Source organism: Salvelinus namaycush, chromosome 17 (genome assembly GCF_016432855.1).
Source record: "Salvelinus namaycush isolate Seneca chromosome 17, SaNama_1.0, whole genome shotgun sequence".
Taxonomy (NCBI): domain Eukaryota; kingdom Metazoa; phylum Chordata; class Actinopteri; order Salmoniformes; family Salmonidae; genus Salvelinus; species Salvelinus namaycush.
In genome coordinates, this window is record NC_052323.1 from 2565808 (window position 1) to 2636429 (window position 70622).

The 70622-nt window shown below is 40.9% G+C and overlaps 5 protein-coding genes across 8 annotated transcripts; 2 read left to right on the plus strand and 3 right to left on the minus strand.

Annotated features, from left to right (window-relative positions):
* Window positions 1-630: 630 nt before the first annotated feature.
* Window positions 631-16299, minus strand: cul4b (cullin 4B). 4 transcript variants are annotated; one of them, XM_039012038.1, is made up of 21 exons: window positions 16245-16299; window positions 15438-15854; window positions 14983-15098; window positions 14335-14438; window positions 13586-13655; window positions 13378-13451; window positions 13093-13255; window positions 12575-12664; window positions 11993-12075; window positions 11697-11764; window positions 11387-11505; window positions 10791-10983; window positions 10401-10505; window positions 10171-10281; window positions 9754-9839; window positions 9463-9561; window positions 8683-8796; window positions 7027-7132; window positions 5092-5264; window positions 4262-4414; window positions 631-1885 (listed from the first exon to the last, which is right to left on the minus strand). In XM_039012038.1, exons 1-21 carry the CDS (start codon window positions 16261-16263, stop codon window positions 1790-1792), a joined length of 2559 nt encoding a protein of 852 aa, XP_038867966.1. In that variant the 5' UTR covers window positions 16264-16299; the 3' UTR covers window positions 631-1789. The 4 variants fall into 4 exon arrangements, with proteins under 4 accessions (XP_038867966.1, XP_038867968.1, XP_038867969.1 ...); XM_039012040.1 differs by lacking the exon at window positions 12575-12664; XM_039012041.1 differs by lacking the exon at window positions 9463-9561.
* Window positions 16300-16940: 641 nt separating this feature from the next.
* mcts1 (MCTS1 re-initiation and release factor) lies at window positions 16941-31499 on the plus strand. Its single transcript, XM_039011761.1, has 6 exons — window positions 16941-17413; window positions 17852-18004; window positions 19129-19226; window positions 20833-20966; window positions 26832-26899; window positions 31074-31499. The coding sequence occupies exons 1-6, from the start codon at window positions 17403-17405 to the stop codon at window positions 31153-31155; spliced, it is 546 nt and encodes a 181-aa protein (XP_038867689.1). The 5' UTR covers window positions 16941-17402; the 3' UTR covers window positions 31156-31499.
* Window positions 31500-44083: 12584 nt separating this feature from the next.
* c1galt1c1 (C1GALT1-specific chaperone 1) lies at window positions 44084-47171 on the minus strand. The gene is made up of 2 exons (XM_039012043.1): window positions 46871-47171; window positions 44084-45554 (listed from the first exon to the last, which is right to left on the minus strand). The coding sequence occupies exon 2, from the start codon at window positions 45530-45532 to the stop codon at window positions 44573-44575; it is 960 nt and encodes a 319-aa protein (XP_038867971.1). The 5' UTR covers window positions 45533-45554; window positions 46871-47171; the 3' UTR covers window positions 44084-44572.
* Window positions 47172-53662: 6491 nt separating this feature from the next.
* On the plus strand, window positions 53663-55174 carry urp1 (urotensin-related peptide 1). Its single transcript, XM_039012684.1, has 5 exons — window positions 53663-53765; window positions 54226-54330; window positions 54538-54575; window positions 54707-54812; window positions 55143-55174. Exons 1-5 carry the CDS (start codon window positions 53663-53665, stop codon window positions 55172-55174), a joined length of 384 nt encoding a protein of 127 aa, XP_038868612.1.
* Window positions 55175-56411: 1237 nt separating this feature from the next.
* clic2 (chloride intracellular channel 2) lies at window positions 56412-61474 on the minus strand. Its single transcript, XM_039012044.1, has 6 exons — window positions 61195-61474; window positions 59171-59280; window positions 58246-58371; window positions 58052-58155; window positions 57561-57742; window positions 56412-57292 (listed from the first exon to the last, which is right to left on the minus strand). Exons 1-6 carry the CDS (start codon window positions 61246-61248, stop codon window positions 57131-57133), a joined length of 738 nt encoding a protein of 245 aa, XP_038867972.1. The 5' UTR covers window positions 61249-61474; the 3' UTR covers window positions 56412-57130.
* Between the last annotated feature and the right edge of the window lie 9148 nt (window positions 61475-70622).

Genomic DNA, 70622 nt, shown 5'->3' on the forward strand with positions numbered 1-70622 from the left:
TCCTAACCCTAACTTTAAATTAAGACAATATAACCAATTGTGACTGTGGTAACTATTGACAACCGTTCCAAATTGAATGCAATCAACACTAACCCGGTTCACCGGGGCATTAATAGACTCCCCTCCAATAAGTGACAAATTATGGAATTAATAGAAAACATGTAACCTATCATGTTCCAGCTTATTTTGTGACACACATCACCCAAACAATCCCTACTCTTTCCTCCTTGAGGAAAACACATTTAACATTACATTGTGTGACGATATGGATTACTTTTTGTAAAAAATATTTCCAGCTGGTAACCCAATATTATATATTGCATGCAAAACTCTCTCTCACTCTTGGGGAATATATAAATAAGCCTTTGAGGTTAGTGAAATAAAGGGGGGAAACATTTGTTGTACCTCTGATAATAGGAGTGTTAAAATGCTGATATTAATCTATTGAATTTAAACTAGACAAATCTGTCCCGATGAGAAATCATAATTGATTCATCAAGACATTTCATCCTCTCATAATTTATTAGGATGTCAACTTTGCCTTGCATTGAGAGAAACTGCAAGAATGTCTAGGAAAATTAAGATGGGGGGGGGGGGGGGGGGGAAACACAGAAACACTGACAATTACTTTAATATGAAGCAAGAAAACAATTTATTCAGACACATGGCAAAGTCCAGTCAAGCATGATTTCTCAATAAACAAAGTATTTTTATCTGTTGCGATTTCAAACAACTCCATTAATGCCCAAACGCAAGGCCTGCCATAAGCCTTACAGAGAGGACTTACAAAGAATATAATGCTTGTAAATTGAGATATTATACTTGGAAACATGAGGGGTAACAGTGACTGATGTCGCTGTGCTTTTAGTAGTAGACCATCTCTAGGAGTTAAGAAAAAGACCTAAAGGCGAGGTGACTGTCAAAGTTTGTTTGCGCTTAAAATGTCAATGCATTTGTAAAGTCTTGTATATACAAAAAGCAAACATTGAAACAATCAGGGCAAAAGTGAAATGGAAAACTAAATGCATATAACATGTAAAAGTTAGTGTTTGGTTAGCAGCATTTACAACCCCTATAAGAAAAGTGCTCAATTTTTGGCACGTACTGTCAATTCCTCATAATATCGGCCTAGCTACTTAATCGTCTCATTGATTGCTGTTGATGAACAGGAGTAGTTTGAGACTAATAGCTATGGAGAATAGTATGACTTGGCTGCAGGTGCCCACATCTGACACTGAAATCCACCACAGAAAAATAAAACCCTACTGTGAATGTTTATTCATGGGTCTCACATGCATTATTGAGACAAGCTTCAGTTTTATTGTTTCGCTCTCTTCCAAGTGTAGTATGGTAAGAGCAATGATATGCATTTGAACATTTGTGCATGGGATAGTACAGAGTGAATTAAAAGTCAAAAGTAGTGACTTAAAAACAAGGCGCAGAACACTGATGGAGAAAGATCTACGTTTGAAAAGAAATACTACCCCCCCCCCTCTGTAAAAAGAAAAAGAAAACTGAACATTGGTTTGTCTGTTTTTCTTCTTGTCCAAGGTAGCTAAGTCCAATTCCCACTGAGCGGCACTGAGAAAAGAATGGACCATATTCTTGTTTTAATGGGCATGCAGTCCACAGGAAAACAGGCCCCTGACTAAGTCCCGCAGAGCACTATCCATTCAGTTGTCGGTCGCTGGTTTGAAGAGGTTAACACTGACATCCAAGGGCCCGAGTGCTCAGAGAAGACTTCAGCCTGACTGGACCACCATCCCCCCTCTTCTTCATCCCTCCCTCTTTAAGCCACATAGTTGTATTGGTTGGGGTTCTCCTTGTCGCGCTCCATGTAATCTCTGTCAATGAGAGACTCTATTCTCTTCTTTAGGTCAGCAGGCTGTTGAGAAGATGAGTGTTAGCAAACAGAAAAACATGAAACCTCAATAACAGTCCACTATGAAGTGCTTGTGCAGTTTACATGCATCTTAATACAACGGATGGGTCTAATCCTGGATGCTGACTGGTTAAAATAGTGTTCCAGCTGATGTCTATTCCACAAGTTACCGCCGGCTAAGTCTATGACCTTGAAATGCCTATTGAGCAATCCACTGTCTCATCAGCCCAGCTAGGTAATTTATAAACTTGATCTCCACTAAGAAGCATCTAGACAATATCTCCCATTTGTTTTGGTTTTCAACAGCAGAGATTTGTATAAACCTGGCTGTCTCTCCGATATTTGCAACATTGTTTCAATATTGAAATTTGATCTCCAGCTGTTCCATAGTAATGAACAGGTCGGGAGTAGGAACGAGACAGACAGGCAGGTAGCTTTTCTCAGCCAGTCGAAATCATGAATTAGCATGATTTATGACAAATAAATTTCAATAGAAAACTGGTCAAACACAAAAGCAGCCACTATGCTATTATTCTGGCTGCACTGTTTGACGTGACAATATTAGCTAGCAAGCAAGGGATAAGAACTGGCAACGGAACATTTACAACGAACAACTGGGTCGCATCCACAGATATAGAACTCAAGGCTTCACGACTATGGCAACCTAACCGATACAATGAACAAACTGCTGGCTTGAGTAGCAACCCTAGATTTGCATTGGGACTATATGTCGTGGAAGGATGAAACTGTATGAATAAATTCATCAAAATATCATTAATGAAAATATGTCAATCATTATTTCAATATATTGGTAACCCATTTTATAAAAGTGATAATGCCATCGAAGCCGGTGTTTGGAGGATATATTGGCACGGTTTGCGTCCCGAGACGAAACACCCGTGCCAATATATCCTCCAAACAATTACATAACACTTTACTCAGTACTTCGCTGAAGCACCTTTGGCAGTGATTATAGCCTTGAGTCTTCTTGGGTATGACACTACAAGCTTGGCACACCTGTATTTGGGGAGTTCTCCCATTCTTCTCTGCATACCCTCTCGCTCTGTCAGGTAGGATAGGGAGTGTCGCTGCACAGCTCTGGCTGGGCCAATCAACGAAATTCAGAGACTTGTCCCGAAGCCACTCCTGCATTGTCTTGACTGTGTGCTTAGGGTCATTATCCTGTTGGAAGGTGAACCTGTGCTCCAGTCCGAGGTCCTGAGCAGGTTTTCATCAAGGATCTCTGTACTTTGCTCCGTTCATCTTTCCCTCAATCCTGACTAGTCTCCCAGTCCCTGCCGCTGAAAAATATCCCCACAGTATGATGCTGCCACCACCATGCTGCACCGTAGGGGTGGTGCCAGGTTTCCTCCTGACGTGACGCTTGGTATTCAGGCCAGAGTGTTCAATCTTGGTTTCATCAGACCAGATAATCTTGTTTCTCATGGTCATGGAGTCCTTTAAGTGCCTTTTGGCAAACTCCAAGCAGGCTGTCACGTGCCTTTTACTGAGGAGTGGCTTCCATCTGGCCATTCTACCATAAAGGCTTGATGGGTGGAGTTCTGCAGAAATGGTTGTCCTTCTGGAAGGCTCTGGAGCTCTGTCAGAGTGACCATTGGGTTCTTGGTCACCACCCTGACAAAGGCCCTTCTCCTCCGATTGCTTAGTTTGGCCGGGCAGTCAGCTCTAGGAAGAGTCTTGGTGGTTCCAATCTTCTTCCATTTAAGAATGATGGAGGCCACCGCATTCTTGGGGACCTTCAATGCTGCAGAATTTTTTTGCTACCCTTACCCAGATATGTGCCTCGACACAATCCTGTCTCGGAGCTCTATGGACAATTCCTTCGACCTCGTGGCTTGGTTTTTGCTCTGACATGCACTGCCAACTGTGGGACATTATAGAGACAGGTGTGTGCCTTTCCAAATCATGTCCAATCAATTGAATTAATCACAGGTGGACTCCAATCAAGTTGTAGAAACATCTCAAGGCTGATCAATGGAAACAGGATGCACCAGAGCTCAATTTTGAGTCTCATAGCAAAGGGTCTGAATACTTATGTAAATAAGATGTCATTTATTATACATTTGCAAAAAATAAAAGGTTTTCCACTTTGTCATTATGGGGTATTGTGTGTAGATTGATTAATTGTTTTTATTTAATCAATTTTAGAATAAGGCTGTAACGTAACAAAATGTTGAAAAAGTCAAGGGGTCAGAATACTTTTCCGAATGCACTCTGTTGGACAGTCAGTTTGGGTCATCAAGATAAATAAAATACCACATTAGCAACAAAGCGTTTGGGAACCTCACCCGAGTGAATAGTTATCTGCTTGCACACAAGGTCATGTGTTTCAAACATGTTTGTTCCCCGTTTACTCACCTTGACGGGGAACTTGAGTTGGTTGTACACTTCCGACACCAAGAGATTATGGCTCAGAGTCTTCCTCATCTTCATGATCCGGACGATGGCGGCGTCGATCTGATACTGCCGGTCCTGGTAGACTCGTTCCGTGGTGCTGGCTTGCTCTTCCACCTACCAAGGACAATTCACCAAATGAATAAGTGGCTAATATTCACTTCTCCCTAGTTTTTTTCTGCTTTATAGACGATAAAAATAAACCAGTAACCAGGTTTCCATCCACCTTCTTATGCGAGTAAAATGTTGGATAAAAAAGGTCACGACATGGCCCCCGGAAACATAACCCACATGGCCACCCTACATCTTATCACGGAAGTCAGCCACACCAATGTGGAGGAAACACAGTTTGACTGACGGCCAAAGTCATTTTTATGTGCACTACGTCATCACGCACAGACTTATCCACAACGACTCAATTTGATGGTAACACATCTCTGGTGGGAACATTTTATCTATGTGGATATTTGAATATTCGCATGAAAACCTGTTGCCAATTTAATGGAAACCTAACTATTGGAGGAGACTGATGAAGTGGGAACATATAGTGGAGAGTGACAGACTTGGTATTTGAACACCTGCCTCTAGAGGGCATTGGCTAGCTCTGTACCATCAGTGCTACAACTAGACTAGAACTCATATTCCTATTTGAAATGCACCAAAACTGGAACAGGTAGGGGCTACCTGGATCTGTCCAAAAAAATTAAATAAAAATAAAACTGCAGTCCAATAAAAACCTTTAAAAAAACAATTATCCTAACGAACACAACCCTGCTGTGAGTGAGAGAATTTACCGTTTCTTTCATCTGGATCTGGTTGATCTTGATCCTGAAGAGTTTGTGTTTGAAGTCATCGTTGCAGGAGAACTTGTCTCCGTCCTCCACGTCTTTGCTCTTGGGGACTTTGTGGATGACCCGTGCCTTGCCACACGCCAACGACTGCAGGGTCCGTCGCAGCTCGCCGTCCTCTGCACATACACACACACACAGTGCCTTCAGAAAGTATTCATACCCTTGACTTATTCTACATTTTGTTGTGCTTCAGCCCAAATTCAAAATGGATTACAATACCATATAATGATAATGTGAAAACGTGTTTAGATATTTTAGCATATTTACTTGAAATACAGAAATCTCTCATTTACATAAGTATTCACTCTTCTGAGTCAATACTTTGTATAAGCACCTTTGGCAGCGATTACAGCTGTTAGTCTTTCTGGATTGTGCAATAATTGCACAATTTTTCAAGCTCTGTCAAATTGGTTGTTGACCATCTTCAGGTCTTGCCATAGATTTTCAAGTAGATTTAAGTCAAAAGTCTAACTTGGCGCGCTCAGGAACACTTACTTTCTTCTTGGTAAGCAACTCCAGTGTAGATTTGGTCTTGTGTTTTAGGTTATTGTTCTGCTGAAAGGTAAATTCATCTCCCAATGTCTAGTGGAAAGCAGACAACCAGGTTTTCCTCTAGGATTTTGCCTGTGCTTAGCTCCAATCCATTTCATTTTTATCAACAAAAAACCCCCCCGCCCCAGCCCTTAACGATTACAAGCATAACCATAACATGATGCAGCCACCACTATGTTTGAAAATATGAAGAGTGATATTCAGTAATGTGTTGTATTGGATTTGCACCAAACATAAGACTGTATTCAGGACAAAATGTTATTTGCTTTTCCAATTTTTTGTTAGCAGTATTACTTTCGTGCCTTGTTACAAACAGGATGCATGTTTTGTGATATTTGTATTCTGTACAGGCTTCCTTCTTTTCACTGTGTCTTTTAGGTTAGTTTGTGGAATAACTACAATGTTGTTCATCCATCATCAGTTTTTCTACTATGACAGGCATTAAACTCCAAATGTTTTAAAGTCCCCATTGGCCTCATGGTGAAATCTCTGAGCGGTTTCCTTCTTCTCTGGCAACTGAGTTAGGAAAGACGCCTGTATCTTTGTAGTGACCGGGTGTATTGATACACCCTCCAAAGTGTAATGCATAACTTCACCATACTCAAAAAGAGAATTAAAATGTCTGCTTTTTTAAAATACATTTTTAGGTACCCTTTGTGAGGCATTGGAAAACCTCCATTGTATTTGTGGTTGAATCTGTGTTTGAAATTCATTACTCGACTGAGTGATCTTACAGATAATTGTAAGTGTGGGGTACAGAGATCAGGTTGTCATTCAAAAATTATGTTAAACACTATTATTTCACACAGTCAGACCATGCAACTTATGTGACTTGTTAAGCACATTTTTACTCTTGAACATATTTAGGCATGCCATAACAAAGGGGTTGAATACTTCTTGACTCTAGACATTTCAGCTTTTCATTTTTAATTAATTTGTAAGAATTTCAAAAAATATATTTCAATTTTGACATTATGGGGTATTGTGTGTAGGCCAGTGACAGAATCTAAATTTAATCAATTTTAAATTCAGGCTGTAACAAAAATGTATTTTTTAAAGTCAAGGGGTGTGAATACTTCCTATTGGCACTGTACATATGCACGCACATCCCACTTTAGGTCAACACAAACTCAATCCAAAAGGACTTGGCAAAAGATTGTGGTTCTCACATCAAAACAAAAGATGATATTGATAATTTCTATTGTTTAAGCAAAATCTCTGAAAATAAATTGATCATCTTCAAGATGACTGCTATATTTGATCCATTATGATTTGCGTGATGACTGAGAAATTCAGCAGAATGTGCTACATTGTGATCATACAAACCTATTCCTGTAGCTAGCTTGATCTCCTCCAAGGTGAGTTCCTCTCCTTCGTTGAACATGAGCAGCACTAGCGTCTGAAACAGGGACACTTGAAGCTCTTTTTTGCCCTATTTCGGAAACAACAAACAAGACAGGGATACAAAAGTTGTTGCTTTTTAATGTGGAAAAAAATTCTGCCTAAACATACTACACTGAACAAAAACAATGTAACATGTAGAGTGTTGGTCCCATGTTTCATGAGCTGAAATAAAATGTTCCATACGCACAAAAACCTTATTTCGCTAACATCTTGTGCAAATTTGTTTACATCTGTTAGTGAGCATTTCTCCTTTGCCAAGATTATCCATCCAGCTGACAGGTGTGGCATATCAAGAAGCTGAATAAACAGCATGGTCATTACATAGGTGCACCTTGTGCTGAGGGCAATAAAAGGTCACTAAAATGTGCAGTTGTATCACACAACACAATGCAACAGATGTGAGATGAGGGAGCAAGCAATTGGCATGCTGACTGCAGGAATGTCCACCAGAGCTGTTTGCAGATAACCTAATGTTCTTTTCTCTACCATAAGCTGCCTCCGATGTCGTTTTAGAGAATTTGGCAGTACGTCCAACTGTTCTCAACGCAGACCACGTGTAACCACGCCTGCCCAGGACCTCCACATCCAGCTTGTTCACCTGTGGGATTGTCTGAGACCAGCTACCTGGACAGCTGATGAAACCGTGGGTTTGCACAACCAAAGAATTTCTACACAAACAGTCAGAAACAGTCTCAGGGAAGCTCAGCTCGTAGTCCTCACCAGGGTCTTGACCTGGCCGTAGTTTGGCATCATAACGGACTTCAGTAGGCAAATGCTCACCTTCGATGGCCAGTGGCACGCTGGAGAAGTGTGCTATTCACAGATGAATCCCGTTTTCTACAGTACTAGGCAGATGGCGGATAACATGTATGGCGTTAGGTTGGCGAGTGGTTGCTGAACGTTGTGAACCATGGCGGCCGTGGGGTTATGGTATGGGCAGGCATAAGCTACGGACAACGAACACAATTACATTTTATCGATGGCAATTTGAATGCACAGAGAACCATGACGAGATCCTGAGGCCCATTGTTGTGCCATTCATCCACTGACACCACTTCATGTTTCAGCAATATAATGCACGGCCCCATGTCGCAAGGATCTGTACACAATTCCTGGAGGCTGAAAATGTCCCAGTTCTTCTATGACCTGCATACTCACCAGACATGTCACCTATTGAGCATGTTTGGGATGCTCTGGATCAACATGTACGACAGCGTGTTCCAGTTCCCGCCAATATCCAGCAACTTCGCACAGCCATTGAAAAGGAGTGGGACAATATTCCATAGGCCACAACCAGCCTGATCAACTCTATGCGGAAGAGATGTTGCACTTCATGAGGGAGATGTGTTGCACTTCATGAGGCAAATGGTGGTCACACAAGATACTGACTGGTTTTCTGATCCACGCCCCTACCTTTTTCTTAAGGTATCTGTGACCAACAGATGCATATTTGTATTCACAGTCACGTTTCCTTATATGAACTGTAACTCAGTAAAATCTTTGAAATTGTTGTATGTTGGATTTATATTTTTGTTCAGTGTAAATGAGTGAAACATCATTCAAAAGATGGGTAGCTACCTCTTTAAATTCAGCTTTTAAAACACAATGGCCTAACGTCGACTGCCACTGTAGCTTCCTGCCGCTGTGCTTGCCCAGGTAAAATGTCTTGAAAATCTCCTGCAGTCGCACCATCTGGACAAGAGGGGCAGAAGTGTTAAACAATAAACATTGAGGACAGGTCTATAAAAAAAATGTATGACCTAGATAATAATTGAGGTGATGATTAGGCTTTGCTGTACCGTTGTTTCTGAGTGCCCTAGAGGGAAAAAAAGCGAGCACAGATTTGTTTTTTCTTCCTATCGTGGATTGACAGGCCTCATTTTACGGGCCTTTCCAAAACCACTCGGGGGGGGCATTTGTTTACACCTCATTCAGTCATGTTGCCTCATTAGCTAGCTAGTTAACAACTTGTTAACTTCACCAATATATCCAAACATTTGGGGGCACAGAAAGAAAGAGAAAAGGGATAGCTTTCTCCAGATGTCATCGCTCACAAAATGTATGTTCTTAAAGAAACAGTGTACAATTTTCCATGTCAATAGGTAGTGATTTTCCACAATATAGAAACCTAATATTCTACGACTTTGGAATTTCAATGATTTGATTTTTTTTTGCATCAACATTTTTGATTTTTATAATAAACCAATTCCTAATATAGTGTACTACTTTTGAGTCCTATGGGCCCTGGTCAAAAGTACAGCACTATAAAGGGAACAGGGTGCCACTTGGGATACCAACCAAATGTATTACATATCAGGTCATAAAACGAAAGAGCCTGAAAGGTTCGATATTTGTAACCTCTGCGGGCAGATGGACCTCCATTGGGATGTAGGTGGGCCAGTATCCCATGGTGAGGATGTTCACCGTCAGCTCAATGTTACCAGGGATGTTTTGACACTGCATGTAATAGAGAAAAGGTAGAAAAAAAATACATAGGCTAATATTTCAAGTTATTTTGATGTCTACAACTACAAGCTTTTCCCCCCTTACATATCTATAGCTGACTGCGTAATGTATTTGATATTGTTGCCCTACAACTGAGATATCACTACCGATGGTCTTTCCTATTCCAGAAGCATGTGTACGGACCTGTTTGAACTGCACCATGATGTCCTTGGAAAGCTCCATGTCCTTGAACATGCCTTCCAGCTTGCTGGTGAATGCTGCTCCACATTCTAAAGAAAGGACCAAGATTACGAGTTACTGGTCTCATTCAGTATCTGGTCTCATTCAGTTGTATTTGTATAGTTTATAGTAGTAGCTAATGGCAGTGGTGTGTTCTGATGTAGACAGTGGTGGATGATTGTATGGGGCAGACCTTGGCTCAATACTATTAGAAATATTTATATTATTTCGAGCGTTTGATTGAGCCTGCCTCGAGTGTCAGACGGGTAGGGTTGGTGTTGCAATTATGGGACTATTCCATTGCATCAGTCAATCAAGCACAGCCATTTTGATAGAAAATGTATACTATTTGAACCCAGGTCTGATGGGGAACACACTGACCATGTTTCAGTTTCGACAGCATGGACTTCTCGGCATCCACGGAGGCACTCTTTCCCACCAGCAACCTCTTGGCCAGATCTTTCTTGTAGAAGGCCTCAAAAACATCTTTGCCTATTCAAGAATCCAAAAGGGAAATATAAAAGTTCAAGTACAAAGACTGACTTCTAAGAGACCTGTCAAAGAGGAGAGAGTTAATTAGATGGTTGGCTGAATATATGGGACTACATTACCATAAATGAATCGGAAGATGATCATGATCTTGTCCAACATCTTCTCCAGCTCCTCGTCCGTCGCCTCCTTGTTACCCGCCCTAAGCTTTGAATCCACGTGTTTTGCTACAAAATATAACCATTTGTGTTTTATTTACATTTTTTGTAGTTCACTTATGAAAATCTGGAAAATAAGTATTGCTTAATAGCTTTATAAGGTAGCTTTAAACTGACAGGAGCATAATACACACAAACATTATGAATGAAGACATGATGAAAAAGGGGAGCTCTCTTTCTGTCATTTTACATAGTCGTGTCATAATTTCTCCCATAGCGATAGCACTAGATCTAGTTTCCTTCCTTCATGGAACCAAGATTACATTCATAAGATGATCATCATGCAATACCAACCTATGAGCTCAGCAGGTTTGTTTGGTCTCTTGTTGATGAAGGTCTCAAAAGCCTCCTTCATGGCATTGACAAACTTCTCGTTCTTTATGAAGCAGATGTCGATGATGTGGTCCACCTTGTCCTTGAAGTCCAGGAGCTCCTGTACCATGGTCTTGTCCTTCTCAGGGTTAATGACGATCGTACTTCCAAAGGCCTGTGAGAGGTTCGTAGAGGTGTCAAGGGTCACTTTTTTTTTTTTTTTTTAAACTAGGCAAGTCAGTTAAGAACAAATTCTTATATACAATGACTGCCTACACCGGCCAAACCCGGACGATGCTGGGCCAATTGTGAGCTGCCCTATGGGACTCCCAATCGTGGCGGGTTGTGATACAGCCTGGAATCGAACTAGGGTGTTTGTAGTGACGCCTCAAGCACTGAGTTGCAGTGCCTTAGACCGCTGCCCCAATATACTGTACAAATTAATGATCCAATTTTTCTACTGTTTTGTACTTGGAAGGAAGTGTCCCCACACCTCCAAAATGTTAATTAGTAAGAGGAAATTACTGATTCGGGGGTGGAATTGCTGACCTAAAGACCATTGATCTTTTCAAGCATACCTTGATGTACTCGATCCAATGCTGTAGGAGGACTAGCACGCCCCCTCTCACGCGACTGAAAAGCTGATAGAGAAGACACAAGTCCTGGATTCTGTTCTCATCTAGCAGGTGATTCAAGCCTGGAGATGGAAAAATAGCAATTATTGTTCATGGTACTAAACAATAACAGTCCATCTTTGATTTTTAAAAATATATATTTGATGTCCTCATGTGACGACAATAACATTGCTATTTTTACACTGTTAAACTGTCATGATTGTAAAGCAAATAAATGTCCCAGTGTGTCAAGTCGGTAGTTTCTGATATATACCTTTCTGCAGAGTTGAAGTGAGATGTTCACCCAGTAGTTGCTTCTCCACAGTGGCAATGAGAGGTTTTCTGAAGAAAATAAAAAGAGGGAGAAAATGAGGAGTCAATCGCTCTCTTTTCATCCTTTATATGTACACCGGTAGATCCTGTTGAGACCGGTGCCAAGAAGGCAGCAAATCAAACATTCATTGCGTCAAATGTAGAACTTAAAACAGAGGACCACAATACTCATGGGCTTTTGGAAGACTAACCCCTTGTATTCTAAAAGTGATCCAATCAAGTAAAAAAAATACTCACTGTGTGCTCTGGTCTAGATACGTGATGACTCTGTCCGCTTCCTCCTCTAAGCGTTTGTTGACGTGATGGAGATACTCTGGGACCTGAAGAGACATTAGTCATTTGTGATACGAAGCCAAACAGCAGCCTATCCTTACAGGGTGAAACAACCATCTAGTATATGTAAAATCACCTCACATATCATATCAATCCAAAATAACAAAGTAGTTCAAATCTTTTTTTACCAGCAGCAACTATAGTAACTAAGTTGACTCAAGACTCAAATGGCAAACAGACCTGGTCCCAGATCGATTTGTGCTGTATAGCCAAACATTACATTTGAGTAAAATCAAATCAAAGTTTCGATTTGTAGAAGTTATCGCAGGTGGAGTGAAATGCCTGTTTCTAGCACCAACAGTGCAGTAATATAATAGTAATGTGAAGAAGTTGGCAAGAGAGCAATAACAGATCTTACCAACTCCTATGATCATTGTCATTTTTGGCTATACAGTACAAACAGATATGGGACCAGACTATCAAAATGCTGCCTCCAGTCAGACTCAGACAGTTAGCGGTGTTGCGCTTCCTGGAGGGATAAATCACCTCTCTCTCCTGCATCAGTCTCTGTCCCTCAGCAGCATACAGCCGATTAGTCTCCTCCAGAAAGCGCTGCTCAAAGGAGTCCTGATAAATCTGACAGGACAGGGGAGAACATTGGGTGTCATTAAAGCCATTTCTCAAGTGGCGGAGCTGAGATCACATCAACTCGAATCCAGATGCAGGTGCTGCTGATTGCAAATAACAACTGACAAACACCCCTTTGCTATGTCAGACTTGTATTTATTTCACTTTATTTAACTAGGCAAGTCAATCAAGAACAAATGCATAGACACAGCAGTGTTTGTATTACTGTATGGGAGTATTGAATGTGGAGTAGTACAATGAATTGGAGCCAAAGAACCAATTGCATGGTCCGGGATAAACCACCATTCCAATCCTTTCAGATCTACACAAGTGCTTAGTGGGTAGGGGCTAAGGGGTGATTCTGGACCGGGCCAATAGAACAAGATATCCACTGAGTAGACTTTCCCCATGCCCTGTGTGAAGAGGCAGAGCCATACCTGCAGGTCAGAGAGCATGCTCAGTAGGCTCCGGAGCAGGCTGCGGTCGATGGTCTCGCCGCTGCGCTCCCTCTCGATGAGCAGCAGGATGCCGTAGATGGTCTTGCTCTGGACCTTCAGGTCGCTAATTATGTAAAACCTAAACAACTCTAGGCCCATGTCCCTGAAGAGAACAGGGGTGATATAAATAATAACCATAACCAATGACTATTTACATAATATGGCTAGAGATTACATTATCAATGTTTACTACACAGAATGTTTATTTGAGGAAGAGCAACTCACCAGATTGATGGGAGCATTGAGTTTTGTAAAACATAGGTGCGATCCAAGAACAAAAATATACCTCTAATCATGATCTGTAAAAAATATTTTACAAAAAATAAGTATTTTAAGTAAAGAAATCATGTATACTCTCAATTATATTCATTGTAAATTCATTGAATAACACCTATAAAATTATATCCTGTCGAAGAGAGTCATAAAGCCATACCATTTGTCTACAGTGATCTTGCCAACAGTTGTCTATTTTCTTCAGGAAGAGGGTACTGTCCAGTACATCCGTGAGCACAGAGTCAAGGATGTAGCAGGTACATATGATTTAAAAGACATGCATTCAAGGGCCTCCTGAGTGGCGCAGGCGTCTCTACAGAGCCGGGTTCGATCCCAGGCTGTGTCACAACCGGCCGTGATCAGGAGTCCCATAGGGCGGCGCACAATTGGCCCACTGTCGTCCGGGTTTGGCCGGTGTAGGCCGTCATTGTAAATATGAATTTGTTCTTAACTGACTTGCCTAGTTAAATAAAGGTAAAAGAAAGGCTGACTTCGGTCGTCAGTTGAACAGCGTTTCCTCCAACACATTGGTGCAGCTGGCTTCCGGGTTAAGCAGACAGGTGTTAAGAAGCACAGTTTGGAGGGTCATGTTTCGGAGGGCGCATGACTTGACCCTCGACTCCTGAGCCCGTTGGGGAGTTGCAGCGAAGAGACAAGATCGAAATTGGGGAGAAAATACCAACCAAAATAAATGTATAAAAAATGTAAAACTACAAAAAATAAACATGCATTCAATATCAAACTTTATAATGACATGATTTGAGTTCCTGTAGTTCAAATATAAAATAATTACTTATCATAACAGCCTACATTGAGTGATCAAGGACTGAACAATGTCTAAACATATATTGAACTGTATTAAACATGTTATCTTTGTAGTACCACCTGTTTGCACACAGAAAAGGATATTCTCTGAATTGATCGATTTGTGCCTTGATGTGGTCTTCACAAACCACCCGCAGCTGTTTGTAGAGCCTGGCAGATATCTTATGGGAGCAGAGGTTCTCGACAGCCTAAACAACAAAAAGATAAGCACTATCAAGTTTATTGCATTTTAGGGCTAAAACACGGATTATCTATGCATGTCATATCCTACAGAAGACTACACTCACGTCATATAATCTAAACATCCCATAACCAAACACAGCTATTAAATAGTGCAGACATATCACGTGAATTATTGTCAAGCTCTTTCACAAGATACTGGCCTAAAGACATGGTGAAAAAAAAAAGAGATTGTTTGTTCGGACTGTGTTTAGCTTACCAACTGCTAAATCACAGGGCTTGAATAAGAAGCCAAGGTCATGAAACTCACAGGGGAGGATGAAGACTTCCCATCTGTGGCCAATCATAATAATAACCACAACCACAGGGTCGTATTCATCAGGGCACAAAGCACAAAACGTTTAGCAACGGAAAACGAAAACAGGCAATTATTTTTGGACATTCCAGGTTGCACCACCCTGTTTCAGTCTGTTTTCTTCTGTTTGGTGCCTAACGAACATGACCCAGGGCTGTTCTGAAGGGAAATGAGGCAGGTGCAGAATTGTCTGGTACCTGGTAGAGTTCCTCAAGATTGTACTTGATTGAAGTGCTGTTTTGAATGGCCTCGACCGCCTCCTTTAGTTTTTGCCAGGTCTCGTGTGTGTAGTTCTCTGGCAATTTGGGTTTTTCTGTTTAGAAAATTTGCGGGAAACCGTGTGAGAATGGTCATTTTCTGTTGTGTCCTTTCAACTGTACTACAGTTAATTTAAAACATAATTAGTTTAAGACAACATATCTAACTATAACAATATTCACACAAATGAGCTGCATCATGTCAGGCATTTAAATAGTGTATCATTGTGGATTTTACAGACTCACATTCACTTTAAACTTGCATAGCTAGATTAGCCAGACTAAAGCAGATATAATTTTAGGCAAAGTAATTAGCACCATTTTAGTGGAAACTTTCACTAGAAGGGACTAATGTGAATACTGCATGCACCACTTGAATGTTTTGAATATACTACCTTTAAAGTTCTTGATTACTAGTTTCTTTGCAGCTCCAGGTTTGCTGTTGGAGAAGGTAGTGGAGCCTGCAGTTTTCGTCAGTCCGTTTGCATGATGCCCAACAACCCCAGCCAAAAAAACTGTTTTCGTGTTGTTAGAACACGATGCAGATGACGACTCCTCAGCCATTTTCACATCCAGTCCTATGAAATCTACTGAATCTCCGAACCTCAACTTCTTCTGGATTTGTTGCGAAGTGGAGGACGAAGAGGAACTGTGGGTTTTAGGGGATGACGATATTGAATCAATGTCTTCCCTCTCAGAACGGTTTATTTTCCTCTTCTTCGAATTCGTGATACTACTGCTGTCGTTATTTACATCTGAAGCTGTTGGTCTACCCTCTTGGGTTGGCGGTGGGGGATTAGGGGAAGGTAAACCTGTTGGAAACATGAAAAAATATATAATATAGCCAGTCTACTAATCATAAACCTCCAGGTGTGCCGTGGGTGAACGAGTCGTGTTTCCAAGCTTTATCTTGCTATATTCCAAAATATGAACCCGGTCTTTAACAAGTAGCTATGAAACATACTATAAATTGCAAACTACAGCCACACTAAGATCCTCTCTTTTCTTGTTATGGTTGGTGGTAGCAGAATAAAGATGGTTGATTACTGCTTCCTCTTGTCTTGGCCTCTCTCGAATATCCACGTTGTGGAGCTGTACTTAGTTTTATCGGCAACAAATAAAGTATGTTATTTCTAGGCGAAATATGTAATGTGGTAAATGGAAATAAAATAACAACTGAAAAGTTCAGTATCAAAACGTACCTTCTACATGCGATTCCATGACCTACCGGAAGTACTTTACCCAACGTTCCTGCTGCAAAAGTGCCTATGCTAGTTAGCAAGCGTTCTTTAGCTGCTCACTGTCATTTGCCGCGAGATGGCGCCAGAGACGGTGTAAATTCATCACCGTGTGAATCTCTCAAAACACCGATTTATTTATGTCATGGTCTAATAATGTGTTTTAATGCACCCAAGTATGTTTCACTGTCTAAAGTTTAGGATATATTTTCAACGTATTGAAAGGATAGAAAAAAAAGGGAACGGAAGGACACATCGTAAATATTCTGGACCTTCGGTTCGGGGGTCATAGCTAGAAGGGATTCAGCTTTTGTCAAATTAACGACAGAAGTTGACATGTTTAGCATTTTAGCTAACCCTAACTATTTCCCCTAACCTGTTACGTTCATTCTCCTAACCCGCTACGAAAAAATCTAACGAATTTAACAAAAGATGAATTAAAGATTTTTATTAACTAAATCAAGATAGACCACCACCTGTCGTTTCTAATCGGAACAAATGCGTCATAGTGGGCAGAACAAGCAAGGAGATGGGCTGAGCCATGCACGAGCAAGCGACATCCTACAAGCCCGTTCTAGCATACATCTGCATATTTCCGTTAGGGAACGCCTACTCTGTGAAGTGCGCGTGTGCAATAACGCCTTTGCGCTCCTTCGAAACAAAGCGGTTTTTTTTTACAAAACATAGTCTATCTACTCTGTTCATAACCGATTCTAGTTTTGGGAACAGAAAACTGTACTGAGATCAAATGTTTCATCGATGAGAATTTTTTTAGAATGTCGACCAAAATCCATCTTCTCCCACTGGGCTTTCTCTCACTACCATATTTCCTCTCACTGTGGAAACGCTAAGGGGATTCTTCACATGCATTCAGCTGGTGAAATATCTGTTCCATCTGTGGCTGGATCCCTTCTAGCCATGACCCGGTTGGGGTTCGGCGAATGTTTGTCGCAAGTGACGTCACTTGCTGCCAATAAACTGCGAAACTGACGTGGAAGGACTATTTAATTGATAGATGAATTACATCTTATTGGATTTTTGTTTATCAAACATCAAGCAACATAATAGATTAAAAAGACTTGTCAAGGTAGAGAAGAAACACAGTGAGCGTGACCAACGAGGATGTTTAAAAAGTAGGTGTTGTGCATGATTTCCCTAGCAAGCTAGCATCGTTACCATGGGGACCGGCCCCAATCGCAACCTCAGATGGCTAGCTAGATAGTTAAGCAGCTAAATCAAATCAGATTTCATTGGTCACATACACATATTTAGTTAGCTAAATAAGCTAGTTCCGTGTGTGCACATCAACACCCACAAATTGTGCACTATATTCAAATGTAATATTGACAGTTTGTGGTTTACGTTACAGCTGGCCATGTAGTTAACTAAACAAATAACATTACCAAGTTTAGGCTTGCCAACTACATGACCATGTAACTAGCTTCTTGGCTAGTTAGCTAACTATTCAATGTTGTTAGTCTTCCACGTAGACTTTAAGTAAACTCTTGATCAGCTTTCAATTGAGTGAAGAGTCACACTAACATGAATGTGTTTCCATTTTCTCATTTTAGATTTGATGAGAAGGAAAATGTTTCCAACTGTATTCAGTTGAAGACCTCGGTAATCAAAGGCATCAAAAACCAGCTGTTGGACCAGTTTCCAGACATTGAGTCATGGCTCAACCATATCATGCCAAAAAAGGACCCTGTCAAAATAGTGAGATGGTAAGTCAAGAAGCAAACATTTTCTCCCCTTCTCAATTCAATTTGCTTTATTGGCATGACGTAACAATGTACATATTGCCAAAGCTTACTTTGGATACTTACTATATGAAAATAATAAGAATCAAAATTGTCAACGTGACAACAGTAACAACAATAACCAAGGGTCAAAATAACCATACATTGAACAATAACAATAAGCATACAGTAGAGGACATGTGCAGGTTGATTGGTCTGTTAGACACTGTCCCTCAACCTATGTCAGGCAGCAATGTAGTTCGCTGCCAACCCACAGCTCTGCGTCCTCCCCCAACAGGACGGGTAGCCTAATCTCATCAGAGAGGTCTTTGAAACCTTGAATAAGGGTTTCAAATTTGGGGAAATGACACTCAAATTGTTTTATATTTTTCACATTTTGTCAGGAAATGCAGCTCTGTCTCAGGTTCTGCTGTTGTGCAGTGGCTGCACAGCCTTTCCTCTACAGGGAGCCAGGTTTTCCTGTGTCTACCCTTCTCAATGGCAAAGCTGTGCTCACTGAGCCTGTACTTTGTCAAGGTTTTTCTAAGGTTTTGATCAGTAACCATGGTCAAATAGTTAGCCACGGTGTACTGTCGATTTAGGGCCAGATAGCACTGCATTTTGCTTAGCACTGCATTTTCTTAGCACTGCATTTTCTCAGTGGGTGTGTTTGAGAGCGTCAAATCCATTACACTTGCTGTACACGGTTTTAACACAGTTGCAGCCGATAGCAGTTTTCTAGTTTCCTTCTTCCATTATACACAGGTGTTTGGAGATGCTGGTTAGCTTATTAGAAACAGGTGGTCGCCTTTCTCTTCCATATGTGAAAATATGGCCATCTGGGATCAGTTTTAAAAAGGTGTATAGTAATATAACTTTTTTTTTAAATATATTTTTTTATAGATGATATGAAAGTAAAGTTCCAAAGGTTTACAAAACCATATTGCAAGTAATAACGTTTAGACAGCGTCGGGGCTGTTGTACACATTGGCCGTGCCGCATTGCATGCTTCGGCTGAGAACCCAAGAGGTCTGCGTATTGCCCCCCTTGGGTGAACGAGAGCAACTGTTGGACATGTTGTGTTTTGTGTTCCATCATCCAACCCACAGCCATGAACACATTGAAATCTTGACAGTGAATGGAGAATTGCTCTTCTTCAGACAAAGAGAAGGACCGTTCTACCCAACTCTCCGACTGCTGCATAAGTGTAAGACCTCTGCTCTCTTTGACGTGCAGGTACTGTGTCTGTGATTTGAATCCATTTGAAATCAATCACTTTTTGACAGCACCCCTTTTGATTTGAATGAAACTTACCATACATATTTGCCCATAGTAGAAGTGCTCAGGAAGTGACTTTATGCCAAAATGTTAACTTGAATGGGAAAATCTGTTTTAAAGTATACTGTCAATCCTCCTTAGGAAACCTATTGATCATAGAAATATAGATGATAGAATAAACATGTTAGCAGTTGATGTTACTCTTCAATAACACAGACCCCAAAGCAAATCAAGGGGAGAAAAATAGGTTTATTCAAAGAGGACAAATCATAGATGTTATGCGAGAGGTAGATGTTCATTCTCCCCTGTCCTCAGTGATTCTTCCACAGAACAAATAGACAGGATGTAATTTAATACCCCCCAAACCTAGCCTGCGGTTGACCAATTAGAATTCCTTGCAGTAAAATTGGGCCAATGGCCAGATTACAATTATCCTGTTTCAGACTCAATGTGTAGACCATTTGAACCAATGAAAACTTCACACACGTAGCTATGAGTCCAGGACTGACATTCCTACACATATTCTAAACAGATGAACTGAAAAACAACTATTTCCATTGATCGTTTATTCCCTATTGACCTCTAGTCCTCTGCGTTGTGTATTATCTTAAAATATTCTGACAGACATGAACACTTAAGTTGATATTTGACGGTGGGCGGACCCGCAGCCCTCTTTGTGGTAGTAATTAGAAGTTAAAATTTCAAATCAATTGACATTTCAATGGTGTACCAGCTAAATTGCAGTGGTCTGAAGGGATAAGTCCGTTCAATTAATTATATTTCTGTTTATGAAATGCACATTGTTATATTTGGTAACACATTTTCCTTGACTCCAACCCCATTCACTGCACTGAATGGATGTGGATGGGCAATGTCTACATAAGGGTGCAATTAAAAACTCTGACGAAGGCCTTGAGGCTGATACGTAAAGCGTAATACTAGCAAGAGCAGCGTGCAGGATCCTATTTTATCTCATATTATTGTAATGACACTCACCCTGTATTCAACTGCATGTTGTGTCTCAATCGAGGGCGGACACAACCTCAGATGATGTTAGGGTAGGGTCTAAGCTACAACACATGAATATGTACAACATATGCAAATAATATATATATATTTTTAAAGGAGTTATGTTTTTTTTTAGATCATTCATGTTTAAGGAAAATGTCAATTTCTGTGATTACATTTATTTTTTAAGGCTGTTATGAAATAGTTAGACAACCTTGTTTTGTAAGCTTTTAAATGTTATCAACTGTTTATTTTCCAGTGATGAAGACATGGATGTCTCATGGTATGGTGGGGTATGCAAAATGGGTCAACTTTGAGCACCTTTATCTCCTGAATGTTTTGGCATTCAGGTCTAAAAGTCACTTTCTGACCACTTCTTCCATGGCCAAACATGTATGGAAAGTTTTGATTAAATCAAAAGGGAGGCTGTCAAAAAAGTGAATTAATTCAAATGGATTTACCCTATGTGCTTTGTGTACTTGTACTGTTTGGTAAGTTGCTCTTTTCTTTCTGTTCGTATTTTACAGACCCCTTTATTCTTCCACACCAACAAGTAGACAAAGGGGCCATCAAGTTTGTCTTAAGTGGAGCCAATATCATGTGCCCTGGATTGACATCCCCAGGTGCCAAACTCTACCCCTCTGCCTCAGAAACAGTAGTTGTATCCTTCCTTTGACCGATATGCTGATCATGTACAGTGCCTTGAGAAAGTATTCATACACCTTGACTTATTCCACATTTTGTGTTACAGCCTGAATTCAAAATGGATTTAAATGCTTTTTTTTCTCAAATGTTTTGAAAATGAAATGGAGAAGTATCACATTTACGTAAGTATTCATACCCCTGAGTCAATGTGAGAATCACCTTTGGCAGTGATTACACCAGGATTGTTCAATATTTGCACATTCTTTTTAAACTTATTCAAGCTTTGTCAAGTTGGTTGTTGATCATTGCTAGACACCCATTTAAGTCTTGCCATAGATTTAAGTAGATTTAAGTCAAAATTGTTATTAGGCCACTCGGGAACATTCAATGTGATCTTGGTAAGCAACTCTAGTGTATATTTGGCATTGCTTTTTAGGTTATTGTCCTGCTGAAAGGTGAATTTTGTCACCCAGTGTCTGTTGGAAAGCAGACTGAACTAGGTTTTTCTCTAGGATTTTGTGCTTAGCTGTGCTTAGCTATATTCCATTTATTTGTATCCAAAATAAATCCCTTGTCCTTGCCGATGACAAGCATACTCATAACATGATGCAGCCACCACCATGCTTGAAAATATGAGGAGTGATACTCAGTGATGTGTTGTTGGATTTGCCCCAAACATAAAACATATTGCCCTTTGTGAGTCATTGGAAAATCTCCCTGGTCTTTGTGATTGAATCTGTGTTTGAAATCCACTGCTCGACTGAGGGACCTTACAGATAATTGTATGCGTGGGGTACAGAGATGAGGTAGTCATTCAAAAAGTCATATTGCACAAAGTGAGCCCATGCAACTTTTGTGACTTGTTAAGCACATTTTCACTCCTGAACTTATTTAGGCTTGCCATAACGAAGGGGTCGAATACTTAGACTCAAGACATTTCAGTTGAAAATAAAAAACAAAAACAGAATTCCATTTTGGGGGTACATTTTAAACACAACAAAATGTGGAAAAAGTCAAGGGGTGTGAATACTTTCTGAAGGCACTGTTTGTTCAGTACAACGTCTTACTTGGCCCGTTTTCTACATGGACGAGCCTTTAGGATCAGGCCCCGTCCATGTAATCATATTCATTATGGTCATGATGATGCTTTCAGAAACTCAGAGTTCCAGAGTTGGAAATAGCTTACTACTAGATCGGCCCTCAATAAATCTGAGTTCCAAGTGGGGAAACTCAGACTAGAATGTTAATACCCGAGTTTACGAGTTGTGACGTTTCTTCACTTACCTTTTAACTCTCGAACCAAAAGATTGTAAAACAAAGCCATTTTCAATGCAGTTTGACCCATACAGTATAGTACAGTGTATTCAGATCCCTTCCCTTTTTCCACATTTTGTTATGTTACAGCCTTATTCTAAAATGGATTAAATACATTTCTTCTACTCAATCTACACACCCCATAATGACTAACCAAAAACAGATGTAGAATTTTTAAAACAGATGCCTTACTTGCATAAGTATTCAAGACCCTTTGCTATGAGACTAGAAATTGAGCTCAGGTGCATCCTGTTTCCATTGATCATCCTTGATCTTTCTACAACTTGATTGCAGTCCACCTGTGGTAAATTCAATTGATTGGACATGATTTGGAAAGGCACACACCTGTCTATATAAGTTCCCACAGTTGACAGTGCATTTCAGAGGACAGTGTATGTTGCATTGATCTGATCTGTAATAGACTATGACAGTATAGTGTATAGTTCGGCAGCCCGGACATCTTTGGAAAGGCTAGCGATCATACAGGGGCAAGGACTCAGAATATGTAGTGGGGCGTTTCGGACGTCCCCAATGGCTGCATTACATGTGGAGATGGGGGATATGTCATTGCAGATTAGGAGACAGCAGCTGGCAATTCATTATTGGGTTAACCTACAGGGACATGGGGTGTCTCATCCTGCAAAAGGGATTTTACATGGGAACATGCGCGAAGACAGAATACGAGCTTTGGGTGGGTGGGTAATATCCAGGCGAAGGAGATGGGACTGTATAGAAGGGAGTTTAGTCCAATGGTAGCTATTCCTGTGAATCCACCATGGCTACTCCCACCTCCAGTAGTTGATCTAGAAGCGTTGGAGAGACTACAGAAAGATAGGGAGGGTGATCCATCTGATTTGTTTAAGAGACGTCTGGATACTGTGTATCAGGATTTTGTGGCCAAATACACAGATAGTTCCAAAGATCCAAAGACAGGACGTACTGGGTCAGCATTTGTAGTGAAAGAATGTGGGGTGGAAGTCAGGAAACGTATTACAGATCATCTGGCTGTATATATGGCGGAGCTGATGGCCATACTGTTGGTCTTGCAGTGGGTGGAGGAAGTCAAAGCAGATGGAGTAGTTATTTGCTCTGATTCATGTGCAGTGTTGATAAGTCTCCAAGTCCTTTAGGTCACGTAGCAGACAAGACCTGCTTTATGAGGTGCTACAAACCCATGGCAGGATTAGACAGATGGGTGTATAGGTAAGGTTTACTTTGGGTCCCAGCCCATGTGGGGATGGAGGGGAACGAGGCAGTTGATGTACTGGCTAAACAAGCACTTAGAAGTGGGAATGTTGATGTCGTGTCTTTGGCTTTGCCGGATTAATTGCTATGACATGCTATTCTATAAAATAATTTTCTCCGTAATTAATATTACCTGATTGAACTAATCATGTAAATGTAATTAACTAGAGAGGGACACCACTAAATAATATTTATAGAGCTGTTATCTTCCGAATAAACTCTTAAAGATTTAGTAATATTTTACATCCATAGCAGTCAACATTAATCGTCATATTATTCAGTCTCATCTGAAAGTTGTAAATCCTTGGTTATCTGCAAGAATCCTGGCTAACAAGTTGAATCAGCAATACAAAATTGGGTTTAATTATTTATTTACTAAATACCTAACTAATCACACAGAATCACACATACACAATTAAATCATAACTTGATTACAAATTGCCGTCATAAAGGAAAACGTCCCTAGCGGGCGGAAGATATGACAGCTTGTTACACAAAGGAAAGGGGCTGGGTTTTAGTGAAAGAGCGGGAGACTGGAACAGAGGCGAAGCTGTGCTATCGTAAATACAGTATCTTATGCATTCTAAATTACCGCCCATTTGGAAAAGGAAAATGCAATAAATATTTACTCTGAGCTGCGCTTCAGTAGGTTGGTGGTAGATGGAAGACCGTGTTGCCAAACCGAGTCCTCTGTCCTTTGAAGAATGTCTCTGGTGGTCACTGGATACGTTGTAGTAACGTCGTTGTGTAGTAGACGGGATACTCTGACTGTCCTTCCTAACCTGCGTTTGTAGCAGCTGTTGCTAACTCAACGGCTAGGAGGTATCACTTCTGTAGTGAATACGAGTTCAAAGTTCATACCATTCACAACCAAAGTTCATGCTGATGTTGGCTTAGTTCTGTAGTTATTATCTGAACCATTCTGACATGGGATCGTCACCCTCATCTCCTCGGAACAGAAGGTTATATTTTTGTCAATGGCTTTATATAGTGGAGGGAGAGGGGTGTGTCTGAAAAGTTTGTAACCCATGTCTCTTCACAGGGGCGGGCCCCTGGTTGAGCAGAGGCCCAAACTTATGAAAACCCAAATCTCTCATTTGGAAGCTAAAATTACATTTCATCTCTTCACAAATAATTTCATATTCAAACATTTCAATTAAACAACAATTCCATGTGAATCAGATACCTCTGATGTTTAGACTTTCCACAGTAGTTTATGTCATTCTATCATTGATGAGAATGTGTCAGAGGACAACCGAACTGACATAATATACCTTAAGTACCACCGCATATGTTCAGTTGGTCGGATTACCAGAATATAGTTCATTTCCCCCCAACTTCTGATGTTCCCAGAATCTCTATGTTAACCAAAGGGGCTTTCTAATGTCACATCAGTAGGGAAGAGGAACGGGGGAGGGGGGAAAGAGGTATTTATGACTGTCATAAACCTACCCCCAGGCCAACGTCATGACATTGATGTTGTAGTTACAATGAGCAAGGCAGAGGCAAAAAGCCTGATATGGACCGTGATGGTGCAGAGATGGCAGGAGCAGTGGAATAGAGATGCTAAGGGCAGGCATTTATTTCAAGTACAGAGGAAAGTCAGGGAGGAGAAGACTGTAGGAAGGGACAGAAGAAAGGAGGATATTTTTACAAGATTAAGGGTGGGACACAGCCAGTTGAATAAGTCCTTAAATGTGATACGAAAGCATCCAACAGTAAAGTGTGATTAATTGCCAGGAAACCGAGACGTGGAGCAGGTATTGCTACAGTGTGGGCAGTTTAGAGGGAAAGAGATCTAGTATGAGGGAGAAGGCGATACAGGAAATTAGTTTAAAGAGGTATATTGAGTAGAACGTCATTAGATATAGTCTCAGATATTTAATATTTTTTAAGAGCAACAAGGCTGGCAGGTAGGATTTAGTTTCTCCCGGTCTCTGGCCCACACTCCAGTACAGTAGGTGGCGGTAATGCACCAAAACATTTCTGCAGCATCGAAGGTCCCCAAGAACACACTTCATTCTTAAATGGAAGAAGTTTGGATCCACCAAGACTCTTCCTAGAGCTGGTCGCCCTGACAAACTGAGCAATCGGGGTTGAAGGGCCTTGGTCAGGGAGGTGACCAAGAACCTGATGGTTACTCTGACAGAGCTCCAGAGTTCCTCTGTGGAAATGGGTGAAACTTCCAGAAAGACAACCATCTATGCAGCACTCCACCAATCAGGCCTTTATGGTAGAGTGGTCAGACGGAAGCCACTCCTCAGTAAAAGGCACATGACAGCCCACTTGGAGTTTGCCAAAGGCACCTAAAGACTCTCAGACCATGAGAAACAAGATTCTCTGGTCTGATGAAACCAAGATTGAACACTTTGGCCTGAATGCCAAGCGACACGTCTTGAGGAAACCTGGCACCATCCCTACGGTGAAGCATGGTGGTGGCAGCATGCTGTGGGGATGTTTTTCAGCGGCAGGGACTGGGAGACTAGTCAGGATCGAGGGGAAAAATGAACGGAGCAAAGTACAGAGATCCTTGATGAAATCCTGCTCCCGACTAGGGCAAAGGTTCACCTTCCAACAGGACAACGACCCTAAGCACATAGCCAAGACAACGCAGGAGTGGCTTCGGGACAAGTCTCTGAATGTACTTAAGTGGCCCAGCCAGAGCCCAGACTTGAACCTGATCGAACATCTCTGGAGAGACCTGAAAATAGCTGTGCAGCGACCATCCAACCTGACAGAGCTTGAGGATCTGCAGAGAACAATGGGAGAAACTCCCCAAATACAGGTGTGCCAAGCTTGAAGCGTCATACCCAAGAAGACTTGAGGCTGTAATCGCTGCCAAAGGTGCTTCAGCAAAGTACTGAGTAAAGGGTCTGAATAATTATGTAAATGTTTATTTTTAATACATTTCGAAAAATGCCGAAACCTGTTTTTGTTTTGTCATTATGGGGTATTGTGTGTAGCTTGAAAGGGGGGGGGGGGGGGGGGGGGGTTTAATCCATTATAGAACAAGGCTGTAACATAACAAAATGTGGAAAAAATCTAGGTCTGAATATTTCCCGAATGCACTGTTTTGACACATTGTCAATGTAAGCAAGCAAAGTAATTTATTAATAGCTACATTAATCTTACTGGTTGAAAAGCACTAATGCATTCATGTCTTAGTTATGACTCACCAACTGGGAGTTAACGAGTTCCTGAAAACCTTCCGAAAGCACCATTATGTCAGCCTGTAATTGTCATACACCAACATTGGTGTTTTGACACTTCCTGTTGGTATCAAGTGCATGTGAGGTGGTGTTTCCTTGACAATTGGTTTCAGGCCATAATGGCGGAGAGCAAGCAATATGCGCTTTGTGTCGGAGTCATGAAGATGTCTGCAGAAAACATGTAATTATCAAATTACTTTTCCTATTTACACCACAGAAATGTACTTGTACACATACACTACATCACCAAAAGTATGTGGACACCCCTTCAAATTAGTGGATTTGGCTATTTCAGCAACACCAGTTGCTGACAGTATCAAATCGAGCACACAGCCATGCAATCTCCATAGACAAACATTGGCAGTAAAATGACCTTACTGAAGAGCTCAGTGACTTTCAACATGGCACCGTCATAGGATGCCACCTTTCCAACAAGTCAGTTTGTCAAATTTTTGACCTTGTAGAGTGGCCCGGTCAACTGTAAGTGCTGCTGTTGTGAAGTGGAAACGTCTAGGAGCAACAACGGCTCAGCCATGAAGTGACAAGCTCACAGAATGGGACCGCCGAGTGCTGAAGCGCATAAAAATTGTCTGGCCTCGATTGCAACACTCACTATCGAGTTCCAAACTGCCTCTGGAAGCAATGTCAGCAAAATAACTGTTCGTTGGGAGCTTCATAAAATGGGTTTCCATGGTCGAGCAGCCGCACACAAGCCTAACACGGAACCCAAACCGGCTGCGCGCGTGCGCTATCGTGCATACATTTATTTTGTCCCCCTACACCAAATGCAATCACGACACGCAGGTTAAAATATCAAAACAAACTCTGAACCAGTTACATTAATTTGGGGACAGGTCGAAAGCATTAAACATCTATGGCAATTTAGCTAGTTAGCTTGCACTTGCTAGCTAATTTGTCCTATTTAGCTAGCTTGCTGTTGCTAGCTAATTTGTCCTGGGATAAAAACATTGAGTTGTTATTTTACCTGAAATCCACAAGGTCCGACAATTAATCCACACATAAACCGACCAACCGAATCGTTTCTAGTCATCTTTCCTCATCTTTCCTCCGTCTAAGCTTTTTCATCTTTGAACTTATATGATGATCGGCATCTAAACTTTCATAGTATTACCACAACGACCGGCAACACAGTTCGTCTTTCAATCACCCACGTGGGTATAACCAATGAGGAGATGGCACGTGGGTACCTGCTTCTATAAACCAATGAGGAGATTGGAGAGGCAGGACTTTCAGCGCGATCTGCGTCAGAAATAGAAAGGAGTTTTGGCAACGCAGACGCTCGTTGGCGCAATAATTGAATAACATGGATCTCAAAATTTATTTTGCGACGCACGCGACGTGTCCGGTCTGGTCAGCATGTAAGATCACAATGCGCAATGCCATGTGTCGGCTGGAGTGGTGTATAGCTCGCCGCCATTGGACTCTGAAGCAGGGGAAAGACGTTCTCTGGAGTTATGAATCATGCTTCACCATCCGGCAGTCCGACGGACGAATCTGGGTTTGGTGGATGCAAGGATAACACTACCTGCCCGAATGCATAGTGCCAACTGTAAAGTTTGGCGGAGGAGTACTAATTGTCTGTGGCTGTTTTTCATGGTTTGGGCTAGGTCCCTTTAGTTCCAGTGAAGGGAAATCTTAACAATACAGCATACAATGACACGATTCTGTGCTTCCAACTTTGTGGCAACAGTTTGGGGAAGGCCCTTTCCTGTTTCAGCATGACAATGTAGTGGAAGCCTTCCCAGAAGAGTGGAGGCTGTAATAGCCAATGTTCTCTCTAAGCTGCGCATGCGCAGCAGCCCGGAGACTACCGCGCAGCTCCTCCGGGACTGCAGAACAGAAATATCAGCCCACAGAGAGAAGCTCGAGATTGAACTTCAAACGATAAAGCCTTGTGTTCCTATTTTATTAGTTTTGGGCTGTTGGCGGTAGATGCACCCGATTCAGCTGCCCTGCGTGCCGAGTAGGCAAACTATTGCCATTTTGAACAATTTAATGTGTCTAAGGGTACAAACTCTGCATTCCCGGCAGGCCCAGAGAGCAAATCAAGTGTACTATAGGTCTACCGCTGGCCAATCGGATGGCTCAGAATACCGTGTCTGCAGTAACGTAGCAGGCATAAAAGAAAGAAATTTTAAAACCATGACTAGAGAGAGACTGTCAACGAATACAGCATAGATATGTTTATTTTATGAGGGAGTTCATGTTTAAGTTCTTACTCAGCACTGTGAACACTTTGTATTCAACATTATTATAAGTCATAAGATGCGCGTTCTTCCTATTTCCACTCAGCGCCACAAACGCTGCAGCAGTAATGAATGCGTAGGAAAGTATCTATAGGCTTGCGTTATTTTTTGTTATTATTAGCAGCTTGGATCTTTTTTATATCGAGGAATATTTCACTTTCTCTGGTCATAGGAGAAACAACATGATTTGGCCATGATGCAGAAATAATGCAGTGACTCGAGTTTCGCCATCTGGAAGACGGTGTCCCTTTATTGGTCTGTGGAGGAAAGGGAGAGGGTGTTGATAGGCGGACCCCTAGTCTGCTGCTCTCTCCCTCCGTTGAGACTGACCATGAGATGCAGGCACCATCAGCCCAGTAAAATAAAATGATTTAAATGTATGCTCATTCAGCTGTGCTTCACAAGTAATACAACAACGGATCTATTACCGGTGTGATCATATAGCCTACCTCAAATTTAGAAATATAATTGGAGAAAAAAAAACGATGCATTGGTTGGGCAATTCAAGCAAAGCCTATATGCAGTGATAATGTATTGGGCCTTTAGCTTACTGCACAAACCTCATTGCTACAGTACTGTTTTAATTGGTTAATGTTGCATAGGCTTATGTTTAAGTCATGTTAAAAGCTGTAGACCTCTGCTTGCATTTTGACTCAAAAGTGATCTTGACTCAAAAGGTTGGTGACCACTGTTCTAGAGTTTTCCCTGTTAACATTATCAATGTTTCCCTGCAACATACTGAAACAAAATGAACTATGCAATAGATTTTGTAGGCAGAAAGCATTTGGAGTAGGATTCTATTGCATTGACTTCAGCCCGTACTCTATACAGACCAGTGCTCCACCAGTGCTCCATAAACAATCGGAGCTGCGGTAGGCCTATATGCAAATAGACCATTGCCATATAATGATCTGTGGAAAACGCTGCGCACTGCTGCTCATGCTCCAGGTGATTTTATTTACAACACAACACTTCATCAGGCATCCACGAAGACCTACGGGTCGAAACGTTGTGTTGTAAATAAAATCACCTGGAGCATGAGCAGCAGTGTGCAGCTTTTTCCTTTCTGTTTTCCATGACTTTGCCTACAACTCCAGCACCTGCTGTAAGTGCCTGGATGTGCGTTTGTTCTTCAGCTTTCATATATGGATCTGTGCCATTCACTATGAACTGGACTGTGTTAAGGCTAACGTATGAGCGGTGCGAGTTTTGAGATTAAAGCTAGAGCTGCATGTAGCCACGTGTGGACATTTCGTTCATATGTTATTAGCCCTGTTATAGATAAATTGTAGTCAGCAATAGGGGAGTGATTGCTTCCTACAAGAGCACAAAGCGAATATATTTCTAGACATCTTTGAAAAGCGAGTCAGGTAAAATCTTTTTTTTTTTAGTCTCAATGGGGCAGTGTTGTAATTTGACACAGTTTATTTTAAGCCTAAATAACTAACAGGCAGATGGTAGCATAATTGTTCTGATTCTCTGTAATAATGGTATGGGAATAATAATGCATTTTATTTTGTAAAGTGGTTTCTTGCATAAAACAACACAACATTTTCAGTCACCTTATCTGAAGGACAAGTGGATAGACAGGGTAATGTTAGGCACATTTCCCCCCCAAAAGTCTCATGGAATGTAAACCTACATTGAACACCACACATTGGCTGAATGATAGAACAGCTATTTCCTTGTTAAAATGTTATGGAATACATTTTCTCTGTTGTTTTAGGCCACTCTGGTAGGCCTACATTATGATAAAATAGCCACAGTACATCACCATTGTTAAAACTGTAATTTAAAGTGGGTACAGCCTCAGTGTTCACAGTCAACACGTGCTGGAAGTTGCACTGAATTTTCACAACGTTCAATTTGGGCTCAGCAGACCTGAAATTTGCTCAATGCTGAAAAAATTAAAGGGAACATTTATTTAAGTAGCAAAGGGGGGACCAACTTCATATTTATTAATGCCCATGATTTTGGCACGAGATGTTAGAAAATAAGGTGTCCACTTTTGGTTATGTGTACTTGTATATACTACAGTACGTGTATAAACTTTCCTGACGCTCATTCCGCTTCACTTTTTGTGAACAGAGAGAAAGTCAACAAGGGAGTAGGAGTTGAAAATGTTCATTATCTTAATGACGGACTGTGGCACATGAAGACGTATAAGTGAGATGTCATTACCCACCCCCTGGACAACATGGAGCTCTTGACAGCGAGGCTGCCAGTCAATTGTTTACACCAACGGACTTAGTTGCGTAACTAGCTGGAGGCTTTGAACCAACCTCCAATTGATGCACAAATAAAAACCTGCATTTAAAGTTATTTTCCATTCTTTTGCACTGCCTTTACATTTCATGGTTTCTTTGCTAAAGTTCTTGGGACTCACTTGCTACCAGGTGAAAAACATCTGAAATGGATTGTAGATCATAGTGCCATGTATATGCTGTTACATGTATTTATGACATGAAATCAATAAAGAATACTCTGGTGAGTTGGAGGCTAAAGAAAAAAGAATTCAGATTTTTTTAGGGGGGTCAGGTACATTCTCTCTTTGCAGTGAACATTTAATTGCCAAAGTTTTGGCACGCATGGCCTTCATTAGGTGTATGTATTTATGAAAACTAAAGTAATCTAGCAGACACTTCCATATGCCAGGATGTACAATGATGCTTGATGGGGCATGAATACAGACAGGCATCACTGGTAAACATTCGAAAAGAATGTCACATTCACAGTTTAATGAAATCATTTTTTATAAATGGCAACTCGAGTTGAGGATAGTTTGTTTGGAGCTCTGTGGGAGAATCAATTGTTTTTGCTCGGCGACTACGTTTTCTTCTCACCATGGAAACAAAACAATAATCAATATGAAGGTACACGGAGAACAAGTATAGCCTACATAAAAATACTCAAACGACAGTTGGGCTAGGGGTACAATAACACATAACATAAAGACCTTAAGGGATTTACAGTGCATTTGGAAATTATTCAGACCCCTTGACTTTCTACATTTTGTTACATTGTAGCCTTATTCTAAAATTGATTAAATTGTTTCCCCATAATGCCAATGGAAAAGCAGTTTAGACATTTTTGCAACAAAAAAAAATCAAATTTACATAAGTATGTTTGTTTAAGCACTTTTGGCAGCGATTACAGCCTCAAGTCTTCTTGGGTATGACGCTACAAGCTTGGCACACCTGTATTTGGGGAGTTTCTCCCATTCTTCTCTGCAGATCCTCTCAAGCTTTGTCAGGTTGGATGGGGAGCGTCGCTGCACAGCTGTTTTCAGGTCTCTCCAGAGATGTTCGATCGGATTCAAGTCCGGGCTCTGGCTGGGCCACTCAAGAACATTCAGAGACTTGTCCAGAAGCCACTCCTGCGTTGTCCTGTTGGAAGGTGAATCTTCACCCCAGTCTGAGGTCCTGAGCGCTCTGGAGCAGGTTTTCATCTAGGATCTCTGTACTTTGCTCTGTTCGGCTTTCCCTCGATCCTGACTAGTCTCCCAGTCCCTGAAAACATGATGCTGCCACCACCATGCTTCACCGTAGGGATGCTACCAGGTTTCCTCCAGAGGTGACGCTTGGCATTCAAGCCAAAGAGTTACATTTTGATTTCATCAGACCAGAGAATCTTGTTTCTCATGGTCAGAGTCCTTTAGGTGCCGTTTGGCAAACTCCAAGCGGGCTGTCATGTGCCTTTTACTGAGGAGTGGCTTCCGTCTGGCCACTACCATAAAGGCCTGATTGGTGGAGTGCTGCAAAGAGGGTTGACCTTCTGGAAGGTTCTCCCATCTCCACAGAGGAACTCTGGAGCTCTGTCAGAGTGACCATCGGGTACTTGGTCACCTCCCTGACCAAGGCCCTTCTCCCCTGTTCTTGGGGACCGTCAATGCTGCAGACATTTTTTGGTACCCTTCCCCACACAATCCTGTCTCGGAGCTCTACGGACAATTCCTTCGACCTCATGGCATGGTTTTTGCTCTGACATGCACTGTCAATTATGGGACCGTATAAAGACAAGTGTGTGCCTTTCCAAATCATGTCAAATCAATTGAATTTACAAAAGGTGGACTCCAAGTGGTAGAAACATCAAGGATGATCAATAGAAACAGGATGCGCCTGAGCTCAATTTTGAGTCTCATAGCAAAGGGTCTGAATACTTATGTAAATAAGGTATCCGTTTTTTTTTTTTATAGTTTTGCAAAAATGTCTAAACCTGCTTGTTGCTTTGCCATTATGAGGTATTGTGTGTAGATTGAGGAACATTTTGTATTCAATCCTTTTTAGAATAAGTCTAACGTAACCAAATGTAGAAAAAGTCAAGAATACTTTTCCCAATGCACTGTACATTTATAATTCTAACCTCTTTTTGGTTGGTAGAGTATTTTTCTTAAAATACTGTTCAATTTCCTTTTGTAAGGTAAGAAACAGTTGTTGTTTTTTTAAAATTGAAAATGCAAAAATTAATTACATAAAATTGTTTTCAATTATTTTTTATTGTAGGTAAAGAAACCAAGCAGTACATATCTGCATAATATAAATATAAGATCAATTATAAATCTACTGATGTCTTGCCACAGAGTCTTTACCATGAATACAATGCCCAAAAAATACATAACACTGTTTCTGGGTGGTCGTTACAAAAGGTACAATAACATCCAAACCTATGAAACGATTACAATACGGCATGACATAAGGTATAGATATAACATCCTGTTGAAACAAGGCACATATAGCTCTATTGTTGTATGGTCCAAAAGAAAAACAAATCTTTCCTACTGATGAATCAACAGGGGCAATAGAAGATATGCTCTGAGGGTCAGGTCTTGACACATTCCTGAATAATAAATCAACACCTGAGGAATGGCATCTAAAATGTTTGCAAAATCTTTAGGTGTTACAGTGATCAGAAATCCTCATAATTAAGTAAAAAATCCTCTGCATTTACAAGTTGGCTCACCAATAGAATATTTCGGAACAAATATTCTAAAAACAAAGATGTATTTTTATACAGGGTTAAAAATGTAGAAAGCCTCGACTTCTGATCCTTAGTATGGTTATGCCTAAATATGTAAGTTCTTTCACTGGAATACCCTAATATGAGGGTGTCACACAATCTTTGACAGCCATGAGTGTGCATTTATTAATGTTAAGACTTAGACCAGATGCTTTGGAAAAGGATTCTATCACAATGATTGATATGGGAATCTGACTGGCATCTTTCAAAAATAGTGTAGTATCGTGCTAGTAGTTATAGTTAGTTATTTAGTAGCTGGCTATAGTCATTTACCAGCTATGGAAATACGTTGTACAGGACTTATTCACTTTTATTTTCATTCAATTTCACTTATAATTCACTTTGGTTTTAGAAGTGTGACCTGGCGGGGGTCTGGGTGTCCTCCCCCAGATTTTTTGGGGGGCAACTAAAGCTAATTTCCTGCATTTTTACACAATCCAATATGTTGTCTCCATTTAGAACAAAAAGTAAGCAAAAATACCCACTGTCATCAAGCTAGGTAAGAGATCATTATTAAAAATGTTTAAGTGATTAATAAAACTGAACTAGGTAAAAGGTCATTCAATAACAAATAGTGTTGCACCGTTAACCAGTAGCCGAACAAATGAACCACTCTTGAAAAAATACAAAGACTTCATTGTCTTTATTAAGACATCCTCTATATCAAATTTCAACCAGACCAACCAGCCAGCCCGAGCCATCTGTAAGCCCAATCTCCACCAGTCTAGTCAATAACTAAATTCTCTCCCAACACAATTTCCTTCCCAGTTCACACCTTGATTTCTTTCTTTTTTTAATTCCCAAGGGAAAGGTTTGGGGAAAAAACACAAAACAAACACATACACCTCAAATATATATCAACACACAGAAACTGCAAATCCTCCATATAATTAATCTCATAGGACTAATGGTAGTGTAGAGCTCTTTTTAGTTGCATACAATATAACTGTGTCGACCTCATTCTGTCCCTAGGGGTCTAACACCCTACAGCTCCCCAACCCAACACCCCACCCCTGCTTTAGGATCTTAGTTAAACATTCATTATTGGTTTTGGGTGTGTTAGGCCAATGCCAGAGTGACAACCCACAGGACGGAAGACCACCAGGGCCAGGACTGAGCAGCCCAGCAGCTAGGGATTGCCTAAATGGGCATCTCCCCTGACGTGAGCACGTTTTCAATACATATATCTTTAGTCATACTGTATTTCATATAAGGCATCCAGACCTTATGGAAGTTGCCCAATATACCCTTAATCTAGTAATACATAACTTGACATTGCGGGAGGATAACCAACCTTCCAATTAATTGCAATGCATTTCTTAGCCGATTTAAATGCTTGGTTACACAGTTTCTTTAGATAACAGTCTCCAGTATCAACATTTCCAAGCAAACAAAACAAGGAGAAGGGAGATTCTGTAGACATGCTGAGATAAAAGAACACACTATTTGGCAGAATTTAGCCAGCCTTCATAAGACCAAAACATATGCAAATAACACCCTTTTGTGTTTTACACCTCTGGCAGAGGAATGACATTTCTGAGTGCATGGAATTCAGTTTCACTGGCATATAGTACGTTCTATGGATGGCCTTAAACTGCAGTCATTTATGTCTGAGATGATACGAAGACGACTGGACATTCAAACACATCTGTATCCATTCATCATCATCAATAGCTTCTAACAGGTCTTCCTCACATCTTTGTTTTACATGTTTTGTGTCATCAATAAAAGCTTCTATCAACCCTTGATGCAGTTTGGAAATCAACTTTGGAGGTTTGTCAGACTGCCTTAAAATAGCATCTGGCTTGTCCTTGTCCAGTGTTTACTGCACATAGAGAATAAAGTGTTGTATCTGGAAAACTGTATCTCACCTCTGTCACAGACTGGTCTTCGCTAACTGCCTGACCCTGCTGAGACACCTGTCACCATCTGATACTCCTAAAATGAGGCATGACAAGGAATTACCTTGGTGTACATTTATACATCACATTATCCAAGAATAGAACCAATGGTTGAATAATTGAAATAACCATTATTCCCAGATCCCAGACTGTAGCTTTAAACTTAATCCACTGTCCTGTAGCTACTGTAGGTCTACCCATCAATTCAAGATGGAACTTTGTATCATTCACTGATATTGTTAATATACTGCAAAATTCACCTGAGCTCTGTTGACTGGTCTTCCCTGGCTGTCTGAGCATGCTGAGACCCCAGTCACCATCTGATCCTGCTAAGGCATGATGAGCATAGTTTTGTGTACTGACTGCACAAGAGGGCTGCATTCCCGTGGGATGCTTGTGTAACAGGGTTGGTTATGTTTCCACTTGCCTCTAAAGAAAGGTGTGTTTAATGTTCAAGCATTATTGCACTCTCCTTACAGACTTATCCTTCTCCGCTGTGCAATCCGGTTTCTGAGCTGGTCATGGGTGCACCTCAGCCACGCTCAAGGTACTAAACGATATCATAACCGCCATCGATAAAAGACAGTACTGTGCAGCCGTCTTCATCGACCTGGCCAAGGCTTTCGACTCTGTCAATCACCGTATTCTTATCGGCAGACTCAACAGCCTTGGTTTCTCAAATGACTGCCTCGCCTGGTTCACCAACTACTTCGCATACAGACTTAAGTGTGTCAAATCGGAGGGCCTGTTGTCCGGATCTCTGGCAGTCTCTATAGGGGTACCACAGGGTTCAATTCTCGGGCCGACTCTTTTCTCTGTATATATCAACGATGTCGCTCTTGCTGCGGGTGATTCCCTGATCCACCTCTACGCAGAGGACACCATTCTGTATACATCTGGCCCTTCTTTGGACACTGTGTTAACTAACCTCCAAACGAGCTTCAATGCCATACAACACTCCTTCCGTGGCCTCCAACAGCTCTTAAACGCTAGTAAAACCAAATGCATGCCTTTCAACCGTTCGCTGCCCGCACCCGCCCGCCCGACTAGCATCACTACTCTGGACGGTTCTGACCTAGAATATGTGGACAACTACAAATACCTAGTTGTCTGGCTAGACTGTAAACTCCTTCCAGACTCATATCAAACATCTCCAATCCAAAATCAAATCTAGAATAGGCTTAATATTTTGCAAAAAAGCGTCCTTCACTCACGCAGCCAAACTTACTCTAGTAAAACTGACTATCCTACCGATCCTCGACTTCGGCGATGTCATCTACAAAATAGCTTCCAATACTCTACTCAGCAAACTGGATGCAGTCTATCACAGTGCCATCCGTTTTGTTACCAAAGCCCCTTATACCACCCACCACTGCGACCTATATGCTCTAGTCGGCTGGCCCTCGCTACATATTCGTTGCCAGACCCACTGGCTCCAGGTCCTCTATAAGTCTATGCTAGGTAAAGCTCCGCCTTACCTCAGCTCACTGGTCACGATAACATCACCCACCCGTAGCACGCACTCCAGCAGGTACATCTCACTGGCCATCCCCAAAGCCAGCACCTCCTATGGCTGCCTTTCCTTACAGTTCTCTGCTGCCAGTGACTGGAACGAATTGCAAAAATCGCTGAAGCTGGAGACTTACATTTCCCTCACTAACTTTAAACATCAGCTATCTGAGCAGCTAACCGATCGCTGCAGCTGTACATAGTTCATCTGTAAATAGCCCACCCAATCTACCTACCTCATCCCCATATTGTTTTTATTTACTTTTCTGCTCTTTTGCACACCAGTATCACTACTTGCACATCATCATCTGCTCATCTATCACTCCAGTGTTAATCTGCTAAATTGTAATTACTTCGCTACTATGGCCTATTTATTGCCTTACCTCTTCACGCCATTTGCACACACTGTATATAGACTTTCTTTTCTTCTATTGTGTTATTGACTGTACGCTTGCTTATTCCATGTGTAACTCTGTGTTGTTGTTTGTGTCACACTGCTTTGCTTTATCTTGGCCAGGTCGCAGTTGTAAATGAGAACTTGTTCTCAACTGGCCTACCTGGTTAAATAAAGGTGAATTCTTTTTTTTTTACTTTAAAAATCGGTTGGTTCAATTCCGATGACAATAAGGCATGTTGTTATTGGCCCGCTTGCAGAAAGGGGGAGATCGCGAACGTCAGGTCTCCCCATTATGAAAATGTGATGCAAGGGGTAGGTCACGTTCTGAATACTATTTTATATTTTTATATTTTACAATGTGTACAAGTTTGCTGTACATTGCTGATTTATACATATGGTAACTGTTAGGGATTGAGGGGCTTTCTGGGATGTGCTTTGGTATATGATTGCTGTATATAAGTGTGTTAGCTAGCATGCACCGATGTAATGGTCACATAAACTCACTGCTAACACAGTTGCTTTCATGCTACAGATTTTACCATCGACAGCCATCAACATCATTAAGCCCTGCACAACTAATGTGCTGTTTCCTATTTAACAACAGGTATTTACACATGTTATATTTTGTATTGTATTTTTGTATTTTGTTTATGCCCCAGTATGAAAATGTGATTCAAGGTATTTTACCATCGACAGCCATCAATCTCTAAATCCTGCACAACTATCGTGCTGTTTCCTATTCAACAACAGATAATAAATCATGTTCAACTGGGACCACTGGCTGGGGTGATTTATTTGGACAAAACACAACGCAAGGAGAGTACGATTAACATCTGTTACCCTTGCAGGACCTGCGTTTCATGCTACCGGCAGTCAGACAGACGATTTTGGGATAAAACATTTTTTGGTGTCCACAGATTATTTGGAAACTATCCTCTTTCTGCATTGTATGCGTTGGCCTACCTATTGTATTAAAAGCTTTTTTTTTTTGCATTATTCACACACAGAATTGGCAGCTTCAACTTCAGTAGCCTACCTCTCCTAGTTGGGCGTGAGAGTTCAAGTGCGCCTAGTATGTGTGATCTCTTTGAAATAGAGTAGGTTGCCTATATGGATGGAGAATCACGTGGCAGTTAACTTGAATATGAAATTAACGTAAATATGATTAGACTGTAGTTTACTACTGTGTCTGTATATAAATATTGATAATGGAAAGAAGTGGAGGGCGCTCAAACAACGTGAGTTGAAGTGCAATCAAAAAATGTAATTGTGCCCACTTAACCTTAGACCATTGTGCCACTCGGGAGGCCCCACAATCAATTTGCAAAAATAGATAAGATTCTGCAACCATGGAGAGGTAAATACTTGTCTATTTTTGGAAAAATCACATTGATTAACTATTTGGTCCTATCACAGTTTACTTACTTACTAATGTGTAATGATGTGTGCTGAGAGTCGGGAAGCAAGTTCATGGAGTGAGAGTTTTAATAAATAAATGAAACAAGACACACGGACAACACAGACAGGAAACAGAAACAATGACGCCTGGGGAAGGAACCAAAGGGAGTGACATATATAGGGAAGGAATAATTCAGACATAACTGTAAGGAATAAGTCATTGTTCTACCCCAGTTGGCATGAGAGGAATATTGACTTTGTTCTTGATATTTCCGACAACAAGGGTAATATTCTCACATATGAACAATTTATAACATTGAAAGAGTTTCCAATACCTTTCAGAGAGTTTATTTCTGTGATCAAAGCCGTTCCCAGTGGTCTAACTACACTTATGAAAAGTCATCTTAATTTTGGGAATGATCACAAAGTTTATCCAGAACTCAGATTGGAAGGCGTGGGCTTACTTGAGAGATCTTGTTGTAATAAATATATAAGACAAATTCTTCATTCACAAAACCAACTTACACCGAGAGGAAAGTTTTTCTGGAACATGCTTATTCCTGACATTGTCTGGAAAAATGCATGGTTAAGGCCTTACAAATACTGTATACCAAACAAAGTTAAGGAAGTGCACTTCAACATTTTACATAAGATATATCCATGTAATTCTATGATTTCCAAATTTGTGGCTATTGATGATATCTGCGTTTTCTGTGAAAAAGAAGGTGAAAATCTGTCTCACTTGTTTATTTAATGTAAATTTGTGTCAGAATTTTGGGAAAACCTTGCAAAGTACTTATTTACCATTATAAACACTGCCTATATTTTTAACATAAAATATATAATATGTTACTATTGCAATGATAACAAAACCACTGAAATGATTGTTAATTTTTATATTCTTGTTGCCAAATACTTTATACACAAACAAAGACTCCAAAATTCTATACCAAATTTTCTGATTGAATTGAATTATCTTATTAAAACATTAACCCTAGTGAATAACAACAAGAATAACATCTTCATTAATCATTATAATAAGATCTTTTCAGAGTGAATATAATTGCACTTAAATTGTTTATTTTTTGTATTATTTTATTTTTATTGATATTTTTTGTATGTTTGAGTATTGTTAATACCTGTGTTTGGTTTGCTAGACATGTTTGATGTAGCAATGTAAGTTGATTTTTGTATTATGAATTTTAATTAAAAAAAATAAAAAAATAATAATAAAAAAATAAAATAAAAAACACCATTTTGCAATGTGAAGAAAAAAAAAGTATAATAAAAAAAATTATTAAAAATTAAAAATAACATATAAAGTATTGCCCTTTCTTAAACATGCCATACAAAGCTGGTTACAATTTCAGTTTTTCCTCCAGAAAAGAGAGAACAAATATTACAACAAATGTTATGGTTAAACTTTAATATACTGATTAATTAAAAAAACATTCTTTATGGATAACATTTTTTTAAATGGTATTATATTTATTAATGATATTATGAATATAAACGGAGGAGTTATGTCACATATGCAGCTATTGAAAATATATGGGAATGTCTGCTCAATCCAACCTTACAACCAACTGAATGCAACATTACCACAAAAATGGAGGCAAGTGGAGAAGGTAGGGAACTTTATTGCCTGTCATATCTTAAAGATACAAATTGGCTGAAAGAAATTGGCAAAAATGGAGAAATAAATACTAGTTTAATTTTAGGACAAAAATGTTGACAGCTGCGCCATACAGGTTGCAAAATAAATGGGAAGAGATTTCCGATGTACCGATTCCATGGCACAAGGTTTATGAACTGGTACAAAAAGCAATTCAACACTTAGAGTTTTTCAATTTCAATTTTTATACAAAATTCTTGCCATTAACAGAATGCTATATATATGAGGCATACAACAATCTCAGCTATGTAGATTTTGCTGCGAAGAGACAGAATCATGAGAACATTTATTCTGCTATTGCCCCTATGTAGCTCGTTTCTGGTCACAGGTTCAGGAATGGTTAAAAATATCACAACATTCACTTAAACTTTACCTTACAAATAACAGTGTTTGGAAAGCCACAGTTAGTCAATAAATAATATAATAATAATCGTAGGAAAGGTTTATCTTTAGCTCAAAATCTGTGGATACTATACGATTAGAAAGGTTAAACATTTATGTAAAACATCACAGCACAATTGAGAAACATGTGGCACATGGACACCAAACGAGGGTGGTCTATGGTGATAGGTGGGATGGGCTGAGAGTGGCTGAGGGGTGGGATTGTTTGGCAATGGATTATTGTTATGCGACTGCTTTACATAAAAGTACCATGTATGCAAAATCTGTGTGTAAAAGTCAAAAGTTTGGACACACCTACTCATTCAAGGGTTTTCCTTTATTTGTCCTATTTTCTTCATTGTAGAATAATAGTGAAGACATCAAAACTATAAAATAACACATATGGAATCATGTAATAACCAAAAAAGTGTTAAACAAATCAAAATACATTTTATATTTGAGATTTCTTCAAAGTAGCCACCCTTTGCCTTGATGACAGCTCTGTACACTCTTGGCATTCTCTCAACCAGCTTCACCTGGAATGCTTTTCCAACAGTCTTGAAGGAGTTCCCACATATGCTGAGCACTTGTTGGCTGCTTTTCCTTCACTCTACGTTCCAACTCATCCCAAACCATCTCAACTGGGTTGAGGTTGGGCGATTGTAGAGGCTAGGTCATCTGATGCAGCACTCCATCACTCTCCTTCTTGGTCAAATAGCCCTTACACAGCCTGGAGGTGTGTTTTGGGGTCATTGTCCTGTTGAAAAACAAATGATAGTCTCACTACGCACAAACCAGATAGGATGGCATATCGCCAGTGGTGTAAAGTTCTTAAGTAAAAATACTTTAAAGTACTACTTAAGTAGTTTTTTTGGGTATCTGTATTTTACTATTTTTGGCTACTTTTACTTCACTACATTCCTAAAGAAAATAATGTACTATTTACTCCATACATTTTCCCTGACACCCAAAAGTACTCATTACATTTTGACAGGAAAATGGTCCAATTCACACACTTCTCAAGAGAACATCCCTTGTCATCCCTACTGCCTCTGATCTGGCGGACTCACTAAACACAAATGCTTAGTTTGTAAATTATGTCTGAGTGTTGGAGTGTGCCCCTGGCTGTCTGTCAATAAAAATAAATACAAAATTGTGTTGTCTGGTTTGCTTAATATAAGTTACTTGAAATTCTTTATACTTTTACTTTTTATACTTAAGTACATTTTAGCAATTCCATTTAGTTTTAATACTTAAGTATATTTAAAACCAAATACTTTTCGACTTTTACTCAAGTAGTATTTTACTGGGTGACTGACTTTTAATTGAGTCATTTTCTATTAAGGTATCTTTACTTTTACTCAAGTGTGACAATTGAGTACTTTTTTCACCACTAGGTATCGCTGCAAAATGCTGTGGTAGCCATGCTGGTTAAGTGTGCCTTGAATTCTAAATAAATCAGACAGTGTCACCAGCAAAGCTCACCCACACTATCATACCTCCTGCTCCATGCTGGCAACCACACATGCGCAGATCATCCGTTCACCTACTCTGCGTCTCACAAAGACACGGCGGTTGGAACCAAAAATCTCAAACTTGGACTCATCAGACCAAAGGACAGATTTCCACCGGTCTAATGTCCACTGCTTGTGTTTCTTGGCCAAAGCAAGTCTTCTTCTTATTGGTGTCCTTTAGTAGTGGTTTCTTTGCAGCAATTCGACCATGAATGCCTGATTCACAGTCTCCTCTGAACAGTTGATGTTGAGATGTGTCTGTTACTTGAACTCTGTAAAGCATTTATTTGGGCTACAATTTCTGATGCTGGTAACTCTAATGAACTTATCCTCTGCAGCAGAGGTAACTCTGGGTCTTCCTTTCCTGTGGCAGACCTCATGAGAGCCAGTTTCATCATAGTGCTTGAGGTTTTTGCGACTGCACTTGCAGAAACGTTCAAAGTTCTTGAAATTGTACAGATTGACTGACCGTCATGTCTTAAAGTAATGATGGACTGTTGTTTCTCTTTGCTTATTTGAGCGGTTCTTGCCATAATATGGACTTGGTCTTTTACCAAATAGGGCTATCTTCTGTATACCACCCCTACCTTGTCACAACACAACTTATTGGCTCAAACGCATTAAGAAGGAAAGAAATTCCACAAATTAATTTTCAAGAAGGCACACCTGTTAATTGAAATGCATTCCAGGTGACTACCTCATGAAGCTGGTTGAGATAATACCAAGAGTGTGCAAAGCTGTCATCAAGACAAAGGGTGGCTATTTGAAGAATCTCAAATATAAAAAATATTTTGATTTAACACTTTTTTGGTTATTACATGATTCCATGTTTATTAAAATGGGTGGGTGGGGGGGTTATACAATAAAAGGGATCACAGCTTTCTCCTGGTCAGTCTGTCATGGAAAGAGCAGGTGTTCCTAATGTTTTGTACACTGTGTATAAAGATAATACTGTATCTCTATCATTCTCTTTGTTTACCACATATGACTGGGAAAAATCTATTTGAACTGGTAATTACTAGTTGGAAACTCATCTATTTTAACCATATTACATTAGTCCCAAAAAGTGTGTGTAAGTGTGCGTGTGTAATATATATATATATTTTTAGCTTATCAATAACAAGGGGTAAGATGAAAATGCTTCACTATGAGCAAGGCCTATTTTGCTTTACAGTGCTCTATATTTGGTTTTGCACTTTTTATAATTAAGAACTATGATTTCCCACTATGACTGAATGCAGCAACAGAACAGTCTCAGGACACAATTCATTTCATTTAGTTGTTGGTATTAGGAGGATAAACATGGCTGTCAATTTCAGGCAATTTTTATTTCACCTGGTTTTCCAAGTGGGTAAAATAGTTACAAAATAAACAAATCTACCAACATTAATTTCATTACAATGACAACAATCATGTGTAGCAAACTATTTCTTTACAGACTTTTAGTCATCTCAATACTTGATGAATTTCACCAAATGTTCACTCCATGTGGCCTTGTATTAGCCTAATTAAACCAAATCAGCCACAGATACCAATGAGAAAAAAACTAATTGTGTGAAAGAATTAGATATATTTCTTCATAGCACTGCGTTAAGCCTACATTCTTCACAACCACAATTGTATTGTGCAGAGTGCAAATTTCAAAAGGTATAAAAGACTAAGACTAATGATTTTGCCACCCTCCCTCGTATACAAACTGAATAAGAAAACGGTCTTTATTCAACAGTTAGACTTGACATCACACAGCAGCAGTCTTTTTAATTCCATGTCTGGCCCAAAGGGGGAAGCCTTGTACTTTAGTCATTGTCAGAACCCTCGGGGGGCAGGAATATCAAGGAATCATGGAAGTTGTGCCCATACGGGCGTAGTCTGTAAACCCCAAACATCATGACCTGCATCTGGTTTGGTGACATTCCGCTAAAGGTGATGGCTAAGTCAGAGCAACAGCCCTCCACCACATCCAAAGAGTTTTTGGACATGCCGTCTTCGATGAGTGAACCCACACTCTTACTGTTGAACAGCCCCTTGCCCTGTGTGTCCTCACCATTCTCTGCAAAGACCCCAGTGTACTTCAGACACATGGCCAGCTGTTTCTCCTCGCTTAGCTTCCACAGGGATCTGCCTCGCTCTGGACACTTCTCCCCGTCTTTGAACACGTTCACCAGCCTTCTGAGGGCCTCGTAGCTCAGCACGATGCCGCTCTCGTACTCCACGTACTCCAGCTCGCCCGATTTCATGGTGTGACCGATGTAAAAGGGCTCGTTGGGGTCTTTGGCCAGAACGAGGTACTTGAGGTTCTCAATAATGGCAAAGGTGGTAGGCCGCGCCACAAAGAACCAGCGCAGGTCACCGGAATTGTCATACGCGTGCTTCAGGGCCTTGTGCAGCTTGGCCCACTCGTCCTGTTCGTTAAGGTCCACCGCTTCCAGAGCTTTGGCTGACTCGGAGCTGTAGAATACGGCCTGGTCGCAGTGTTTACCCCAGGTGTCCTTGGCTGTGGCCCAATACACTAGGACCTTAGGCTGAACCATGATGACGCAATAGACTCGCACCTTCTGGCTCAGCTCCAACATCTGGGGCTCGGACAGGCTCTGTAGCTCGTCGTTGGTGGGAGCCTTGATGTGGTGGTGGTGGTGGTGCTGGTCCTCTGGGCTAGACTGCATGCCTGGTGTGAAGCTCCCTAACAGGGACAACAACAGGCAGAATATGCCTCCCAGGGCCATCCCCTTCATGAAGGAGCTGCCTTCTGACAACATGTTCGTTTGTCAGCAGCACACACTGTGAAAGTAGGAAACAAACATTAATTTGCCATATTACTAATCAAATGGATACTCATGGTGGTGGTCATGGATCAAAATAAAGAAGCTAGCTAGCTACATAACAAGTGACTGTCATTTCATGTTAGTTGAGTGTAAAAAACTATACTGAACAAAAATATTAAATGCAACATGCAACAATTTTAACGATTTTACTGAGTTACAGTTCATATAATGAAATCTGTCAATTGAAATAAATAAATTAGGCACTAATCTATGGATTTCACATGACTGGGCAAGGACTCAGCCATGGGTGGGCCTGGGAGGGCATAGGCCTAACACTTGAGACTGGCCCACCCACTGGGGAGCAAGGCCTAACCTATCAGAATTAGTTTTTCCTTACAAAAAAGCTTTATCACAGACAGAAATACTACTCAGATTCATCAGCAGGTGAATAAGCCGGATGCGGAGGTTCTGGGCTGGCGTTGTTACACGTGGTCTGCGGTTGCGAGGCCAGTTGGACGTACTGACAAATTCTCTAAAACGACATTGGAGGCGGGTCATGGAAGAGAAATGAACATTGAATTCTCTGGCAACAGCTCTGGTGGACAATCCTAAGTCAGCGTGCCAATTGCACATTCCCTAAACTTGAGAGATCTGTGGCATTGTGTTGTGTGACACAACTGCACATTTTAGAGTGGCCTTTTATTTCTGGGATATTTTATTTCAGCTCATGAAATCATGGGACTTTCCATATTGCGTTCGTGTTTTTTTCAGTGTAGTTCACTTTTTACTATTAGAATCAAGTTAGCAAAGGACAAACTTGTCAGTGCAAAATGAACAAACAATTTCATGGCTAACTGGCTATGAAACTTGACAAACAGGTTTACAAGTAAAGGGTGTATCAGAGTGCCAAACGTATACGCACGCGTAAACACTGCAGTGTTCTAAAATATTGGACCATTTCTCCGCGCAGCTCTAGCAGTTTATCAAACTGTCAACACATTCAAATGAATAGAGGACGTATACCGGGGGACGCGTTGGTTGGGAATTGTGGGGAGGTGCGCGTTCGGACTGTGCATCCCCCGAGAATGGTGGTCATAGTGGTGGTCTATGAGCAGCGTACTAATGTTACAAAGGGACGCCGTACTATCGCGTCTCAGCGTCTGTGGACTATGATTTACGCTTAATGAAGCTGTCGAAATAACGTTAGTATAATCTTGTTAGCTTGCTTGTTAGGTAACATTACAGATAGCTAGCTACCTTAGCTATAATCACAAAATGGCAAATATCTCATTAAGACAAACGTTTCAACCAAAACATCAAGAAAACACTTACCTACAAACGACTTCCGCTGACTAAGAATTCCCTCCCTTATTTTTAGTTTCCACTCCTGTCGAGAGAGTTGTCAGGTATGCTGTGGCAGATCAAGGGGCTAGGGTTCCTGTCTAGAAGCACGATTTCGATTGCTCCTACAGTTTTGCATCGGTACTGCAGTTTAACTGACGCTCGGCCCAGAAAGACAATTTCCACATGGAGAAGTCAGATTTGAAAATTCCTAACAAGACACATTGGTCATCACCTTTTTGCACAAAACATCAACTGAATTATTCAATCATTGTTGCTCACAGTTGACGATATTAACATTTTATACAACGGGTGGGTCAAATCCTGAATGCTGATTGGTTAAAACCTCATTCCAGACAGTTCCACAAATTGCCACCACAGTGCTTATTTACTCTGTTCCATCTGACTGCGCAATCCACTGTCTCGTTAGCCTAATAAACCTTGCTGTCTGTCTCTCTGACATTTGCAACATTGTTTCAATATTCAAATTCGATCTCCTACTGTCCCATAGTGTCGGGACGCATAGTGTCGGGACGAGACAGACAGGCAGCGTTTCTCAGCCAGTCGAAATCATTAATCAGTTGGCATAATTTTTATGGATATATACAAAAAAATGTCAATTGAAAAAAGGTTAAACAAAACGCAGCTAATTTGCATTCTTTCCAGCTTCATTTTGAAGTCATTGTGTTAATGTAGATGTGTTGTTCCTGACGAGTGAGCACATTTTCTATGCCAGGCGAAATCGCGCCTCATTGGCTCATTGTTAATGATGTTTCCAAATAAATGTCACTAGAAAACAGCTTAAACAAATGCAAGCAAGGGATAAGAACGTTGCCAGCCAGTATGGCAATGGAACATTTAGAACGAACGACTGGGTCGGGTCCATAGACACAGAACAAAAAGACTGAACGACTGGGTCGTGTCTCTTGCAAGATTTGTGTCGGGACTATATCTTGTGGAAGGATGAAATAGTATGAATAAATTAATCAAAATAAACATTTTAATGACAATATGTCAATCATTATTTGAATATGTTGGTAACCCGTTGTATAAAGTAATAACGCCCTCAAGGCGGTGTTTGGAGGGTATATTGGCACACTCGACTTCGTCTCGGGCCTAACAACACCCGTGCCAATATATCCTCCAAACACCGGCTTCTCATGCATTATTACTTAATTATTATGAGAGAAGGCCAAGAGTGTGCCAAGCTGTCATCAAGGCAAACGGTGGCTGCTTTGAAGAATCTCAAATATATTTTGATTTGTTTAACACGTTTTTGGTGTCTACATGATTCCATATGTGTTATTTCATAGTTTTGATGTCTTCACTATTATTCTACAATGTAGAGAATAGTAAAAATAAAGAAAAACCTTGAATGAGTCCAAACTTTTGACTGGTTCTGTATATCTGTTTTCTATAAATCTCAGATACAGATACACTGGGGTATTATCAAGACTAGCAATTTAGCTTATTTCCCCATTCTTTTGGACAATAGCCAATTTCTCCTTGTTTCCACTGCCATTAGATTCAAGTTCACCATCCGCTTCCGCCATCGTCCTCGAGTCCATCCACCTTCCATAGTCTTCCAGGAGGCTGATAATATCCTCAAAAAGTTCTACAACTGCACCATTGAGCTCCACCATCTTGACTGGCTGCATCACCGCTTGAAATGGCAACTGCTCGGGGCCAAACTACCTGCCATCTAGGACCTCTATACCAGGCGGTGTCAGAGGAAGGCCCTAAAAATTGTCAGACTCCAACCACCCAAGTCATAGACTGTTCTCTCTGCTACGGCACGGCAAGCGATACCGGAGCACCAAGTCTGTGACCAGAAGGCACCTGAGCAGCTCCCACCCCCAAGCCATAAGACTGCTTAATCAAATGGCTACCTGGACAATTTACTTTACACTGACCCCCTCTAATATTTATGCTCGTAAGCATTTCATTGTAAAGTCTACACCTGTTGTATTTGATGCATGTGACCAATACAATTTGATTTGATTTGATTTAGTCCTCCACTCCATAGTCATTCAGTTCATCCTGCTCTTGGAATCCTCTTGATAGCTCATATCTGTGGCTGGGGGACCATTGATTCATGAAAAATATAACTTATAATTGCCTCACGATCTTAGTTCAACTGTACCTCATCAGAACCTAAAATATAAGCTTGATTTACTCCAGTGTTTGTATCAAAGTAAATGTAAACAAACACTATATAGCCTCAAAAGATGGTTAAAGCTATCATTTAGATATCATGGATGGTCAGTCCTTGCATCCAATTGCTCTGTCTATGAATTTGAGAGTGGTTGCATTTCTCCAGCCCCATCCCTCAGCTTTTTACCGAAACGGGGTAAGGGAGAAAGCTTAGTTATTGTTTCAACTGCTGATTACCGCTTTAAACTATGTGTGTGACTATAGTAAATTTCACTTATTTTGACACGAACCAGATACAATGCCATTGTACAAACTTTGAAATGGATGTCATCACCATAACTCATCATATAATATTTTATTTTGTATAGCCTAATGTTGAAATTAGATTTTGACACATCATAATTGTTTTTTCATTTTGAAATTGAGTAATACAATATTCTATGATGGAAGTCTAGTCCTGCTTGTTTTCATCACAAATTTTTCATCACGATTTTTCACCTAAGAATGAGCAGATGAGATGATGTATAGAGGTAAGATCAAGACACCAGATTGTTTTCAACAGCAATTTCTGAAACCTGTAGACAACCATATGACAACCTTATAAATCACTTACAACAGTCTGGGCCTTTTGATCATACTCCTATTTCCTGTTATTAAAAACCTTTCATTTTGACAAAGAGACCTTAAACCTAGAGCATTGACACACCACATACTACGTCATACTTTGTACCCTATTGAACTTTTCTCTGATCTTTTTTCAAGAATCACTAAGGTTATATATGATCAAGGTTGTGTGAAATGTAAATGATAGGATGGTTTTGCAAATACATATATAATAATACTTCATTTTTTATGTATAACATTCAACAGACTTCCCGTATAAACTGATATTAGGAAAGCAGGGCACACAATTGTCTTTGTCAATAGCTTCATGTTCGGACAATGAGAAATGGCTGAAGACCACCCAGTGAGTAATTTCCCTGAAGCTTGCCTAATGATGGTCTCTAAACACAACATTATGTATTCTTGGTTTAGAATTGTACTTAACGGGGTACAAATATTTGTCAATGTAGTGGCACCCTGTATGTAGCCCATTGTACCTTTAGTTATAGGTGCATAATTATACCCTTGCAGTTCATACCGTGGAAGAGCAAATAGTGTACCTTAGGGGATGAGTTAGTAGGCTACCTTTCTTACATATAGTCCACGGGTACAAAAGTGCACCTTTAGAAAATGTACAATTTGCCTTTTTAGGGTACCACCAGAGTGACAAATCCGTTTCTTTTAAGTGGCAAAAATGTACCTCTAAAAAGGTTTGCAAAGCCTTATTTGCATATTTCCCAAGGTACCTTTCAAGTGAAATTTACAGTACTACCCATGACTCTGTTTGCTAGTGACAGAGACATGGTTTTTGCATTCGAAGACAGTCAGCTCTGTTACCTTCATCAAGTGGGTAAATCTTTCTGACAATATATTACGTACACTGAGTATACAAAGGATTAAGAGCACCTGTTCTTTCCATGACAGAGACTGACCAGGTGAATCCAGGTGAAGGCTATGATCCTTTATTGATGTCACTTGTTAAATCCACTTCAAGCAGTGTAGATGAAGTGGAGGAGACCAGTTAAAGGATTTTTTTAGTCTTGAGACATGGATTGTGTATGTGTGCCATTCAGAGGGTGAATGGGCAAGACAAAACATGTAAGTGCCTTTCAACGGGGTATGGTAGTAAACTCAGCAAAAAAAGAAACGTCCTCTCGCTGTCAACTGCGTTTATTTTCAGCAAACTTAACATGTGTAAATATTTGTATGAACATAAGATTCAACAACTGAGACATAAACTGAACAGGTTCCACAGACGTGACTAACAGAAATGGAATAATGTGTCCCTGAACAAATGGGGGGTCAAAATTAAGTAACAAAAGTAACAGTCAGTATCTGGTGTGGCCACCAGCTGCATTAAGTACTGCAGTGCATCTCCTCCTCATGGACTGCACCAGATTTTCCAGTTCTTGCTGTGAGATGTTACCCCACTCTTCCACCAAGGTATCTGCAAGTTCCCTGACATTTCTGGGGGGAATGGCCCTAGCCCTCACCCTCCGATCAAACAGGTCCCAGACATGCTCAATGGGATTGAGATCCGGGCTCTGCGCTGGCCATGGCAGGACACTGACATTCCTGTCTTGCAGGAAATCACGCACAGAATGAGCAGTATGGCTGGTGGCATTGTCATGCTGGAAGGTCATGTTAAGGATGAGCCTGCAGGAAGGGTACCACATGAGGGAGGAGGATGTCTTCCCTATAACGCACAGCGTTGAGATTGCCTGCAATGACAACAAGCTCAGTCCGATGATGCTGTGACACACCGCCCCAGACCATGACGGACCCTCCACCTCCAAATCGATCCCGCTCCAGAGTACAGGCCTCGGTGTAACACTCATTCTTGGACGATAAACGCAAATCCGACCATCACCCCTGGTGAGACAAAACCGCGACTCGTCAGTGAAGAGCACTTTTTGCCAGTCCTGTCTGGTCCAGCGACAGTGGGTTTGTGCCCATAGGCAACGTTGTTTCCGGTGATGTCTGGTGAGGACCTGCCTTACAACAAGCCTACAAGCTATCAGTCCAGCCTCTCTCAGCCTATTGCAGACAGTCTGAACACTGATGGAGGGATTGTACATTCCTGGTTTAACTCGGGCAGTTGTTGTTGCCATCCTGTACCTGTCCCGCAGGTGTGATGTTCGGATGTACCGATCCTGTGCAGGTGTTGTTACACATGGTCTGCCACTGCGAGGACGATCAGCTGTCCGTCCTGTCTCCCGTAGCGCTGTCTTAGGCTTCTCACAGTATGGACATTACAATTTATTTCCCTGGCCACATCTGCAGTCCTCATGCCTCCTTGCAGCATGCCTTGCATCTTTCTTTTGGTGTTTTTCAGAGTCAGTAGAAAGGCCTCTTTAGTGTCCCAAGTTTTCATAACTGTGACCTTAATTGCCTACCGTCTGTAAGCTCTTAGTGTCTTAACAACCTTTCCACAGGTGCATGTTCATTAATGGTTTATGGTTCATTGAACAAACATGAGAAACAGTGTTTAAACCCTTTACAATGAAGATATGGGAAGTTATTTGGATTTTTACAAATTATCTTTGAAAGACAGGGTCCTGAAAAAGGGACGTTTCTTTTTTTGCTGAGTTTAGGTGCCACGTGCGTCAAGAACTGCAATGCTGCTGAATTCTTCATGCTCAACAGTTTCTCACGTGTATTAAAAATGGTCCACCACCCAAAGGACATCCAGCCAACTTGACACAACTGTAGGAAGCATTGGAGTCAAAATGGGCCCTGATATACTCAATGTATATCATAACGCCATACTTTGACAGGCTTGTTTTACCCCAACATAGTGGTCGGAAACTCCTGGTTTGCAGGCCACATCAGACAAGTCCCATTATGCTGGCTTGCAAAGTGAAATGTAATTCCTATTGGATTTCAACCAGAGTTAGGATATCCAAAAATGTTAACTTTTAATCACCCGCAACGTGTATGTTACGAATCGGGAAGCAAGTACAGGGAGTGAATTGAATAAATAATAGAACAAACCAAGGATCACGAGTAGAGTACAGACATAAAACACAGAAACTATAACGCCTGGGGAAAGAACCAAAGGGAGAGACAGATATAGGGGAGGTAATCAGGAAGGTGATGGAGTCCAGGTGAGTCTCATGAGGCTCAGGCGCTCATAACGATGGTGGCAGGTGTGGGTAATAATGAGTAAACTGGCAACATCGAGCGCCGGGGAGCGGGAGTAAACATAACAGCAACCTGCATTTAGAATGACTGCCAAGGTAGGGAAAATGTATAAATGAGACTACCTAAACCATTTAAACAGGAAGGACTACTTTCATATTGGATTAGTTAATTTCATGTAGCATAAGATCAATCAATCAATGTGCATGCAAAAACACAACATTCTAAAAATCAACCTGCAATAGAGCTTGCTGGGACATATGATAATGATCAATGTGTTTTTTTGTGTGTTATGATTGTACAGAAATGTACTATTATACTAGATGATTCGCATATGTAGGCCTACCCTAAAAGGTACCAAACAGTACAAGATTATATGTGTATCTCTGAAGGTACATTGTGTATTTTGATCTATTTGTACCCCAGGGAACAATACTGTACCCTAACCATAGCCTTTTTTTTGGAGAGTGTATGACTACAAGGGTAAGACGAAAAAAGAAACAGAGTCTCTGTGCGTAGAAGGGGCTGTGATTAGAACAGTGAATCATGTTGTCTGTGATAGGATGAACAACCCATTGGAACAAGAAAATGGTGTTAGTCAGACATAAAGAATCTGAGGATGCTGACTGGCCTCTGATTGCTATTGGAGAGTAAACATTTGTTAGGGCCCTCTGAACAAGCAGAGATAGGCCCTAGATGCATTGACAGAATCCCCGAATTGTGTCTATGACGATGGGGCCATTACATCAAAACCATTTAGACTGAGACTGGGTGACATGATAATGTATTGATCCCGTCATGATGGATGGTTGAGGAAGATATAAAAGTGAAGTTCCCAGTCAGGGTAAGATAGTACAGTCCATAGCCACCTAAGCTATTGTCATCATGCTGTCCTTAGCACTGTTCTACATTTTAGCTGTTATTTGCTCTGCCAGACGGACGCATGCTCTACCACTGTATCCAGACGCAAGCTTGGAACCTCAAGAAGGTATGCAAGAGAATCTGTGGTGTTTTTGATTTCCCTTAATTTGATCATTTCTGAATAGTCTATGTCTATAATGTTCTATTTTAGAGCATGTCTTGCTGAACCTTATGAGACAATTAAGGTCTCATCTTTTCTTGGTGGAATTGATAGTGTTCAGGTTTCTGATGTTCATTCTTAGATCCCTACGCAAAAGGTTGTGAGGGCAATGTTGAACTCTGAAATTCTTTGTCTGTTGACAGAGAATTTTCTATAACCATGTAGGTCTACCGTAGATGGCAAAGGGGATAGATTCTCCTCTGAGAACATTGAAGGCAATAGCTATTTTGACAGTTAAGTTCAGGGTTTGAGTCTGGATTAGGGTGACATAATTGGGTTCACTGGAACTTTCAACAATGGTGTGGGTCTCAGTATTGATGGTGGTGATAATACTGTTTGATAATTGAGAGCTGATTTGTCTGAGCAGAGCTGATCCAGAAGTTGGTGGCGGAGGTGGAGGATGGAGAGAACGCTGAGCTGACTGACCAGAGAGAGGTGAAGAATCTCTACCCTCTCCTGATGCAGCGCAATGGCGCCAGAGATACATGGAATAAAGCAGGTGAGGAGAGACGAAACCTAGAGTCAAGACACCAAGGATTGGACATGAATGTTCTGATATCCCATAACTCTTTGCCATATCTTAATCAAAAATTGGTTTTATTCTAAACAGCTAGTCACCCATGTAACATGACTATGTCTTTATTCAATTGGGTTTATTTTCTCAATTTTCCTTCAGGAGCTAAAGATTCTGTGCAGCAGGATACATTTGTCAACATGGTAAGAGTGTTAGAAATGTTTATTGAATGTGTAATACAGAAGAACCCTCTAGGAAAAGCCATTATATTCTGTTCTGCTATATTTGGTTCTATTTTGCTCCATGTGTCATAAAATACATTGTGCTTTTTTAGGTTGACGATCTGAAGGCGGTGGTCTTGAAGCTCGCTGCAGCCGACAAGCTTCGCTCTCAGGGCTTCCTTCGGTCTGAGCAGAATTTGCCGAAAACCAACAAGAGAGGTGAGTAAGAAGAGCGTTATCCTGGACCGACTCTGTTGCCATACCTTCCTTTATGTTCCTTATGTACATAGTAAGAACAGATGTTTGCAGAGGACAATCAAAAACACAGTGTTGCGTCAACAACAGAAGAAAATATATCTATGCAGGCATATTTGCATTGCAATAGTGTTTGGTAAGGATGTTTAACTAAGGATTGTTCCGTGGAAGGTGAGATGGAGTAACTATAGCATTGCAGGATACAAACAGGATATGATAGGACTCATGAAAGCAGAACTGATGCACATAATCTTGACATTTGTCTTTATCTTTGTCTCTTTCTTCCCTGGATAGCATGCTTCTGGAAATACTGTGTGACAAACTAGAAGCTGTGTGCTGGAGGAGAATAAGATCATTTTGGACGATACCTGGACAAGAACACCTTGTCTCACCACCCTCACCCCAAGCTGTGTCCCTTATTAAATATTCAAATTACAGCCCCAAGACAATGGGTACATTGTTCATACATAGAAACCTAGAGTAAATGATTGGTAGGAAATATATTTTTTAATCCAGTTGAAAATGGCCTTGCATTGAGGCTGGCTGACAATAAAATAAAATATACAGTATAATGTGAATTGAATGGAACAACTTTGTTTTTGAGACCAACACTGTGTCAGATTGCATATACATTTCTACACAAATACACAGCGTACATGTCTAGAACCGAAAAGAAGTCAACAACATTACAGTCTAAGACAGTAAAAAAATCTATCATAAGGAATGAGGTTTTGAAGTGTCTGTCGTATGTCTAGGAGATATAAAAAAGCTCAGGAAATATATATATATATTTTACACATATTTAACCCCTTATTTTTTGGGCACAAACTACAACCATACTTCCATTTGTACCTTACAATCATCGTGAGAGTCTCCTCTTTTCAAAGTGGGGTCATATTAGTTTGTAGCTTAAACAGATCGTACACAACAGACAGAAGTTGGCACGTCAGTGTTACCGAATTCAGACGAGTCCCGTGACACTTGTGGGGGTCGTAGAGCAAAATGGAAAACTCCTTCGTGAGTGTCTCCCCTTTCTATAGAGTGGTCATAATAGTTTTATAGGCCAAACCGGTCGGATGCTACAGACGATTTCACAAGAAGACCGATTTTTCGGGAGGTCTTATGGTCTGACAAACACTGCTTTACAGTAGCTCGGCCACCTTCCACCGCAGATGTGGAAGGCCGATATCGGTGGATGCGGTGGATTGAGACGCAGCCCATGCAAAAAAAAAGATATCTCTAGCTTAAACAGACCGATTTTGATGGGGATATGTTTTATTATGTTACTTAGATTGACGCACGGGTGTGTCAATAGACTTAAGGATTAAACACAAAAATTAGCTGTCAACTTATTTAAATTGACAAATTTAGAAATGCACAGTAAATAAATATTTAGGGTAATCATGCAACATAAATCAGATATGACTACATACAGTATATATGGGTTTCTTTGACATGATCAGCAATGGTTTCTGTGTTTCCTTTTAACACCCACAAGGGAGCAGCAGAGTCCTAGAGATTTACACACACACACACACACACACACACACTCTCTCTCGAGGGTCAGACTCATGAAATAGATTTTATTTTAGTTCACATCATAGTTTGAAAAAACTAGAATCGGGCAGGTGTAATGTATTATGGTAAAACATTTGACCTTAACTTATTTACATGATAATTGACTATTCTTTATGGTAATCATGAGCAACTGTTAAAATATATTTTATTTCACTCCATTCAATCACACATAAACAGAATTAGAATACACTCTTATAGTCTTATACATTCTAATATTATGGGTGTTCAGGTCATAAACAACATGTGAAAAAAATATACATATTTACACTATGGACAAAGAAACACTTAATTTGATAAACAGTCAAATTGCACACTTGGCCTATTTAGTGTGGTATATAATGGGAATTGGCAGTATAATTACTTGAAATTAACATCATACATAAACCTTAGTTACTGTAGCATCCTATTAGTAAATTGTCTGTAAAACACAAGGCATTGCAGTTAATTTTGTAAATAATGCACTTTTTAACATAATGCACTTTGTGTGTGGGTGTGAACTTCTGTACTAATTTGATTCCTAGAATGCCTATCGATTTCAAAGGCATCCTGATGCAGGATTGATTTGAGATACTTTGATAATGATTGCTGTGGCCTCCCCAAAAAATTTGTTATATTTTTTGGGGTGAATGAGTTACCATTTCCATGTAAGGTAATAGTAAAAGAGGACATGTTGTGTAATGGTTGGTTAAAGGTTGGTTATAGGTTTACAGCCTCTTATTGGTCACGTCCAGGTAAGCCTTCTCGATCTCGATGTTGGCAGGGCAGGTCTGACTGAACTCCTCCCTCTCGTAGGCATTGTTCAGGTACCTCCATACTCCGGTGAACTGGACCGGGATGTCAAAGTCACAGTACTTCTTGGCAGCAATCTATCATATAAAACAGAATACATGGGAAAACGGTTGAATTGTGAGACACTATCAACCGTAATAGTCATATTACACTATTTAAATAATGAAGACTGGAGAATATGGACGGAGAATGTCTATTCCCAATGGTTAAAAATTAAGTTACACTTCTCCCAGGATTAGAAAGTAAGGATGGGCCCTGTCATTGCATAGGTTGTGTACTACACTTCATAAGACATGCCGAATACCAGAAAATAATCTGTTTATGTTATAGGCCTATTTGTCTCACCTTGATGACATGCAGCTTGGGCAGCAGGTTGCAATCTGCCAGGGTGAGATGGTTGCCATCCAGGAACTTTCTCTTGGAGAGGGCGATGTTTTCTCTGGAGTTGTGGTCAATCTCTTCAGGGACGGGGGAGTTCAGGTAGTGATCCAGCCGCTTGAACTCCCGCAGCAGCGCCTTCTCTTGGACTATGGATTGAGAGAGACACAGGCATATATTATATATCTATAGCTTTAGAGGTGTTCCTTATGGGCGGCTTTCCCAGACCCAGATTAAGTTTATATATTGGGTGAAAAAGCGCTTTCAATTGAGATTCTCCATTGAGCATGCTTTTCAGTCCAGGATTAGGCATGGTCTGGTCCCTAAAATTCACATCAAACCAGCATTTCATGAAGGCATACGCCCATAGTGTGTATTCCGTTGAGTACTTTTTTTTTCCATTGCCTCATAAGACATGGTCTAATACATGAATGTGGACTGACTGTAACTTCACTTACAAGTAGTGTTGGCTGGGTTGTTCTTGATGAAAGCGGAGAACTTGGCGAAAATGTCCGCACCCACGTCAAAGGACTCTTTGTTGCGTGGGCTAAGGTGTGGATACCTGAAGGGAGGGAGATGAGATGAGTCTGAGTATGAATTTGTTTGAAGACGGTCAGTGCCTTTCACTTTCTTTAATATAATAACACTATACCTGGGAGGGGCCAGTGTTTGCTCCAGAAACTCCTCGATCTTGATAAAGTCTGTCTTGAGGGTGCCATTGTACAGTAGGAATGGAGGGTTGGTCCCTGGTGCCAAATCCTTCAGCTCTGCTGGCTTCCTAGAGTGTACCAGGGCAGGGTTGGGTGGAGAGGTGGGTTAAGGGGAGGGAGAAAGGGAGTAGACAGGATCATATATGTGATCATTCCAGCTTTATATCAATAGATACGATGTCGATCATTCAGCGACACAATCACAACGAACACAATGGTTATCAAGCCATGTCAAAATCCAGTGTTGGCATTCTCGATTAAGGATTCCAACAATGCCCATGATTCAGTAAGTAAAACACACTGGCATGGGAGTGGCTAGCTCAAAGGGTGCATGTTGTGTGTTTTCCTAATCACTCAGATATCAGCATCCTTTCAACGTTTCCTGATCTTATTAGCTCACTGGTAATGGGCCTGAGAAATTCACACGGGTTAGATTAAGAAAATATGTTTGTTCAATAACACACTGACCATTCTGCTATTGCTTTAGCCTTGCAAGCACCGCCCTCTATCCCCTCTCTGTATCACACCCCATTGAGTGTTACTTTTACCCTATTAAACGGTTTGGTTTCTGAAAAACATCCTTGTTCTCCCTCAACTCTTAGGGTTTTGTCTAGAAGGGATACAGTTTATGTCAAAATTGACTTTTCGTAGCAGGTTAGGACAACTCATGCAGTTGGTTAGGAGAATTAATATAGCAAGTTAGGATAATTAGGTTAAGATTAGGGAAACGGTTGGGGTTAAGGTTAGCTAAAATGCTAAATAATTACATTTTTGAAGTCAATTTTACATCATCTAGACATGACCCTGTGTAAGGGGACTTTTAAACAGATGCACAGGAAGTGGAAGGGTGGGGGGCGGGGTGCTTACTTCCTCATGTCGACGGTGGTCACGGTGAACTTGACTCCTTTCAGCCACAGGACCATGAAGAGCCTCTGGCAGAATGGGCAGTTGCCCACGTTCTCTCCATCGTGGCCAGCCTGAAGGACAAGCAGCATTAATAATTGGGTTTAGGTTTGGTTATAGCCTGGTTCTGTTTGTGCTGTATTGCCAACTCCTTTGGTCATTGTCATACCAAACAATGACCATAGGAGTTGTGGCGGAAGGGTAGCCTAGTGGTTAGAGCGTTGGATTTGTAACCGTAAGGTTGCAAGATCGAATCCCGAGCTGACAAGGTAAAAATCTGTCGTTCTGCCCCTGAACAAGGCAGTTAACCCACTCTTCCAAGGCCGTCATTGAAAATAAGAATTTGTTCTTAACTGACTTGCCTAGTTAGAAAAACCCTATCATGCAATTCATATTAATCTCATGACAAAAGACACAAATATACACACTTGTAGTGGTGGGAGTGGCTGGGGTATTTTAGGAGCTGCTACTTGATAGAAAAGGCAGACATTGTGTTGGAGAGGAAGATAACGGTAGATAACGGCCTCTGGTATTGAGAAACAAATTGAATTGTTCACTCACTGTTGTACGCACTTTGATTGTGTGTGTGTGTGTGTGTGTGTGTGTGTGTGTGTGTGTGTGTGTGTGTGTCTTAAGCAACGCCCCCCACACAACCTAACAGAGCTTGAGAGGATCTGCAGAGAAAAATTGTAGAAACTCCCTAAATACAGGTGTGCCAAGCTTGTAGCGTTGTACCCAAGAAGACTCGAGGCTTTAATCGCTGCCAAAGTTGCTTCAACAAAGTACTGAGTAAAGGGTATGAATAGTTATGTAAATATGAAATGTAAAAAAAAAAAATATTATTGCTTTGTCGTTATGGGGTATTGTGTGTAGATATATATTAAAAAAGTCATCCATTTTACAATAAGGCTGTAACGTAACAAAATGTGGAAAAGGTCAAGGGGTCTGAATGCTTTCTGAATGCACCGTGGCTTCACCTCCCTTTTACAAAAAAATCGTTGTCTCACAGACACCCTTCGGCTCCCCCTCCAAAGGAAGTAGGGATACATGGGACTTGAAGGGAAGAAAGTGGACATGCCCAGAGTTGCCGAAAACAAACACCCTGAGATTTGACGGGTCCCCTCAGGAGGAAAGGGGGGGATCTGGCGCCGAAGGGGTGGATTACGTTTCTGGGATATGACTTCACATAGAAACATACATTTATTGTATGTGACTACTTATTTGCTATTTTTGTGTGAATGTGCGTATGTGTAATAGAGCATGTGCATATGTGTCAGTGTGTGGGCGTGTCTGTCTCATCGGGGGCCAGGGGTTCCCAGCGTCCTGCCAGCTCCTCCTGGGCGTGTGGTGATAAGGTGGCCTCCAGTATCTGGCGTCACAGGGATAAAGGCCACTCTCACTGTCACTGAGGAGTGTATGCTCAGACACACACACACACACACACACACACACACACACACACACACACACACACACACACACACACACACACACACACACACACACACACACACACACACACACACACACACACACACACACACACACCAGCCTCCAAGGCTTTACGTAACCCTAGATGACGACCGTTCATGGAGAGCCAACCTCGGATTGATGGTGCCCATAATGTAGATCTCTGCCCCTCTACAATGCTGAGTGCTGATAAGTGAACTACAAATCTTGGTCACATTCCAGTTTTTACCAATCCTGAACACAACACTACAAGTATTGAGCCCTTATTTGAAACAGAGGCTATGGCTGAAGTGACTGAAGCTTACATTACAGCTTGATTTTGTACATTTAATTTGCTTTCACATGAAACACTTTTGAGTTATTTTTCTTTTGTATTTCAATCATCACATAATTTACATATTTTTACATATTGTTGAAATAATAGACATTCATAGGCGGTTTGTTTGAATTAATACAAATTATTATTTTCTTATTCTAAACTAAAGGAAACACAATACTAAACTAAACACAATACTGACCTTTATGAAGAGTTCAATAGTCGGGTCTTTGTCGGAGTTCTGTCGCAGTGCCATTTTGTCCAAAAGCCGTGTTGTGTGGTGCCAAGTTCAGAAACGTTTTTTTCCAACAAGTGTCCTCAGACCCAACCAAAACCTGTTAACGCTGAAGACTCCAAGTCCACTGAAGTAAAACCTCACTACGCCCTTGAGTCTGCTATATATCTGTGTGCTCTAGTGTGCTGGTTTATATATGGATCTTAGGAGGCAGTGTAAGACCCTTGTGGCTGGCATGCTTTGTCTGAGGACTTCATGAGGCTATCACTGTGAAAAGTCAGAGGAGGGGGTGGGTCCAGAGGATGGGCGTGGTCCTCCCTTATATAAACAGTGCCAAGCTCTCTCTATGAGGAGAGCCTAAAATAGGTCCTATTATTTGTCAGTTGATAACGGTTAATCAAACAATGTAGAAATATAGTTTCACCATGTGACAAAAAACCTGATGGCTATCATATTCCTCATACTGACAGTATAGCCATATTGAATACACTGTTTTGATGATTTGTCACACTAGTAACAGTTTACACTTTATACTTTTTGGCTCGCTCCTTACAAAGCATGTACTGTGTTGGAATATACTGGGAACCATTAACACCTCCTTTGATTTGGAAATGTTCAAATGCAAGTGGCTCTCAGTTTCACAAGTGGCTCTCATCTGTTGGACCAAGTGATTGCTTTGGTAACTGGACTTCCAGATGAGGATATTTTGTGATGAGACCCAATTGAGCATGAGTAACAAATATATATATCACACATTTTTGATGCTGTGTTATGGTAAGGATTTCTGGGAAAAAATGCTGACATTTGCCCAGAATTGCCAGTAACCTTTAATTAAGACTACACGGTTAGCTACCTTAATATAAAACTAAGATCTACAACTGTTATCCCTGTAAAAATAAATCTGTGATAAAGCGTTTATTTAATTACATTTTGTAATATGTCAGGAATGCATGATATCTTGCCAGCAGTAGAAACTGGCTGGCATGATTTTAGTGAAATCACATGGGTGTTTGTGGTTAATGTTGGTACTTGGTGAGTCACAGGGGAGGTGGAGGCACGGGTCATTGTGTCATGATGGGAGAACCCCCAGCCTACATCCCTTGGGTAGAGGGAATGGAGCGGATGAGTTTTGCTTTCAGTTACCATCTGAGGGTATAGTGGTGGAGGGGGGGAATTTAAGAAAACCAAAAGGGTTTGTCCATAATCCATAAATAGGCACAAGCTGCTCTAAGGAAGACGGTTTGTCACGAGTCCTTAGCTCATCGATTAAAGCAACGATCTAATCAAATCAAATCAAAGCTTATTTGTCACATGCACGAATACAACTGGTACAACCTTACAACCTTACAGTGAAATGCTTACTTACAGGCTCTAACCAATAGTGCAAAAAAGGTATTAGGTGAACAATAGGTAAGTAAAGAAATAAAACAAGAGTAAAAAAGACAGGCTATATACAGTAGCGAGGCTATAAAAGTAGCGAGGCTACATACAGACACCGGTTAGTCAGGCTGATTGAGCTAGTATGTACATGTAGATATGGTTAAAGTGACTATGCATATATGATGAACAGAGATTAGCAGTAGTGTAAAAGATCTACTGATTATTTGTGAGAACCAGTCAGCACGTTATCAATGACAATCCATTATAATGCAGTTATCATAATCATGTATGATCTCCTGTCATTTAATCAGGCCCGTACATGCTTATAACAAATAAAGCATTACAACTGCGAGGTGTTATATTGTTTTATCTACAGTACATTATATTCTAGATGTGAATTCATTGAATTCATTTGATATGATTGCCACTTTACACCTCCCTGGAGACAAGGTTTTAGTTCTCTTTTCACTGAAGTGTGTGCATCTGTGAGAGATCAGTTGGCAGTTGCAACATCTGCAGGGGAATTTAGTTGCTCAAGCTGTACATACGTAAACCCAGTATAAATAAGTCTCGGGGGGAGTTCACCGGTTTCTGACATCTTTCAGCAGTGTGGAGACGGTTCAAGAAACACATGCCTTCCGAGGGGCTAAAACCTTGATAAGACAAGGAGTCCAGGGACACATGACTGAACAATATGGACCTCTGCTCAGTGTACTTCTAGTCTCAGATATATAGTATCTGCCGCCCCCAGGGTCTGATGAGTATTTCCATCACGGAGGGGCGAGGATAAAAAGCAAACGCTCGACATGGAAACTCCCAACAAATCCTGGAAATGAAACAAATAACCCGCAGCCAGAACAGGAAATTAGCCAGCAGGGAGAGTAACAAAGCATCCTCCTCCAATGAAGAAAGAATAGGAGGTTATACCATAGACATCAGTAGAGGCTGCGGAGGAGAGGACGGCTCATAATAATGGCTGGAACGGAGCGAATGGAATGGCACCAAACCATGTGTTTGATGTATTTGATACCATTCCACTCATTCCGCTCCAGCCATTACCACGAGCGTGCCCTCCCCAATTAAGATGCCACCAACCTCCTGTGATAGACATAGGCGGAGTTCCCTACAGGACTTAGTCACCACATTGACACTCATTGGGAGGTGTTCTGGATTTCAGTGGTGCGTATGTTGGATCACTTGTCATGTTAAAATAACTTAATCATGATTAAGGGAAAGGTGGTAAGGGAAAGTTGGAAATGTGGGATCAATATTTTCTCAATAGGATCAAAAAGCAGGGATGTGTATCTATCCAAGCCCCTATGAATTCCATCTGAATGACTGTATCGCTCCAAGAGTGTCCAAGAGTGTGACTCATCTTGGAATTGGTTGACTTTTAGAGCAGGGTTCACCAACTGGTGGCCAGCGGGCCGAATTTGGGCCAGGGATGGTTTCATTTGGTCCTCCCAAGTTTTCCTGAGCAAAAAAAAAAGATTTTTACATTTTCATTGTTGGACATAAATGACTGTAAAAACACCAGGATATCAGCTCCAAGTGACTTTAATTAAATTAATGAAATCTGTTCCAATTATTCCCACGCATAATAGAGAGACATGTGATCGTATACAAATGTAAGCAAGGTTTGAAATTATTATGTTTTAGTCAAACATTATATCGATTTGGGCTTCTTGCAGTCAATTTGCAGTCTACAAATGATTTGTAATTATGTTCCGATCTCCTACACGATAAACAACTATCTGATCTTATCCGAGAGAAGCCAATCAACTCTCACTGATCCTCACTCTAGTTGGCGCAGTTGTGAACCTACGTACCAACTGAGTTCACAAGTTTTATTAATTGATCAATGTTTGGTTGCTATAACAACTGCACTGAGTGGCACTGATAGCTCAGTTGAAGCATGATGGGTTTGGTTCCCATGTGCATCACATCTATTAAACATACAGGTCAGTGGAGGCTGCTGAGGGGAGGACGGCTCACAATAAAGGTTGGAACGGAGCGAATGGAATTAAGGTGCCACCAACCTCCTGTGATACAGGCATGCATTTCAGTTGCCATGAATAAACCTGTCTTCGTAAAAAGACTATAATTGTTCATTAATGTGTTTGCAACACTACTGTTATTTGATATACTACTTACTATTTACTTTCATCCTTTCTTACATTTGAACAGCTGAAGCAAGCACACAACTTTTCTTCAGGTAATGTACCTTTCCTAGTAAATCATTTTTTTGGACTAGAATAAGAAAAATGGAAACAACAGATATGTCACAAACTTATGGAGCAATGAAACAAGTATTAACATAAACATTGTGACAATTAAGTGTGATATCTGGATTGTTACTGGAAAAGCAGAGCTGGCTGGAAATGTGTTACTTGCCATTGACCTCTCTCTTCCCCTTCCACAGAGCAGAGGAAAAGAAAAGGCCTATCTCAGGGAGACAGACTAGCCATATCTCCATTAGACACACAGCATCTGGAAGTGAGCCCCTCTGGAAAACCACCTCTTTGCGGAAGTCCCAAATGGCACCCTGTTGCCTATATAGCCCACTAATTTCGACCAGGACTCATTACAAGTAGTGCACTATAAAGGGATTAGGGTTCCATTTGGACAGAGGTGTAAAGTAACTAATTACAGCTACTCTCGTTACTGTAATTGACTAGCTTTTCCGAGTACTTATACTTTGAGTATTTTTGAAAGTCAGTAATTTTACTTATACTTGAGGAAAATTGCATTATAGTAACAGTACTTCTAGTTGAGTAGGATATTTCAATACTCTTAAAAGATACATTTTGTGAGTGAGGGACTGAGTGAGTGAAGGAAAGAGTGTGAATGGGGGAGTGAGTGAATATCAGCCGGTCCCCTGGACAAGTAACAAGTAACAGAGGGGGTAATGAGTGATTGAAGAAGTGAAAGAATTAGACATGTTTATTTATGGAGTCTGTATATAGAAGTACTGTATATAGAAGTCTGGCAACTTTGTTTATTAACTTTATTTTGTATATATTTTTTACCAATACATCTTCATTGCTTTGAAAGTTTAAGTTGACAAATGTTAATAGTATATTTTTGACAAATCCTTCGTTTTCACATGTAGATGCGCCTTGCTGCAACTCATAAAATAAATAAAAAACGTAGTTCCTACTGTACATACATGTCACGTTCCTGACCTTATTTGCCTTTGTTTTACTTTGTTTAGTTGGTCAGGACGTGAGCTGGGTGGGTAGTCTATGTTATGTGTTTCTATGTTGGGTTGAATGTGTTGCCTGATATGGTTCTCAATTAGAGGCACGTGTTTGATGTTTCCTCTGATTGAGAACCATATTAAGGTAGGCTGTTCTCACTGTTTGTTTGTGGGTGATTGTTCCTGTGTCTGTGTCTGTTGCACCACACGGGACTGTTTCGTTTGTTCGTTCGTTTGGCTAGTTTTTCCTGTTCGTGCGTTCTTCGTGTCTATATGTAAGTTCTCAAGTTCAGGTCTGTCTACGTCGTTTTGTTGTTTTGTATTTTCAAAGTGTTTGTCGTGTTCGTCTTGTCTTTAATAAATTTCCATTATGTCTGCATACAACGCTGCGTTTTGGTCCGACCCTTACTCCTCCTCCTCGTCCGAGGAGGAGGCATTAGACAGCCGTTACAATACATTTCCTCTCATGTGTAATGACGTTCCGGTAACCTTAGCGAAATTAGCTAATTATCAAGGTCAATGTTTTTATTTTAAATTACTTTTGCTCTGAGTACTTTTAAATGAGCTACTTTTAAATTTTAATGTATTAAAAAAAAAATGTACACCAGTAATTTTACCTCTACTTGAGTAAAATGTAATTAAAGAAACAATAGTCCTACTTGAGTAGGATATTTCACTACTCTTTCCACCCCTGCATTTGGAATGCAGATAACCTCTTTGTCTATATGAACAGGACCCTCCATGTTGACCAGTGGGATGCTGGGGGTCTTGATTCGGCCGTTACACACGCAGGGTCAATACATGTTATCACACTAAACAAAGAAGGTATCCATGTGTACCTAATAGCTGTGTTGAGCTTATTTATTTTCACCTCAATAACATTGGTCTCTTCTTATATACAGTTGGTCTATAGTTCTCACACCTTGGATGGTAGGTGATAAACACACAAGTGGACAAAAATGCTTGCATGCACACCCACAAGCACATGCATGCACACATGCACGCACAATTGTATGTACGTGTACACACACACACACACACACACACACACACACACACACACACACACACACACACACACACACACACACACACACACACACACACACACACACACACACACACACACTAAACAGTCAGCTGATCCTTTTGACTGTGAAAAGGGGGACTGTTCGACAGTCAAGACAATGGGTATCATTGACCACTCACTCACGGTCAGTAAACAGCCAGGCAGCATCGCATAGTGATAAACCCCACTGGTGGTGTGTAATATAGGATGGGCACCATGACAGTCCCATGGAGCTTCTGGAAGTCCTGCTGGTCTCTTTCCCTCTTCCTCATCCTGGCTCTGAACACACACAGCTCATGGTCCTCTCCAGATTTCTCCGGTAAGTGTGTTTTTGGCCTTTGTTATTGCTGTTATAGAGAAAAAGTGGGGGAAAATAGATACTGGTATGGCTCACTCAGCACTACATGCTGTGTAGAGAGGAAGCCTATGCAAGACACTAGCAGCATCCCAAATGGCACCCGGTTTGCTCACAGGGCTCTGGTCGAAGTTGTGCACTGTATAGGGAATAGGGTGTCATTTGGGACGGTACATTCCCTGATTTATCTCCTGGACATCCTGTGCCAACAAACAGCGGCAGAGGTTCACTGTGAGAAACAAGAGTCAGGGTTACAGGGTTAAAGCACCCTGTCCTCCTCATTGACAATGTCATTATAATAATCATTATAATTCTGAAAATATCTTTCTTGTTTAATTCTCCACATATCACTGATAATGGCCATGCACGATTATCTGTTTCAATACACATATCAAGCAAACAGAATTTAGAATTATAGGCCTGAGTAATAGTATTTTTTTGTACTTAAATAAGAATGACATTGACACCCGTTTGAGATGATAGCAGTGATATACACTCAGTGGTCAGTTTAAGTACACCACCCCGTTCATGAAAATGGTTTGCTCATACAGACTATATATATATATATATGTGCTATATAAAGCAGGCAGAGAGGCATCAAGGCATTCAGTTACTGTTTATTTGAACGTTAGAATTGGCAAAACGAGTCACCTAAGCGACTTTCAGCGTGGTATGATCGTCGGTGCCAGGCGTGCCAGGCATGCCGGTTCCAGCATCTCAGAAATGGCCTGCTTTCTGTGCTTTTCACCCGCGACAGTGTCTAGGGTTTACAGAAAATGGTGCCACAAACAAAAACCATTCAGTCAGCGGCAATCTTGTGGGCGTAAACAGCTCATTGATAAGAGGTTTAAGGAGAATGGTAAGAATGGTGCAAGCTAACAGGCGGGCCACAAACATAGAAATAACGGCGCTGTGCAACAGTGGTGTGCAGAACGACATCTCGGGAAACACACAACTCGTCGGTCTTTGCCGCGAGATAGGCTATTGCTACACACCACCACACCACACCGGATTCCATTCCTATCAGCTAAAAACAAGAAGAAGCAGCTCCAGTGGGAACGCAATCAATAAGACAGAACAATTGAGGAGTGGAAAAACATTGCCTTGTACGACAAATCCCGGTTCCTGTTGCGTCATGCTGATGGCAGTCAGGATTTAGCGTAAGCAGCATCAGTCCATGACCCTATCTTGCCTGGTATCAGTAGTACAGGCTGGTGGCGGTGGTGTAATGGTGTGGGGAAGGTTTTCCTGGCACATGTTAGGTCCCTTGATATGAATTGAGCAATGTTTCCATGCCCTGAAGAATTCAGGCTGTTCTGGAGGCAAAGGGGGGTCCAACCTGGAACTAGATGGATGTACCTAATAAAATGGCCAGTGAGTGTATTTGTGTTGTCCTGGTTGCATATTCATTGATGAATGTCAGACACTTCAGCATGACAACAAACAGAGATGTTACATGATGATTTGTTTGGACAAGATAGACAGCCAGTCCATGCAGGGTGACCACTACTGACCAGTGTTGCCTTTGTCTGGGGCTTGTCATTGTCACTCCATCTCTATATCTGACCATTACAGGGATCAACATCTGTGTATGGGTGTGAGCAATGAGCTGCTCTAAGAATAGCACATTGTGAGTGAGTGACTGGTACTGCCCTACCGTGGCTCTGCAGAGCTGCATGCCATTGGGGAACACAAAACAGACCCAGCCAGACAGTGGCCAGGGCATAGAAATAGAATGACTAGAAAGGATATTCATTTTATTCATTCTATTTCTATGGCCCAGGAAATCGCTGTGACAATAAGATGAGTCCAAATCCAACAATAGAATAAGAATCACTAGAACAGATAATTTCCCTTTAAGTCAACATTTTGTCCGTTCTAGGAATTCTATTTCTATGGATCCAACTCTGTTATGAACTCTGTTATCCTATGTGTTTGTGTATCATAGCACAACACTGCTCAGGAGAGCTACTCCCAATGTTTGGGACACAACCCTCTTGTAACCAGGGCTGGGTGACCATGAGTACAATGACACAGGACACAGAATGTGCAATGTGTCAAACTGTTGCTTCACAGATGAAGCCTAGTCCTCAATTAAGAAGCATTTTCAATCAATGGAGATTCTCCATTAAAGGGGCTTTTTCAGGTAAATCGGCCAAGATGGTTTATCAAATCACATTTATTTATAAAGCCCTTCTTACATCAGCTGATATCTCAAAGAGCTAAAACCCCAAACAGCAAGCAATGCAGGTGTAGAAGCACCTGCATTACATGAGATGTAATGTAATTTCATTGTTAAAAGATGATGACTTAGGAAAAACAAACTCATTCTGTGTTTAGTCGATTATTTTATTTGTATGGCAATTGATTTATTATAACAGCTTGTCAACTAGTAAAAAGCTGATTAAAACCACTCCCAGAAGATTAGATACAGACTTCAGAAAGTACACTACATACACAAAAGTATTTGGACACCCCTTCAAATTAGTTGATACGGCTATTTCGGCCACACCCGTTGTTGACAGGTGTATAAAATCGAGCACACAGCCATGCAGTCTCCATAGACAAACATTGGCAGTAGAATGGCCTTGCTGAAGAGCTCAGTGACTTCAAACATGGCACCGTAATAGGATGCCACCTTTCCAACAAGTCAGTTTGTCAAATTTCTGCCCTGCTAAAGCTGCCCCGGTCAACAGTAAGTGTTGTTATTGTGAAGTGGAAACATCTAGGAGCAACAACAGCTCTGCCACGAAGTAGTAGGCCACACAAACTCACAGAACTGGACCGCCGAGTGCTGAAGCGCGTAACGAGTAAAAATCGTCTGTCCTCGGTTGCAACACTCACTACCGAGTTCCAAACTGCCTCTGGAAGCAATGTCAGCACAAGAACTGTTAGTCGGGAGCTCATGAAATGGGTTTCCATGGCCGAGCAGCCGCACACAAGCCTAAAATCACAATGCGCAATGTCAAGTGTTGGCTGGAGTGGTGTAAAGCTTGCCGCCATTGGATTCTGGAGCAGTGGAAATTAGTTCTCTGGAGTGATAAATCATGATTTACCATCTGGAAGTCCGATGGACAAATCTGGGTTTGGTGGATGCAAGCAGAACGCTACCTGCCCCAATGCACAGTGCCAACTGTGAAGTTTGGTGAAGGAGGAATAATGGTCTGTGGCTGTTTTTCATGGTTCGGGCTAGACCCCTTAGTTCCAGTGAAGGGAAATCTTAACGCTACAGCATACAATGCATCTAGACAATTCTGTGTTTCCAACTTTGTGGCAACAGTTTGGGGAAGGCCCTTTCCTGTTTCAGCATGGCAATGCCCCCGTGCACAGAGCGTGATCCATACAGAAATGGTCTGTTGAGATTGGTGTGGAAGAACTTGACTGGCCTGCAC

Coding starts and splice junctions, on each gene's coding strand:
- mcts1 (XM_039011761.1), top strand. Junction 20,967..26,831: donor CTGCCTCAGAAACAGTAGTT/GTATCCTTCCTT, acceptor AATTGGTTTCAG/GCCATAATGGCGGAGAGCAA. Junction 26,900..31,073: donor AAGATGTCTGCAGAAAACAT/GTAATTATCAAA, acceptor TTTTGTGAACAG/AGAGAAAGTCAACAAGGGAG.
- clic2 (XM_039012044.1), bottom strand. CDS start 61,248: ATGGCACTGCGACAGAACTCCGACAAAGACCCGACTATTGAACTCTTC. Junction 59,281..61,194: donor CTATTGAACTCTTCATAAAG/GTCAGTATTGTG, acceptor CTTGTCCTTCAG/GCTGGCCACGATGGAGAGAA. Junction 57,293..57,560: donor CCAAGCTGCATGTCATCAAG/GTGAGACAAATA, acceptor TTTATATGATAG/ATTGCTGCCAAGAAGTACTG.
- cul4b (XM_039012038.1), bottom strand. Junction 11,765..11,992: donor TATCTAGACCAGAGCACACA/GTGAGTATTTTT, acceptor TATTTTCTTCAG/AAAACCTCTCATTGCCACTG. Junction 1,886..4,261: donor AACTCAAGTTCCCCGTCAAG/GTGAGTAAACGG, acceptor TCTTCTCAACAG/CCTGCTGACCTAAAGAAGAG.
- c1galt1c1 (XM_039012043.1), bottom strand. CDS start 45,532: ATGTTGTCAGAAGGCAGCTCCTTCATGAAGGGGATGGCCCTGGGAGGC.
- urp1 (XM_039012684.1), top strand. CDS start 53,663: ATGCTGTCCTTAGCACTGTTCTACATTTTAGCTGTTATTTGCTCTGCC. Junction 54,331..54,537: donor TCTCCTGATGCAGCGCAATG/GCGCCAGAGATA, acceptor TTCCTTCAGGAG/CTAAAGATTCTGTGCAGCAG. Junction 54,813..55,142: donor GCCGAAAACCAACAAGAGAG/GTGAGTAAGAAG, acceptor TTCCCTGGATAG/CATGCTTCTGGAAATACTGT.